Genomic DNA, 72089 nt, shown 5'->3' on the forward strand with positions numbered 1-72089 from the left:
TTATCACAATGGAAGTCATGTTATTTCAATTTAAAGCTTTATGAAGCCATAATTTAATATCTTAAATGATGTTGTTATGTTGTTTGTTTACTCTGATTATCTTTCTCTTCCAGGAGCTATTTGGGGTCTTTGGCTTTTTCTCCCTCCTCTGGCCTCTGAGTCCCCTAAAATCAGCAGCTATTGTTACTTGTTTTGTCTTAGTTTTATTTACTCTTGTGTTTGAAATCAACCTTTGGAGTACTTTAAGAAGCATTAAGCCTATGTGTGATGTAAAGCACGTGTCTGTCACTGTGTCAATGGCATACCAGATGACAAGCTGTTAATTCCATGTCCCATGAAAAAAAACACCTGGTTCGATGTCCTCTCAGATGCAAGGTCTATCACACTCTATGATTTAGGATTACAGAGGACCTGTTTTGCATGCATGTTTAGTTTGGATACTAATCCTCTGAGGCCAGAAAGATAAACAAGTCCTCCTGACACCACACAAGAAGGATGGCGCCACCTTTCCTCTGTGGAGTGCAATAATATCAAGAGACTTGGCCCTTGTCGTGAACTACAGATAGCTGAATCTTCCCCTAAAGTTTCTGTTCTATAAATCTCTTAACTAGTACAGAAGTGAGCAAATGCATCATCTCTTCTCCTCATTGGAACCCCATAAGAGTTTTGGACATATACATACATTCAGTGTTCTGCCTGTGCTAGTCCATTCAGGAGAGGTATTTGATAACAGGAAATGAGGGGAAAAGACAGAATAACAGTGCATTTGGGAGGACTGAAATGGTGATTAAACAGCTGGAATTAATTGCTATAGATAGATCTCATTCCTTTTCCTTGGTTTTCTCTAAAAACTCTAATACCATGTAGAAAGAAGGCATAGATTCATGATAAGAGAAAGGAAACCAAGAAAATGGAATTTTGGAAAGATCAAAGACAAAAAAAGCTACTAGTAATTTTGTGGACCCTTAGAAAATGAACCAAAGTCAGAGTTGAGGAAACAAAAGAAGCAAGCTGATTCTCAAGATCACACCAAAGTTCCATGAATTGGCGATATCTAGTACTTCCTATGTGGAGGTATAAGTGACCTGAACACTGAAAATGTATCTAAAAATCTATGTAAGATACAGGTAGACTCCCCTCATTCTGTATTTTCTCCCCCACGTCAACCCCTTCTCTTATCCATGCTCATAAAACACTGCCTGAGGCAGTGTATTACAGGATTCATCTCCAGAGCAATTAACTGGCCAAGAGGGGGAAAAACCCCTACAAATATTGACAATGAGTTTTCCAGTGAACTGCCCTAGTCCACGAAGGCGACAATTTAACAAACCCATCTCTCATTCACTGGGGTCCCACAAATTTGATTTGGGGTCATATTCTCAAATGGGTACAGGCAACCAAGAGTCACCAGATATTTGAAGAAAACTGGCAACATGAAAGACTGAAGAAAAAATGAAACACAGGCAAGAGGAGTTTGGGAGAAGCAAAGATCACATAATGAGAAAACTTCAAACATTCTGTAAATACATGTGGAAAACATTTTTTACAGTTTCATATAAAGTTAAACATACCCGAATCCAAGCTAGAATTCTTACTTCTAGGCTGATATTTACCTAATAAAATTTCTAGAAAATGTCTACACAAAGACTGCACATTAAAGCAGCTTTATTTATACGAGCCCCAAACTGGAAGTGACTAAAATATCTACCTACAGGTGAACAGATAAATATTGTGGCATATCCATGCAATGGACTACTACTCAGCAATGAAAAGGAATTAACTACTGATCCACATAGCATGGATGAATCTCAAAAACATTATGCTTATGAAAGAAGACAGTAACGTAGCTTATATGTTGTTTGAATCCATTTATATAAAATTCTAGACCAGGCAGAATAGCCCAGGAAGGCAGAAAGTAAGTCATTGATTATCTGCTGCTAAGATTGGTGATGATGATGGTGGGGATAACTTGGAAAGCACACAGGTGCCTTTTGGGTGGTGGTATATAGGTATATATTTGTTAAGTACAATGCACTATACGTTAAAAGTGATTTAAATTACTTCAATAAAGTAATTGAAATTATACTTCTATAAAGTCGACTTAAAAATAAATTTTTAAAAAAACTATCAGAGAGATACAATTTTCCATACACACATAAGACAGAATGTTATAAAAGAAGCTTTTAGAAAACAATAATTTGTTGAAATAAAATAATACTAAGAACCCATTTCTAGAAAGGAAAATTAAAAGGCCATTTAAGAAGATCATCCATGAATTATAACAAAAGGATAAAATGATTAAAAAAAAAGGGGGGGAGGGAATAAAAAAATGAAGTTTAATATTATAAAAATAAGAAAAATTCAGAAAAGGTATAAAAACGCTGGGGGTAGATGGAGAAGATAATAAAAAAAGAGATGGTTTCCCGTAACTGAAGGACATGCGTTTACCGCCGCGTGTTTATCTTCCGTACCTCACTTGCTGAAGCTTTTCTTATTTTAGAAGATAGCCCCTCACGGTCAGGCCCAGCGTCTCCGCCCGCGCTCGAGCCCGGCCGTGGCCCCTGACGCCTCACCTGCGGCCGCCCTGCTCCCCGCCGCCGCAGCGGGGCGCTCGGGGTCCCTCGCCTCGCTCCCAGCGCCCTGGTCCAGCTCCGCTTCTGGCACTTCATGGTTTTCTTTGCAGGGGGGAAAAAGTAAAAGTGTTTTAAGAAACCACTCGTCTTCTTTTTTCTTCCTAACTATCCAGATGGTCCCAGTGTTTCTGGCTTGATTCTGATGATAGATTTTTTTTATTATTTTTTTTAAATAGACAAACTTTTTGTGAACCTTCACAAAAGTGAAATTCAAGCTGTCTACCCAGATGTGTGTAAAAGAATAAAATTCTTATAAAATAATTTTAGTAACAGCTGTTGATTATTGGGAAATAATATTGGGAACACAAGTTGCCTCTCTAGTTTTTATAAGCTCCTGAAGTCAGTTGTCTATGAGATTGATTGGATGGTGATGCCCTAATACCTCTCCTTAGATACTTACAGTGCCTTTATCCAGCATCATAGAGAAGATGAGTCTATTTGGGAAATTTGTCTCTAAAACATAATCTATCAACCTGATACTTAAAATTCTATAATCAGATTTGTTTATACAGAGTGCTTTTTCTTCATCATTTGAATGTAAAATACTTTGGGCTAAATTAGTAAATTAAAAATTCCACATATTTATAGAATATATAATTTTATATTAAGATCAAAAGGACTTAAAGTATGCAAAAGTATTAAAATATGTAAATAACAAATTATAAATAACAAAAATAGTCTCAGGAATGCACAAGAAACCATGTATCCCATAGCAATAAAGACAAATATGATCTTGATGTTTTCCAAAATCATCTTCCTACTGCTTCATTGTTATCTCTAACTTTCTAGGGACTGGATTGCTGAATAAAACAGACTGCAATTATGTGAACTGGAATTATATTATGTTGAGATAAGGAACCTTCAGTCTTATTCCTTCCTGGAAAGAAAGGTTTACAACATCCCTGAGTAGAGAAGTGGTCCTATGAGTCTCATAGCATATGTCTATTTTATATCTTTTAGCAGTTAAATACAAATCTTGGAGAGTTATTCTCATGTTATTACTGTTTTTCCTTCCCCAAATAGCCTATAATCTCTAAAAAATATAAGAAATGCTATTGTGGTGACCCCAGGATTTCCAGAGGCTTAGGACACAGTCTTTTTTTTACACACAGTAATAATCTTACAAACTAAATACGACAGACAAAACTAGGCTCTGGCATAGCGACTTCACTATGAACCAGCACTCCATAACTGATCTTAACAGCCTTGAGTTGAAGACAGGAGAACCCACCAGTAAGGTGGATAATCTCCTCTGGTCTGTCTGATCCTGCAGGGAGGATCTTACCTGTTCTCTTGAGACTGCAGCACTCCTGGAGTTGCATTGACTTAGAAGGATTTGGAAATTTGAGAGTCGCGTAAGTCACTTCCTCAGGCATCACTGGACAAATAAAGCACAATCCGGTCACTCCGTGTGCTGTGCTGCCCACTGAAGTTCACAGGAGCTGTTGTCTCTGGGTGATCTCTGCACGCAGGGACTAAGCTGAGTGAACTACCTCTCTAGAAACCAAGCAAAAAAATAGTGTCAAAAACAGAACCGTTACTTCTGCACGCATCTTATCTCCCCTTTTCTAACTTCCTCCAGTAAAACACCAAGTTGAAGAAATGGTTTTAGGAGAAAAATGTGGGTTTTAAACATAAACAATCACTTCCTTTTTAAATCTGTGGGAAAACCGAAGGGATCTCCAGACTTGAGAGTACCCTGCGGAAATACAAACACAAGCATATTTACTTCTCATATGTAAAGTTGTTAATTACATTGTGCCTGTGAGAGCAGTGTCATAATTGCATGTACTACTTAACCTACTACTAACTCCCAGAAAGCCACAGGTGAGTTAATGCTCACCAAAATTTTTTTCTTCCCTTTTTACTTCCTTTTTTTCTTGAATTGAAGAGAGCCCTGAGAAATTAAAAGCAGGATATTAATGAACAATACAAAATCAAGAAAAAAATAGTACTAAGAGAGAGCGGAGAAAAAAAACGGGAGGCTACTAAGAATTCCGGTAATTAGATACCCACCCCCTCCCTCCAGCCCCCAACAACACACACAAAGCAGCCATTGGAAAAAAGGGGATACACTTGAAAGTGACAATTCTTTCTTTGGAGTGTACCCAGCAGGTTAGGATCTGAACTCTACTTACTTGAATTCTGGGAGGAAGGTAGGGTCTGTATTTATATCAACAGAAGAGTGCAGAGTTGAAACAGGGAGAACTGCCTTGCTCATGGTCAAGATTAGTCAGTGAAGAGCATACTCACCATGTCTTGAATATCTAGCATAGTCACAACCGTATGACACATGTTCCATCAGTATCTGTAAATGGATAAATTATTAATGCATTCATAAATAATCACAGTAATGCTCAGTGGAAAGCAACCGTTAAATATTATTATTAATAAAAACACCTGTATTGACTTTCAAGAAAGACTGGGCACTGTGCAATAGGCTGACAGAGCCACCTCCCACAGAATTAAAAACAAAGGACTATGAGGAGTGAATTTAGGAAGATTATGTTATGATAACTGACACAAGGAAAAAGACATTACCTTGTACTATAGAGTTGGAAACATTTTAAAAACAGAATAGGTAAGAGATAGTAAGGAATATTCATAATTCATTGCAACCAAGTACAAATGCAATGAGCTTTTTGTTATGACAGAGGAAGAAACTGTATTCTGACTGGGGGCTAGGGGTGGAGGCAGAGACAGGGGCAGGAAATATGTGGATAACATGAGCTTTAGTGCTTTCTCTAATATTAAGTAACAGGAAAGTCTCTACGCCTCACTTTACTTGTTTATTAAAAATGAAATGGATTGACCTAAAGCTTTTAACCTATTTTTCTAAAGTTATATGATGCTCAAATTCTTCTTCCAAGGATGAATCTATCCAGTGCTTCTTTGAGGTCTTAAAGCATTTGCTTTGAGCCAGTAATTTGACTGTTTGGGTTTGGCACAGAGATAGACAAAAGTCTATGCACTTGCATAGTCACCTCATCACTATAAGACTGAGAAATGAAAAAAGAGATAAATATTAAACAAAAGGAAAAACTGAAATTCTAGACTATTCAGATAATGAAATCAGAAGACAAGTTGATGTTTCGTTCCTCTCTTCTTAACAGAAAATATTATGTTTATGATGGATAATGTCTGGATTGAAATGGGGTAAAATAAAAGCACTACAAGGATAGAAGAAACATTTCATGGTGTTGGGAAAGACAATACCTATATATTCTGATCTACCATGTTCTGATCTGCAAACCTTGAAGAAATGGAAAAGACCAAAGACTTTCACCATGAAGTTCAGAATTTTCACTGATTTCAATTTGCCCTGGAGCAATGGGCGTTTCCACCATCCTCATAAAGGTGCTTTATTAGCAGGTAATTACCCAAGGAAAAGTCGTTCAATAGTCTAATCTTCTTTCTGAAACCTCGAGTCATCCCACCCTTGCCCAATTAATTTTGTCTCCCTTGATATAAGTGCAATGCATTTCATTGCATAGGTGGATTCTACCTGTTTAACTTTGAAAAGAAAAATAAACATGTTTGCTTCTGGGTTCAGAAACCTTCACTTATTTACGCATTTATTTATTTACTCAACAATTAATTGAGGGCATATTTGTGACGCACTGTATTATTCTAAAGCAAACGATTGAAACATATCTCCTTAATGTAGTTTACATTTTACACTTAATACATTTATTTGTAAATGTGTACTTATATATTCATATTTTATATATTTTTTCAGAAAGAAGTAATATAATGTGAAGTGATAAGTGCTATGGATAAAAATGATGCCAGGTAAAAGAGGATGACAGAGCAAGGAGAGGGGCTTCTTCTAAATAGATTACTCATGAAACGCCTCTGTGGAGCTGTTTGGAGGTCAGAGAACAACAACAAAAATATTATCCTACGAAAATATGCTAACCCAATAACTTATTACTTATCTCTTTTAGTTACTGAAATCTAAAGAATCAGAATAAGTTTTTAAAGTAATTTATTTGCTCTTTAGTTTCAGAGGTTTCAGTCACTTGTAAATTCCCCCTTTTCTTATCAATTTCATCATATTTCCCTCTTTTGAGTCTCTGACCCAAACCTGACTCTTGCCACATTTGACCAAGGTGGGAAAGATGCCAAATTCTGTGTCCCCATCTTGTGTGAAGGATTAACTGATGTTCTTAGGCCCTATAGTCACTGGCCCAGTCCCAGTAACTTGACTCTTTGGTGTATTTCACTCCCAATGATTTCCGCCCCCCCCGAAATCCTAATCATGTCTTCATCACTAGCCATACTCACACTGACTAATTTATAAACATGGCACTAGCTAAAAATAATACCAATCCAGCAAAATAAGGAAGAAATGCAAAAAACTGACAGATGTGAGACCTGGCTAATAGTGGACAATGCCCAGGAGAGCAGTGACAAATGTCCCAGGATGAATATTGTAACAGTTCTTGCAAAACACTGGTCCAGGATGAAGTAAGAGGACTGAGAACTCTAAGAAGAACTCAGAGAAAACAACACATAAATTTGAAATGACTGAAAAATTAATGAGGCATAATAAGATAATTGCATTTGAAATTTATGCTGAGGATATTGCCCTGTAAGTGGCATATTGGAGATGCAGAGAAACATTTGTAATCACTACATTGGAATTGATCATTATGCAATAATAATATAGTAAATAAATAAATGCATTTTAAAATTTACTCTTAAAATCAACCAATGGTAAAATCATGAAATAATTATGGAGCATACACATACTTCAGTACAGTAAACCCTTGGCTTTACGGACCTCGATTTAACAGACTTTGGATTTAATGGACAGGATTTCCAGTTCATATGTCTTATGTGAAAATTAATACCCCGTTAATTTTAAAATGACTTTAACCAAAATTTGCTTAAAATTAAATTAACAGGCTATTTTTTTGGTTTTTTGTTATTCACTGTTATTTTTAACAAATTTTAGCAAATGGGCCATATATTGGAAAAAACACTGTAGTAATTTTGCCGACATAAAAACATGTAACATATCTACAGCTATAGTCTACATATTTAAATCCAAGAGTCACTGCTCATAAATAATGTTTGGCGAGTGATTAGCATGTGATCACACTGCATCGAATGTGGTAATTTTTCTGTTGTCACGTGACGTGAGTTTCTGCAGCAGTTTTAACACCTGCCAGCTAATGTTCCCCGATGCACTAAGCCACACCCCAGCCCTGTGCATTTGTTTCTTCCTGGTGGCTGGTGAATACATGCATTTATTAGATCTAGTCTGTATAAATTTAAAATTACTGTAACACCTATAGAAAAATTTTCTGTTAAATTAAACTTTTCGTACATAGTTAGTTTAAATTATAACCTTCAGGCCCACTCAAGCTGTTTCTAGTGGCTTTTCCATATGAATGTCCTGTCTAGGCTCATGCTTCAGATATTCCTAAAATCTCTAAAACAAGCAGCACCTGGCCACAGTGAGCATTGTACCTCTCACTGAGCCCAGCACTAACAGCAGCCAGCGCTGATTCACAGCTTGGCCTCTGCTGGGCACCTCCAAACCCAGCACAAGAAGCATCCATCTGCAGATCACTTTGTAGCTTATGCCGGGTGGCCCTGAGCAGAACACAGGTGGTGGCTGACCTTAGTCTGCACACTCAGGAGGCCCCAGAGCCAGCACACGCGGTGGACAGCTTCAGACCATGTTGAAGCACCACCACCCAATCACCTGCACAAATTACATACTCAAGGGGTAGACTCAGTGGGCACTAGAGCCCTGCTAAAGTAAGTACTGCTCAGTGTGGTGGGCCCCTACACAGCTGATCCTCCATGGTGGTTGGAGGTCAGTGGTCAGTGGTCACAGACAGTCCTTGAAGCTGACCAGCCTGGGTAAATCCCTCCCACTGATGTGCCAACAGCAATCAAAACTCAATTACAACAGAAAGATGTACAGCCCACATGGGGGGCACACCTTGAGTACCCAGCTTGAGTGATCAGAGAGGCTGTCCCATGGAAACCTAAGGATACCTACTACATTAGGCCACACTACCAAGCCTGGGAGATGTAGCAGCTCTATCTGATACATAGAAACAAACACAGGAAGGCTGCCAAAATGAGGAGACAAACATGTTTCAAACAAAAAAAGAACAAAACTCCAGAAAAAGAACTAAACAAAATGGAGAGAAGCAATCTACTAGGTGCTGAGTTCAAGGCACTGGTTATAAAGATGCTCAATGAACTTAGTGAGAACCTCAACAGAATAAAAAAGAACCAATCAGTGATGAAGGATACACTAACTGAAATAAAGAATAATTTATAGGGAATCAGAAGTAGATCAGATAAAGCCAAGAATCAAATCAGTAATTTGGCATATAAGGAAGCAAAAAACACCTACTCAGAACAGCAAAAAGAAAAAAAAAATTCAAAAAAATAAAGGTAGTGTAAGCAACCTCTGGAACAATTTTAAGGGTACCAACGTTTGCATCATGGGGGTTCTAGAAGGAGAAGAGAGAGAGCAAGAAATTTAAAACCTATTTGAAAGCATAATGACAGAAAACTTTCCTAACCTGGTGAAGGAAATAGGCATACAAGTCCAGGAAGCACAGAGAGTCCCAAACAAGATGAACCCAAAGAGGCCCACAGCAAGACACATCATGATGAAAATGCCAAAGGTTAAAGACAAAGAGAGAATCTTAAAAGCAGCAAGAGAAAAGCAGTTAGTTACCTACATGGGAGCTCCCATAAGGATGTCAGCTGATTTCTCAACAGAAACTTTGCAGAGCAGAAGGGATTGGCAGGAAATATTCAAAGTGATGAAAAGCAGGGGCCTACAACCAAGATTACTCTACCCTGCAAATCTATCATTTAGAATTGAAGGACAGATAAAGAGCTTCCCAGACAAGAAAAAGCTAAAAGAGTTCATCACCACCAAAGCAGCATTATATGAAATGTCAAAGGGTCTTCTATAAGAAGAAGATAAAAAACATGAACAACAAAATGGAAAAAAAAAAATCTATCAACAATTGAATCTAAAAATCAAAATAAATGAACAAACAGAACAGAAACAGACTCATAGATACAGAGAATATTTTGACAGTTGCCAGAGGGAGGGGTTTGAGGGATGAATGAAAAAGGTGAAGGGGTCAAGAAGTACAAATTAGTTGTCACAGAATAGTCATGGGGATGTAAAGCACAGCATAGAGAATATAGTCAATATTCTAATAATTCTGTGTCAGATGGGTACAGGATATATCAGGCTGATCATTTAGCAAGTTATATAATGTCTAATCATTGGGGTGCACATCTGTAACTAATATAATATTGTATGTCAACTGTAATTAAAAAAAAAAGTGACAAAAATAAAAAATAAAGATATACTCAAATGGGAAAACTGTGTCAAACATATTTGTTCCAGTTCCTATTGTGTAACAGCAGCCCTACTTTCTCCTTTTGATCAGTCATTTGCTCATTCCAAAAGTCATTCATCCCAAGAGATGTGCCCCTTGGGTGAAAGGACTAGTTTCTTAGGGACTAGTTTCTCTAAACCCATAGAACTCAGGGTTAGCCTGACAGAAGGCACTCATTTCCCTAACTGGTCTTTGGAAATGATGGTAAGCAGGGTCACTCCTGCTTCTGCCCTATGTTTCCAAATCCATGTACTCTACCTACCAAGGACACAGCACCATATAAAGGTTATTTAAAGCATATGCTGTATTTAAAGCATATGCTGTATCTTGGAAGATGGCAACATGTTGTCATAAGTATTAACTTTGAGCTGGCTCTCCATCTGTGCTTTCAAACAGCCCTCAGTCCCTTTCATTGCTCGATCTACCTCCAGCTTTATGTTGCTTTAGTTTGTGATATGACAAGTGCATTTCATGGTCAATTGCCCACTTTCTCTATCTCTATGTTAGAATGTGTGTCCCTGGTCAAACATGAGGTTTTGTAGGGTTTCATTCTAGTTGATCAAATATTCTCTAAATTCATGGATATTAGTCCTGGCTGACACCCTGTAGACAGGACAAGCAATTCCTTCTCTCTCCCTCTCTTTCTCTCTCTCTCTCTTTTTTCCAAAATGGAAATCAATCTGTGTTACCAGAATAAGCCCCAACTGGCCATGATTTATTACTCTCTATATAGTCCTAGATTTGATTTTCCATAAGGTTGATATTTACCTTGTTTATGTCTGGAAAAACAAGAAAAGGTTACTTTCATTTTCACAGTTCTCACCCAGAACACTGTATCGATGCTTAGTATTATCTGGCCTGTATCTAAATGATATGGTTTGGCTTAGGTATGACTTTAGGTTTCTTTTACTTAGAAAATGAGGAGAAAGAGGAAATTTGAAAATGTGAATTGTTAGGAGAGAGGCAGAAATTTAGTTTCACAGAAGCTTTATTCCATTTGTGTGATCCAAAATATGTATGTTCCCTAGAGTTGCTAAGGCAAAATAATTACAGTAACTGCATTCATCCATCTGGTTCTTCATTCATTAGTGAGCTCTCAATCTTCACTGGATCAGCTAACTTCTCACACATAATATATTTTTTCTGAGTGCAGAGTGAAAGGTAAAGAACTGTATATCTTATGTATCCACAATACATTCTACCACTTAAGGCACTTGTGTTTTTTGTAAACCTGAAAGAGACAACAAAGATTTACACTAGGTTAGTCAAACAGTTGAAACATATTCACACACACAAAAATTACTTTTCAGTATGTCATTGCTCCTAGGTTCTGCATTGTCTAAAATAAATTTTAATTATTATTCAGAATATTGAGAGTATCCAGATTACTCATTTTTATTGACATATATATAATGTCAAACATGGCCTCATTTTCTTTCTCACATCTGGAATATTTGCTGCTCTTTCAGACATAGCACCTCCCTTCCCTAATACCTAATATGACTTAGAATAATGCAATTCCATTAGATTCTCTAGTCTGACTGGCTCAAGTAGTAAATCTTTGGCACTGTCCTCCTCAAATGTTTTTCATAATCACCAAAACCAAGAATTAGCGTAATGTATGATGCCTTAAACTTGACATCATCTCCAAGTAACATATCCCTCTAGCAGCTTTTCAGAGATATTTACTCTGAAGTTCTGATTTATTACCAGCCCCTAATATAAGATTACTGGTCAGGGATTATGCATTAAGATAAACTTGTAAATTGAAAATATTATCCTTTGGAAAAAATGTAGTATTAATAATTGAGCTGATAAATAATAATCATTAATCAATAAATAAGTTCATCAATTAAATTTTCAAAAGTAAAAATTCCTATTTGAGGTGACATAATACAGATGTCATTGACCACACCCCTTTCCAGAAACAAGCTCAAAAATAACAATGAGAGTAAAAAACAAAAGGGAATCATATATACATACCTATGTAATTATCTATTATATACAAATGTAATGCATTATATATACATATGTTATTATATAATTTTTAATTCAGTATTATTTCTTTATAGTTAGAAATATATATATTATGTTCCCAGCCCATTATAGATTACCTTCCCATCAGCAAAAATTGCAAATAAACACATGGACATTCTACTTTTTCAAAACAAGGTCCCATCTATCCTCTCCCGATACACACCCTACCTTTTCCCCTAGTCCTTCACTCCAAGTGGGATATTTGGACTACATACCCTTTCCTCCTCTGTTGGTACTTACCTTCTCCCCTGTTCTGTCCCATGGCTGCAACTACCAAAGATAGAGCTGCCTTTTCCTTTTGAGCCACATTCCTACACCTACTATTTCTACCTGAAGGAAAAAAACCACCAAAACAAAACAACACAACACAAAAAGCAATCAAAACTTCTATTTGCTGTCTGGCACAAGGTAGTGAGTGTGCAGGAATCTCAGTTTAGATTCAGAGCAGCAACACCCCAGCACAGTCACCCTGAGTTCACTCCAGCTTGATGTGTCCTCAACAAACATACGTGTATAAATTCCTGGGCTTGCAACAGTAGCTAACAGGTTAAGACTCTGGTTTCTTTCTTTAGTCTAATCTTGTCTGCTTCCAAGATGGAACGGTTTATAAACTACAAGTAAAATTTTGACATTACTTTCATGTAAGTTTTTCCCCCCATTACAAGCACAACAAATACAACATATGGATCCATTTATAATCACATTTTTAATACATTACACAACAAAATATTTTATATATAGCATGTATGCAATATACCAAGCCCAAGTTCATTTTATTCTCTTTACTAGAAATGCTCTTCTAGTCTGTCTCTAGAATTTCCATTCAAAAATGGCCATTTCAAATGTCAGTTATAACACAAATTTCAAAGCTAAAATTTATATTCTGTTATCCTGACTGAAGCATTTTCATGTCCTATTCTTTTTATCTGTAGATTTTAAAAGTTAGTCTAATCATACCATTAATGGTTAAGTAACTACGGACAGAATCAATTATTCATTCATTTATGAATCCCAGCATTTAGCATCATTTTAAGTACATGTTAGAGCCCACTGAATTTTGTTGGCTTCTAGAATCTCTTAGATAAAAGCACTATTCATAGAAATTCTCCCTTATTTGGCTACTATAAGTTTGTTAGTGACTTGCCAAGATAATGGGAAGACATTTGTGACACTTCTTGCATTATTAGATACATTAAAGAAGACTTATGGAAAAGAATGCTTTACGGATGCAATTTCAATTGAAGCCAGTTTTAATTGTAACCTACAATGCTCCTGAGGAAAACTCCTTAATCAAATCATCTAGAAACATTCAATAAGCCTAAAGACTTACCAGTCAGAGGAGAAAATTGTTTCATCCAACTCCTTGTAATACATGTCATCTTTTCCGGGAGATAATCCTAGCCAATAGTCATATAACCTCTGGGACCTTATAAATTTCTACAGGAAATAGAGATGGTTTGTTAAAATAACGGTCTCCTATTTCCGAATATTACCGCACAACATAATTTCTTATAAATAACTGCCTTAAAGTAACACTTTTAACATTATACTACTAGTTTTCAATGTCATTAAAGAAAATTGAGGCAGTATTTTCCATGATAAGGTTTCTTCCAGCATTTATACATGAGTTACTGTCTCACATGAAGAAGGACCTGCCAATCCATTCATAACCTTAATTTCGGGTCAATGAAGTTCACAAACTTCAGGATTCAAGTACTGAGCAGTAAATATTCAGCCTAGGGGCAAAGAGGTGGCTAATCACTATAAACATATGTTAATAGAAACAGAAAAAGTAAAATGTAGCAAAGAGAAAAATGTAGCAAAGTCAGATGAGAGTGATTATAGAATAGAACTTAAAACCAGTCCAGAGTTTTGTAGCCAGCGTAGCATTTTTTTCCAGACATTTTTTGAATAAATAACCATGAATGGATTGTTTGAGGAAGATCACATGAGGAAGAGTTATGGATTGATTTCCCCCTGTTTTATGGAGGAGAAAGGTGTTTGACTAGGGAAGCTGAGACTCTTGGGAAAATGAATTTTTGGCTTCAAAAATAAATATGTGATTACCATTTGAGAGGCCAGAAATGTTGAGTAATAAATTAAATATGGAGATACTATTTAGATATTAAGAAAAAATAAATATATAAACAAATCTGGAAAACTCACTTTTTCTTGGACCCAGGAACTCTGTGTAATACATCTGCTTGGCACTTGCCTTTGCCACCCCATCTTAATTCTGCTTTCTTATATACATTTTGTCCAAACTATCTTCTTATACTAGTGTATGCTGGCTTTTTCTCTTAGTTAAAAAAAAAAATACAAAATATTGCAAATGAAGAATCTCTTCCTTTGTACACTTTCTGGAATTGGTAAACCTCAGGAATAATTTCCAGATCTTCTGTTTTTAGATAAATGTTCATAAATTGTGTCCTGAAAGTTGATCCTAGTTTGGAAAAGCTTATGGACCCGAATCTGAGTGCCCCATATCTACGGCATCTGCCCAGACTCTCAGATTCTATTGATGCTAAGGTCCTAAGCTAAAGTTTTATGTGCTTTACCTTGGCTATCTGAGATAAATGCGCCAAGTCTCAGTCACCTCATACTCCAGAATCATGTCTGGATGAACACAGATCTTCCCTAACATGTCTCACTCCTACTTCTTCTATCTTGGATCTTGGAGAAAGTGACTTCCCTCCCCACAAGCAGAGATCCATAAGACCTTACCAATATGCTTTTGTTCTTAATTTTCACCAGGCTGGCATTGTAAGTAGAACATGTCGTGACACTCTCTTGCCAATTCTCATACTTCCGAAGTACCACATAACAGCTGTTCTCATGCCACATCCATTCCTTTGGACAAGGTTTACATTTGTGTTCTGGAAGAGGGAGGTCATTTCATTTGGTGTGTTTGATAATCTTCATCATTCCCATTGTCCTCTATGTTAAATTACCCAAATTTACTTGTCCTGTTTCTTTGTACATCAAGGGTGAAGAAAATGAATCTTGTGTTCCAGGGCCCCATATACCACTACAATGTGTCTAAAACACACATTTCATTTCAAATCACATTGAACAGCACATTTCAAATCAAACGTGTATATTCCAGTATATTTTTCTACCACGGGGGCCCTAAATAATGACTGATTATTTCCTTCTCTCTTTGTCATTTTTTGTATTACTACATGGTAATAAAGGCTAATCACAAGAAGCATTGGGTGGTGAGAATCAACCCCACAAACCTATATCAATCCTGCTTTCAACTACACTATTTCTAGCTCTGACTTGTTGAATATTTGGGAGACTTTGCAAGGGCACAAATAACATAATTTTGTTATAATAGCTATAGAAAATGTTAGAGATATTAAAGGGCAAATTCCTCCAAATTCCAAGGGTAAGGCCTAACTTTATTTTCTCTTGACTCACTAAAAATTCACTAAAATTTAGGAATGAGGTCACCTATAAAAAGATATCCTTTCTTCCTAGCTTGTATTGACTTGGTACCCAGAAAAACCTACTATATGTCAGATTAGAGAAACTGTATATTGTTTAATATTCATTAAGTTACTATCATCCTCTGTAATTTTGGGGCCTATATTATTACTACTTTTTCTGTTTTTCTTTTAACTGCAAGAAATATCAAGTACTCTGTCAATCACATTTAATTCCTTCCTCCAAGTAATGTCTTCCTAAGGAAAGACTGATTCTCAAGTGATTCCTATGTTTATCTAATAAATAACTCAGACAGGAATCTAAGATTACCTGTTTTTTTCCTATATAGTTCAAAACATAATTTGGTGGCCATTTCTTTCAGTGTGACAGAGAGGTTCCCGATCTTCTTGAAACTATCCGCATTATTTGTTAGTTGTAGAGAAACGTTCCTCTGAAGTTCATCATTGAAATTTTGTAGCTCTTTCAATTTTTCCATTTGTATTTTTGAAGTTAGGTAATCTCCAGATTAAAAAAAAAAGATTAAAAAATTTAATCTCAAGATATATCCATCACTTCCTTTTTGCTGAAATAGTATTAAGAATATTAAAGTTCTAGGGAAGCATTCATTTCACAAGAGTGAGGGAGAGTAAGTTTCTTCCTGTAATGACTTAGTTATAAGTCCCCTTTTTGTTTATATCTCACTTATAATCATTCCAAAGCCTCAGTAAATTTCCTTGTGAAACTCATGCAATTCTAGATGTCTTTCCATTCAATCAAAACATGGGTGGGTCGGTTGGAGCATCGTCCTACACACCAAAGGTTTCGGGTTCAATTCCCACTCAGGGCACATACCTAATTTGTGGGTTCAATCCCTGGTCAGGGTGAGTGCTGGAGGCGACCGATCGATGTTTCTCTTTCACATCAAAGTTTCTCTGTCTCTCCCTCTGTCTCTCTATCTCTCTCACTTCCTCTCTCTCTAAAATCAATAAACATACCCTCAGGTGAGGACTAAAAAACCAACAAACAGAAAACCATGGGTAATACATACATATTGTTCCTAAGACTCCCATTCCAATCAGCAGCAGAAGACACAGAAGAGTCACAGCCAAGGTTCTTGGATGCCATACATTGGAGGGACTAGGAGGTGCTGTGGAAAGCAAAATTAGCAAAGAGGCTTGGAAATGGTATATATCTTAATTTGATCGATCGATCGATCGATTCATTCATTCATTCATTCATTCATTCATTCATTCATTCATTCATTCATTCATTTTGCTTTTTTTTTTTTTCCTAACATGTCTCTGGTAAAGGAATGAAACTCAAGGACATTTTTATATACCTTTTTAAAAGAATATGTCAGGCCCTAGCCAGTTTGGCTCAGTGGTTGGAATGTCGACCCGCCGAAGGGTCCTGGGTTCAATTTCCACCAAGAGCATGTACCTCGGTTGCAGGCTCGGTCCCCAGCCCTGGTTGGGGTGGGTGCAGGAGGCAACCAATTGATGTGTCTCTCTCACATCGATGTTTCTCTCTCTCTCCCCTTTCCACTCTCTCTGAAAAGCACTGGAAAAAATATCCTCCGGTGAGGATTAAAGAAAACCAAAAAAACAAAAACGAGAACATGTCAAGAAACAGTAAAAAACATTTTGTTAGCTGTTTTGCATGCAAACCAGTTTTCGAGGAGAGGTTGTTAATTGGTAGGCTGATTCAAGAGACAGAGGCAAAATGGAATTTGAAAGAGAGAAGGGAGTAAACCAATCAATCTGGATACAATATATTTTTTTCTGTAAAAATTGGAGAAGCTGGCAGTTAACGGAGAGGTCTATCTGGGTATTCCTTCCTTGAGTGGACAATTGTGGGATATCAAAGAAAATTTCAGGTATCCATGCTCTCCCCAGAAAATCATGGCTGTGGAATGTAAATGAGAGGTTGTCTCTTTGTAATGTCTCTGGGTGTCCTCACATCAGCCAGATCTTAGGCCAAATCTACATCATTTCATCCTTAAAGTGTTTTAATGTTTTATAAAGCAACAGACTTTCATTGAATGCTTTCTTTTTACTGAAGAGTAAAGTCCAACGCAGACAATTTCCCCATTTAAGAAAACATGATTTATGAATTTTACATTATAAATTAATTATTGTACATCAATAAAATCAGAAAGGAAAGAGATGTTAGAACTAATACCACAGAAATACAAAGAGTCGTAAGTGACGACTGCGAACAATTACATGTAAACAAGTTGGACAAACTAGAAAAATGGATAAATTCCTAGAAACATACAACCTACCAAGACTTAATCATAACAAAACAGAAAATTTGAACAGATTTATTACTAGTAAGGAGATTGAGTTAGTAATAAAAAAAAAAAAATCTCCCAACAAACAAAAGTCCAGGACCAGACAACTTTCCTGGAGAATTTTACCAAATATAAAATGAAAAGTCAACACCAATCCTTCTCAGACTCTTCCAAAAAAAATCAGACAAGAGGAACAATTCCAAACTCACTTTGTCTGCTGATACCAAAAGCAGACAAAGATACTACAAGAAAAGAAAATTACAAGCCAATACTCCTGATGACCATAGATGCAAAAAATCCTGAACAAAATATTAGCAAACTGAATTCAACAATAATTTAAAAAAACATACACCACAATCAAGTGAGATTTATTCCAAGGAGGCAAAGATGGTTCGTTCAACTTCTACACATCAGACAATGTGATACGGCACATTAACCAAAAAAGGGTGAAAATCACATGATCATCTCAATAGATGCAGAACAAGCGTAGTACAAAATTCAACATTGATTTTTGATAAAAACTCAACATAGTGGGTATGGAGGGAATGTACCTACATAATAAAGACCATATATATATATATATATATATATATATATATATATATATACACACACATATATATATACATACATATATATATATATACACACATATATATATATATGATAAGCCCATAGCGAACATCACACTTAATGGTGAAAAGCTAAAGACTTTTCTTTTAAAATCAGGAACAAGACAAAGCTGTGCACTCTCGCCACTCTTATTCGACATAGTACTGGAAGCCTGAGCCGCCCAAATTGGAAAGGAAGAAGCACAACCGTCACTGTCTGCAGATGTGATATTATATAGAGAAAGCCTTCACCATTAAAAAAGCTGTTAGAACTGACAAACAAATTCAGGAAAGCTCCAGGATACAAATTCAATACACGAAAATCTGTTGCATTTCTATACACTAATAATGAACTATCAGGAAGAAATATTAAGATAACAATCCCATTTACAACGGCATAAAAAAGAACTAAGTACCTAGGACCAAATTCAACCAAGGAGGTGAAAACCTGTGTGTTGAGGACTACAAGATATTACAGAAAGAGTCGAAGAGAACACAAATAAGTGGAAAGATGTTTTGCGTTCATGGATTGAAATAACGAATATTGTCAAAACGTCCAGGCTACTCAAGCAAGATGCAGAATCAGCACAATCCTTATCAAAATGCTAACGACAGTTTTCACAAAAGTTGAACAAACAATGCTAAAATTTGGATAGAACCATAGGAGACCTCAAATAGCCAAAGCAATCTTAAGAAAGAAGAACAAAGCTAGAGACATCACACTGGTTTCAAAGCACAATGGAAGTTTTTCAAGGAAAAAACACAGTGCATCAAAGGGATATAGACAAGATAGTGAGGGCAGATATTACATAATATAATGTTCACATTACATAATACAGACTTTAAGCTGGATAGTAAAAAAATTACACAAAATTCAGACATGAGTAAAGCATGGTTTCAAGATTTCTAGAGAGTCAAAAAATTTCTGAAGTTGAAATTTAGGATAAGATGAATTAGTAGGACAGGAGAGGAGTTGGAATGTGATAGGACATAAAAAAGACAATTGTAGGTATATTAAGTGAATGTTCTCATCCTGTTGCACTGCAAAGAAAGAGAAACACACGGAAATAAGACAGAAAATATTGCAAAACCCTTAGTTGCTCCTTCTTTAAAAGAAGTCTGTATGAAAGGAAAATCTCACAGAATTGAGCTGTTTTCTTTCTCAAGATTCACCATGATGATGATAAATACATCCAAGATCTAACAAAAAATTGTATTTGTGGTAAAGTTAGCATTTCAAAGAACATGCCAACTTGGGGGGAAAGTGAGAAGTTAAAACTAATACGTGAGAAATCTTCTATCACTCCCCGCTCATAATGTCACTGTTTCTATAAACTTCCTGAGTTCTCCATAACTACTGTTTATGCTGTTTTTAAGTCAAATACATTGAGTTCAAGCATGGGTACGCTTGGGCAGATTTCACCCAGAAGGCCAGGAGGCAGGAGGTAGGAGCTATATATAATAAGAGGAATATAGGATTATAAGTAGGATGGAGATTAAAGTATATTTTACTGAAGTATAAGCTGGAGGTCCGCACAGGTAGTCCGTTTCTATTACGATTTCAATTAGATTGGAAGAACACAAAGCTTCCAGGTAAAGTGTGGTTTTGAATGTTTTATGCCCCAATATATCCTTGTCTCTTTTCTTCCTTTAGTCCTTGACGTATCCTTTTATTTAACTGAAACTCTTCTGTGTTTTCATAACTTGGAAGAAGATCTTCAAGAGAAGTTGGAGAAGTAGTAGGGTAACATATGCCTGACTTGGTAGAAAATCAAATTAAATCCTTTAAAGGTATCTCTATCTGTGTGTCTGTTTCTGTCTCTCTCTTTTACACACACACAAGCATTTTCTCATAAAAAGGAACATAAAAAATATGACTTTTCTGGACAACATATGTTCCTTGTTCCGTGGCTTCCTTTCATGGGGGAAAAACAACATTTCACAATCCAGCCACAGGAAAATACTATCTTATCTTAATTATCTTCAGTGTGATATTAAAAAATAGGAAATTTGTAAAAGATTGAGTATCCAAGACACTGATCAATGCCTTTAAAAACCCTTTGTAATAATTTTATATGAACACTTTTGGTACCTTTTTTAAAAATGGGAGATTTAATTAAAATTTCTATTTGAAAAATCATTGTCAATTCACTACTATCTAAGGCGCAGGGCTGCTACACTTACACTTCTACCACCGTCAATATTTCTACCATCTTACAAAACATGCATAGCTTAGAATCTTACCTTTTACACCAACTTGGTCAAACTCCTGAATATTTTCTATCCTGGTGGAGTCCTGGAATTTTAGATCTGCATAAGTAACTTCTTCAGACATTGATGGCTTTGAAAAGAAAGCTTGACGAACTTAAAAAAAGAAAAGAAAAAGATGAAGGTAAGCTAACCGTTGAATATTAAGCAGAAGCTATGATTTTGAATTCTGTTTGTAACCCAAAGGTTAAGCTTTTATTTTTAAATCTACTATGGCAACCACCCACAAGTTGACAAATGAGCTGCAATCCTACTGTGGCCTGAAACGAGAATAGAGAATTTGTATGAAAGGAAATATCTTAACACCCTTCTTCCGCTTCTCTCTTCCTTTTTTTCCATTTCTCTATGTCTACCAACTACAGAGCAGTTTGTAAAATTGTGTCTGGATATTATCAGTGCTGTGCAAGGGGGTATGAATCACCAGTGCAACACGATGCAGATATAAAAGAATTTATTGGAGACAAACTTTCAAGCAGAGAAATGATAAAAAAAAGACACAGTTCTCCAACACTCGCTCCTCTACAGAAATGGCCTGGCAAAGATGTTCTGCACATGTCACGGCAAAGGTTCTGATGGAGGGGGCTTGCCATAGTCAGGAGACTGCACGTGCACAAAGGGCACTCCCAGGGAAAGGGACAGTGTGAGCTCTACATGGCCACCTCGTTACATGTTACCTAAGATGAGATAGAATACCTAGTTTCTCCGGTAACAAGAAATATGCTAAGGGATCTGGGGCCCGGGGACCTCATTAGGGAGCCTGCACACTGATAGCCAACGCTGGTATGGTAAAGGCCCTAGAAGCAACTTTGCAGGCCAGGAAAGCGGAGATCAGCCTTGCTGTCTCCCTGCAGAGTGGCCCGGTCAGCCTGAGCCAGCTCTCAGCTAAGCCACCAAAAGAAGGAAGGAACTGAGTTACCAGGGTTATTCTGATGTTAGATGCAGCATTTCCAAGAGGCAGAGGTTCGTTCATTTCTTGATCAGGCGTGCAAGGTGGGGATTGTGGAATGATTGTTTCTGAGTAAGTTCTTTCTAATTTCATTAGTAAATCTTACTTTAAAATGTGTATTGGTACTGCCTGCCACACATACATACCATACAATGGATAGGCGTTTTGTTTGTTTGTGCTTGTTTGTTTACTAAAGAGAATATGGGAAGATTTTTTAAAGTATTTAATAAAAAAATTAACTGCTTTATTATATGTTGGAATAGACAGTAAAAATAAAATAAAATATTAGGTCCCTTTCACAAGAGCTATTAAAGAATTAAAAAAAAATCACAGATATGAAATAATTAGAAATATGTGCAACAAAAAATGAACAAAACTTTAAAACTCTTGAACAAAAAATAAAAAATAGGGAAACATGCTTTTGGGTTAAAAGTATCAATATGAAAGAAAAAAAGTCACTTCTCCTAAATGCATCTAAATATTCAGTGTCAACGTAATTAAAATACTGATAGATCCCCTCCCAAACCCCACCCTCTGTCCCGGTACTTGAAGAAAAGCTATCAAAATGTATCTAAAAAATATAACAGTGAACATCTTATCAGCCACATTTAAAGAATATGCAAAATATATAATGGTGATCTATCTCATCCTAAGCACTTTGCTAAGGCTGGTTTCATCTTTACAGCTCTGTCAACTACCATTAATATTACCCTTATTTTACAGATGGGGAACTGAGCAAGAGGTTATGTCCTTTACCCAACATCACACAGGTGAAAAGTGATAGTGTTGAGACCTGACCCAGCTGTCCTGGCTGCCTAGCGCAATACCCCCATTGGCAAGATGCCTCACATAAAAAAATAAATAAAAAGGCTCTCATTGGGGGAATAGACTAGTCCTTCTATCCTCCTTGGTGGATCAGATATTTGTATATAAAGAATGAAAACATTAGCATTTTAGAAGAAAATACACATTGGTGGATTTTTTTATTATTACCTTTGAGTGGGAAGGACCCTTAGAAACAAGACAAGAAGAGCCATTCAAAAGACTGACACAATTGACAATATAAAAGCTAAATTTGTTTATATGACAAGCTATAATACAGTAAAAATATCCATGGCAAATTGAACAAAATTATATATGTTATGTATTTCTACAGTACTGTCTCCAAGATTATACCACATTTGAGTCTTAAAAAACATTCAAGTGATTCCTCTGCTCTACCAAGCAGAGATGGTGGTGGGGCATGTCCAGTGAATTATTCATTGCCCCACTTCCTTTGCCTTGAAATGAATTTCTTTGTCAGAAGGCATGCTGTAAGGAATACCATGGAGATGAATGAGTGGCCCTGTAAATCGAAGACTAAGGGTGCTGTCAGATGCGTTGTAAGTAAGGAAGACAAATTGGTGTCTGGATCAGTGTCCCAATTATTGTTTAAAGCTTCATTTTCCCCTGTTTTGCAAATATCACACACACACACACACACACACACACACACACACACACACACAGTCTCCCTAGCTAGAGTCTCATCATCATTGCAGTCCAATCGGAATTCTTCTCTCTAATTTAACAAAATGGGCCTAACCAAATCCAAGAAAGACTATGTTTTCACTATATCCATTTGAATATTTCTTGTATATTATCTAAACTTACAGGTAAGTAGCTTTTCTGGGACATTTAGTTGGGGAGAGCAACACAGATACAGAAGCAATAGCATCTGCTTAGCTGTTCTCGCTCAGAAGTATTTGATGCCAGTGGCTACTCCTTCCTTCTTAAACAGTGTTACCTCTTGGATTCCATCTTGCCATCACTTAATGAAATTATTTTTAATTTCATTTTTTATCTCAGTTCAGAACTCTTATTTGACTCTTGAATTATTTCCATGTTGTTGAAATTCTTTATACTTTTCTGTCTTTATTTGAACACAAAAATCATTTTTATTTTAAATTTTCTGTCTGAAATTATCAGTGTCTGAAACATTTGGCTTGTCAATTGGTGCTTTGCCATTTAATCTTTTTCTTTTTCTTTTCTTTTTAAAAAAATTGATTTCAGAGAGAGGAAGGGAGAGAGATAGAAACATCAACGATGAAAGAGAATCCGGTTGGCTGCCTCCTGCATGCCCCTGACTGGGGATTGAGCCTGCACCTCGGGCATGTGCCCTGACTAGGAATCCAACTGTGACCTCCTGGTTCACAGGTCAATGCTCAACCTCTGAGCCACACTGGCTGGACTCTTTTTCTTTTTCTTTTTTAGGCTGCCTCATAATTTTTTATTAAATGCCAGGCATTGTATATAAAAATAGTGGAGATTATGAATGATACCTTTCTACAGAGAGGTTTTTTTTTTTTGTTTTTTTTTTGCTTGCAGGTAAAATATACACAGTAAGTCACAATCAATTGGAGTGCCTCAGGTTTTGTCTTCATAGTTATTTTAGAATTTTTTTCCAACTTTTATAATGATCTCTTTGTAGGAAGTTTCATGCAATATAAGCCACAGATCAATGGCCAGAACTGGAGATCTCTTTACTGCTCATTGTATAAAACCTACTGAGCATATATAAGACCTAATGGTCAAACAATACATTCACATCAGTTTTTCTGGGACAGCATTTACTAGGAGACAATATCACAGATGCAGAAGTAATAGTAGCTGCTTAGCTGTCCTCTCACTTTTCACACTCTGGGGCAATGCCCAGCAATCTGGCAGGTCAGGATGTCAGACGCCAGGGAGGAATTCTGATGCTGCAGTGGGTGTTTTAGATGCATGGCTGGGGGACCAGCAGCTTCTGCAGGCAGGATTAAAGGTTGCATTCTAAGTGTTGTGGTGATGACATTATAACACAGGGAAAATCTTGCATCTCCCCTATTCTGCTGCCTCCTATTTTCACCACAGAGACCACCAGCCCCACTTCTTATGTCTGTAACTGTAGGATGTATCAGAGCTGTCAGCTGAGACCTCCCTGAAGCACACACTCCACATTGACCGTTGTAAGCACTCAAAGGTATCCCGTTACTCTGGAAACCTACAGGAGCTAACTCTGATTCAGATGGGTGGTGGGTGAGTTAGCTCTTCCTTCTCATTTTAGTCTTGACTGTCAGGTGTGCCTGACATTTATCTCTCTCCGGCTGAGCCAACATTTCAGCAGGTAAGGGCTGCATGGCTGGATCTCTGGAGCGCACAGCCACTGGAGGGGAAGACTCGGGTTCATGTAGAAAACTGGAAAGGATGCCATTCCTGCTATCACAACAACTAAGTAAAGCTGGATAACTTGCAAACTAATAACTTTTCTTAAACTCATCAGAAATCTGAGGTCACGGGGCAGTTAACTAAACTGAAAACTAAGGAAAGGCACCTTCAAGGAGAGACAGGGCATGAAAACTTGCTGACCTGGGGTTATAAATAACAACTCATAGAAGCTGTTATAAAAATTCAGCTTAGGTTTTGAAGAAGTTACGAAAGGCAGAGTGTGGTTTTACATGAAAGTATAGAACTTAGTAAATCACACCTGCTTGAAGGCACTTGACAGACTTCACGGGATGTGAAAGTTTGAGAGCAAGTTAGGAGACTCAAGAAAGTTTCCCTTATGTTTCAGGCCTGGGGGAGATGAACAGTAGCCATTGTACAAAAGACACAAAGCCTGGCCTGGAAATTTCTTCCCTAAGGAGAGAAAGCCTGAAGCCACTGGGGGCAAAGCAGCAAACTCTCCTCTGAGCCACAGCTGGAAGTGAAATAGAAACTTTATACTCCTGGGGGAAAGACAGAAAACCACCATGATAATATTTGTACTAGCTTCTGCTAAATTCAGTGCTAGTTACCCTCAGTGGCTTGATATTGCACCCTGACTCCATTTTCATTCCTTGAGTGTGTGTTTTTTACCTTCCAAATAAACTGCTTTTACAGGATGCCTCTGGTCCTGCATCCAAGTGTCTCATGTGGTCCTTTGCTATTTCCCCTTCCTGCCTGTACTTTCCACCCTTGCAGAGGCAGCAATCTGTTTTCTTTGTTGTATAATCCTTTCCTGTCCCCAGTTTCTGTGCTGTATCACTGCCTAAGGCTTCACAGAAAGGTATAAGCAGGAAATTGAGAAAAACCCCACACCAAGCCATGGAGCACTTAACAACTTAAAAGATAAGAAAAACTCTTGTGAGCTAAGCTGAGCTGTCAGGTAAGATAAAAAATATCCAGTAAAAGTTAAATTTCAGATAAAAAGTGGTTTATTTTTAGTGTATTTCTCATGCCATGTTTTTATTTATTATATTTACAACATTTTTGGTTGATCTGAAATTCTAATTTAACTGGGAATTCTGTATTTTAATTTTCTAAATCTGTCCACCATATATACATGTGAGTGAATTGGCTAGAAAAATGAAGACAAATTTGTATAGGCAGAAAAAATTCTTTAAATGAGAAGAAACATTTGTTCTGATCATTTACCCAAAAGTATACTTTCCCTCCCTCTTCATGCATATATCAATCAATATATCCATTACCCAATTCCATGCTTTTTGCATAGAACTTATCAAGTGTTAGGGCCCAGTTAATGTTTTCTGAGTCACTGAAAGGCATCAGTAAAGTCACTGTGTGTTTTTTATGGACCGGCTGCCTGCTCTGTCAGGCTCTGACCTTTACAACTCACAGAAAACTTGCTGAATGAAGCAGGAGTGTAGCTACTGAGATTTCTGCAAAGTCAGTTAGCGAGTAAATGAAACCGCATAGCACAAACTTCTAAACTCAGGCTGCCACAAGTGGAATGAAATAGCACAAAATGAGGCAGAGGTACTTATACAACAGAATGGAGGTCACTGGAGATCTGGTGGGGAGCAGTACCCACAAGTTCAGTGCAGCAGTCACTGGAGGTGAGGTGAATCAAGAGAATGTTGCCAGGCAACCAACTGAACCCCAGGCCATCTTCAGATCATTGCCCAGGAGACACTGCAGGCTCTGATGGCTCTTATCTTCCATATTCTTGCTTACTGCACTTCAAGGCAGTTGGATTCCAAATTTCACAAAATCTAGCTATCAATAATATAATTTTTTTCATTTTCTATTTTGTGTCCAATACATTCAAAACTCCTTCTATAGTAACTCATCTCAAAATCCAATAGTGGAAAAATGTGTGGGGGGAGAAAGAGTAGGTATGTGCAGTCATTTAAAGGTTTAAAAGAAGCAGCAGTACATTCTGAGAAATCAGAGGAGACACTTCCTTATGAAACAGTTAGTGAAATGAATAGAAGGAAACCTCAACACAATCATGAGATTCCAGAAAACATTGTATATATTTTAAAATAATTTGTGTGATTGGGATATTTCTTAAGGTTTTGCCTCCCTTCCTGCTCACCTGGTAGCTGACATCACCAAGATTACGGTCAAGGAAGAACCATTAACCATAACCCTCAGCCATGTTGAAAGGGCAGGACACACAGGCCTCAGAGCCTAGAGAAACAAGTGAATCTGATGTTTTGAAAGAATTGCAGCTCTTTATGTGCACACAGAAAATGAACTTGACTCTTTCATCGCATTAAACTCACTCTGAGACATATTTTCGCACATCTAGATAGCTTGGGGTACCATCACTCTTGTGGTCCCTATCAGTAACAAGAACACGACGTCTCAGAAATTTTATGTCTAGTGTGATATCAAAACTGCAAGCTCTTCCATCCAAACTGAAGCTTCTATTTAAAACCTCTTCCCTCCTCTGACTTGAACAATTTCAGACCTGAAAGCAGTCAGAGGACGGGTTGTTCTGCTTTTCTCCTTAGCTTCATCCAGCCATCTATTTAATAGCTACTGTTTCTGACCCCACATGGCTGCAAGCTGTGGGAAGAGAAGCACCGCTGTGTGCTGCTGCTGGCTTCCTTACTGAATGATTTTGTGGGTTTTTCAGAGATCGCCTCAGTAACTGCTACCTCCTTCCTGTCAGAGCTACTTCTCTTGATCTGATTCTTTCTCAGCTTTTGGAGTTCTAGCAAAACTCACTGTTAGGGTTTCATTGACTTGAGTCCCCTAGGCTATGTTTTTTGTTTTTAATTGTGGTAAAATATACATGACATGAAATTTCCCATCTTAAGCATTTCTAAGTGTACAATTCAGTGGTGTTAAGTACTTTCACATTGCTGTGCATCCAATCTGCAGAATTCTTTTCATGTCAAACTGAAACTCAGTACTCATTAAGTAACGACTTCCCCACTACCCTCAGTCCCTGCCAACCACCACGCTACTTTCTGTCTCTATGAACTTGACTCATCTAGGTACCTCCTACAAATGAAATCATACAGTATTTGCTCTTTTTTTCACTTAATATAATGTCCTCAGGTTCATCATGTTGTGTGTCAGAATTTTCTTCCTTTTTAAGTCTGAATAATGTTCCATTGTATGTATATGCCATATTTTATTATCCATTTTTCAATTGATGGAAACTTGGTTTGCTTTCATCGTTTAACTATTGTGAACAGAAATGTTATGAACAAAGGTTTACAAATATTTCTTCAAAACCCTGCCTTTAATTCATTGAGGATATATCCTTAGAAGTAGATTTGCTAGATCATATAATACATTCAGTGTTTAATTATTTGAGGAAACACCATACTGTTTTCCACAGCAGCCGTACCATTTACATTCCCATCAACAGTGTACAAGGTTTCTAATTGACCCACATCCTCATAACACTGCTTTTCTATATTTTGAAAGTAGCCACCCTAATGGCTATCAGAACGGTGTCTTACCTCAATGTGGTTTTGATTTGTATTTTCCTAATGATTACCGATGTTGAGAATATTTTCATGTAGTTTTGGTCACTTATATGTCATCTTTGGAGAAACTTCTGTTCAAGTCCTTTGGCCATTTAAAAAAAAAAATTAGGTTTATTTATTTATTTTGAGATGTAGGAGTTTTTTTATATATTCTTAATTTTAATCCCTTATCAGATATATGGTTTGCAAATATTCTCTCTCATTCTGTAGGTTGCCTTTTTATTCTGTTGATTATGTTGTTTAATGCACAGGATTTTAAAAAGTTTTTGACATAGTTCATCTTAACTATTTTTTCTTTCATTGCCTGTGGTTTTGATATCATATCCAAGAAATCATTGCCTAATCCAGCTTCCTAAAGCTTTCCCCCAAGTGTCTTATAGTTTTAGTTCTTCCATTTAGGTCTTTGATCTATTTTTAATTAATTTTTGTGTACGGTGTAAGGTAAGAGTTCAACTTTATGTTTTGGCATATAGACATGCAGTTTCCCCAACACCATTAGTTGAAAAGAGCCTCGTTTCCTTGGTGACTGGTCTTGGCCCACTTGTTGAAAACACTTGAGCATATAGATGAAGATTGATTTCTGGGCTCTCTATCTTATTTTATTGCCCTATATGTCTGTCTTGATGCCAGTACCATACTGTTTTGATTACAGTAGCTTTGTAATAACTTTTGAAATCAAGAACTGTAAACCATCCAACTTTGCTATTCTTATTCAAAATTATTTTTTTAATTTATCTTTATTGTTGAAAGTATTACAGATGTCCCCCTTTTTTCCCCATTGACCCCTTATACCCTGTACCCACTCCCTGCCCCAAGCCTTCATCACACTATTGTCTATGTCCATGGGTTATGCATATTTCTGCCCAAAACACTGGTGGCATTTTGATAAGGACTGAATTAAATCTGTATTGGATACATTTTACAATCACTCCAACCCCTCTTCTCAGGGTGGAATGCACAATTGGTTTCACTGTGTGATTGGTGGAAATAAGTTAAGTCCTCTTTTCTCTGCCAGCTTCAGGTTACTCCTTAAAGTAGCCTTTAGACTTCCTCATGTAGGGTCAGATAATGGTCTTTACTCCATTCAAACTCCAGGGAACCCATTTGTGTCCATTGGGTGGTCCGTTCAGGGCTCTTCTCACTTGTTTGGAGATGAGTGGAAAACAGTTTCCCTCCCTCACCGTGGACCACTGAGGTGATGCACAGCATAATGGCAACTCTTTCCAAATACATTTTCCTTTTGTACATTTTCACTTAAATATCTTTGTACTCATAACATAAGGAGAATCCTGGTTTTATGTAAGTCAATTTGATTTTACACTCTCTTAGAAACTCCTGCATAGGTGATAGAGCATCTGGCTACAAAGGAGCTTAGTACTCCTGACTTATTCTTAACCTTTGATACCTCAGCTGAAAGTGAGCAGCATGGGATTCTCTTTATGACTTTGTTATAGTGTGTGTGAGGGGTATTGGTGCTACCTCTTCTTTTGTGTTTTTCAATCAGTAAATAATGCCCCCCACACACACCTTTTTAAAATCTTCACCCGAAGGTATGTTTTTATTGATTTTAGAAAGAGGAAGAGAGAGAGAGACATTAATGTGAGATAGAAACATCAATGTGCACCTGTCATCAGTTAACACATAGACAGTTAAATATAGTCTGTTACCTCTTTGTCTCGCAGTGATAAATTCATGTAACATTTTACAAAAACAGATAATAAAAAGGAGTTGGTCAACAATGATTAAAATGCGGCAAAGAAACAAAAAGTGCAAATCAAATAGAAAGCAAATGGACTTAATTGGAAATAGCTGATCATGGGTACATTGACACTTTCACTTTTGGAGAGATGCTACATACCAGCCGGAGGAATTTAGTGAAGGCCAACATCAACAAAAAGCAGGGAAAGTGGCTGCCATGAAGAGGACGGAGGTGTCCCAAGGAAGTCACAGCCACAAAAAATATTTACATCAAAGGAATCCTTGAAGATAATTCATGACATTTCAAATGTAAAAGAGCCACTGTTGGAAGCCCACTCAAACTTAGAAGTACAAATTCTGAGAGAGCGTAGAAAAGGTGCCTGCTCAGTATTGTAATTATGCAAGAAGTCTGCCTGTTCAAAGTGCTATTCTTGATAAGTGTTTTTGTTTTGTTTTTTACAAATAAAACGAAGCACTTGAAATTCTCAATGTCTTAAATTACAGTGTTCTAAAAACATATTAATCGAACTGGTTTTCTACCCCCTATATGTTTTTGAAGGAGAGGAAGATAGTTTTCGCCATTTCGACAAAAAATTTTACAGGTCAAGGACCAGTCATCGATTTCCCCTTGGATGAAAATAACATGACACGGGTGTAGCTCGCACGGTCATTTACAGTCGCCCCGTGTTCCAGCTCCAGGGGAGGACTGGCTCCCCGTCCACGAACCAGCCTCACCGGGCGCTGCAGAATCGTGCAAGGGCAACGCGCGCCTCCCCGGAGGCCCGAGCGCCCGCAGGAAGGCAAGCTTGGAACTCAGAAGCAAGAACGCGAACATTGATTTTTTACCAGGTGGGGGATGGGCAGAGCCGCCCCGTGCTGCTGGAGGGTTTGCACGGGGTGCAAGGCCGCCTCCCCGGGTGGGAACATTGTGTCGGTTTGAGCCTGGAGCTCACACGGGCGACCCCAAGGCCTGCAGCGTGGGAGCAGGGCCCCCGCCCGCCCCAGCCGCCCGGCGGCGCCCCAGCCCTGGGCACGGGGAGGGCTGCTGGCCCCGCGCCTACTGCCCGGCCCCTTAACAACGGCAGAGGAAGCGGCAGTTGGGGGGCGCCGCCCGCGGGGCATCTGGCCCGAGTCCCGCCGTGGCCGAGCGGGGACGCCGGGGGGCGCTCGGCTTCCCGGGCTGCGCCAAACGCAGTCAGTCCGCAGTCACGACTCACCCTCAGGGTCGCCCCAGCAGCTGTGACCGCGGGTCAGCTCCGGGGGCGCAAAGAGATGGAGAGAAAAGGGACCGAGAACTGGGACGGGAAGGAGGCCGCCGAGCAGGAGGCCAAGAGGCCGGGTAAGCGGGGAGCAGCTCGGCCTGGGGGCGGGCGCTGCGCCCGGGTCAGCCTCCTAGCCTCCTTCCTTCCTTTCTTTTTTAAATATGTCGTTTGTTGATTGTTAGAGAGAGAGGAAGGGAGTGGGGTAGGCGGAAACACGGATGAGAGCGAAACCTGCGGGGCTGCCCCCTGCACGGCCCCGCTGGGGGATCAGAGCCGCAGCCCCCCTGCGCCCCGGCTGGGAGTCAAACCCGCGACCTCTAGGCTCGCGGGTCCACGCTCCACCACTGAGCCACAGCGGCCGGGCTGGCGTCCTTTCTTGACTGCAGTTTGCACCCTCCACATTTTAATATATAGACATATATATAAATACATATGATATATATTTTTTCATATAGTTCATCCATAATATGGCCCTTAAATACAACCCCCGTACTCCCACCACTACCGCGTTTAGAAAAGACAGTCTTCTATTAAAAAGTCCTGGGAGGATATTTGGCTTTCTGTTCTGGAAGCAGCGCAGGAGGCTAACATAGTTCTCAGAAAGGGCACCAAAATTGGAGCCAAGGCACTTGGAGGCTGCTGCTGAGAATGCAGACCTTGGCATCCTTTCTCATCTTCCTAATAGATTAATTACTGGGCTGTGAACAGAACATAGAGAAGACAGAGAAAAAGAAAAACGTGGGCTTTTTGTTTGCTTTTCCGTAGAAGGTAAACAATGACGTGTCTTTTCCCTAGGTATAATAACAAAGAAAATGCTAATCATATCAAGTATGATATGTGTAAGCATCGCCTTTCTTCTTTGGGCAATGTTAGGATTTCCTAGAAAATGTAAGTGAACAATTTCTGCTAAAAAATACTAATGATAATTTCCTTCCCCTACACTGTTAACAATTGGAACAGAAAATATTCTCCTGCCCGGAGCGTCTAATTTCTCTTCAAATTTAGTCTCTTGCTCCGCCTTCTAGAAAAATCATTTTTTCAATGTATATAGATTGAACTTCGTACTAGGTGGTGATGACACCCAAAGGAAAAAATGGGATTTCTGGCCTCAAAGGAACTCATCTATACCTAAGAAACAAGCTTATAAGCAAACAGTAGTAACACAATCAAATAATTGCAAATAGAAATATGACCAGTTTGAAGACGAGGTTGTAAGTTTGCTTTTGGTAGCCAAGTAAGGCTTTATGAAGGGAGAAGCATTTGTGCTGAATCTTAAGTTCAAGTAGGCACTTATCAGAACACTTCAGAGAAGAAAGAAAGAACATGAGTGTCAGAGAATCACACCAGGTGTAATTATGATAGAGTTAAAAAGAAGTGAGGTGGGGACTAGAAATTGTATTATATTTCCCAAGTGCATTAACTCTCTCACTCCCACAGATACTTATTTTATACTTTCTCCTTTCTCTCCAAACTTTTAATTTCTCTTTTCCCATCTTCATTCTCAAATCTAGATCTTTGCTTCCACTTTTACTTTAAAAATTATAACAATTAGTAGAAAACTTTCAAATACTTTCATCATCACACCTACTTACTTACCCCTATCTCTTATCTGTTTAGACTGTTGGTGAAGTATTCATGTTCTACACTAAATCCTATAGCCTTTCACCTGATCAGTAATACTACTTTCATAATTCTCTCTCCTGCATCATCAGGTTTTTATTGTTGTTGTTGTTGGGTTTTTTTTGTGTGTGTTTTTTTATGTTCAACAGAAACATCCCATCAGCAATACAATACAGTGGTATATATCCTACCTTAAAAAAAAAAAAATCATTAGACATAAGCTACCAATATATTTATTTTCTACTCTATAAAAACTGCCTTGAAAAAATTTTTTTCTAGTTTTTTTCTAATTTCTATCTCCCCATTTTTGTTATATCTATTCTGATCAGGGTCCCACTTCCTTTTTTCTGTCCAGTTTGTTTTTCAAGTTCATTAGTAACTTCCATATTGCTAAATCCTGTGGTCCATTCTCGGTCTTCATGTTACCTGATTTGTTTGCAGAAATCAGTGCTCTCTCTTCCTGGAAATAATTTCTTCCTTTGGCTTCCAAGGCACCGCTCTCTCGCGGCTTGCTTCCTATCTAGCGTGTAACTCTTTCCAGATTTTCTTTGCTTGTTCCTTCTTTTCTTCCTGACCTCTTAACTTTGGCGTACCCCAGGGGTCAATCCCTGAAAAGGTTCCCTCTTTATCTACCCTTGCAGCCTTGGCCATCTGAGCCAGACTTTTTAACCTTATATGTCACATAAGCAATGATGACCTCCAAATACACATCTCCAGTCTGGGTCTCTTCCCTGAATTCCACATTTTTAAATCTACCTACTGGACTGTCAAAAATCTCAAATTTAATGCTGTCCAAGATGAAATCTTAATCTACGTATTTCCCATAATCTCTTCTATCTGTGGTCTGCCTTATCTCAGGAAATAGCAGCTTTATCTTCCCAATTTTGAAAGCCAAATCCTTATAGTCAAGCTTTGACTCCCTCCCCCCCCCAAACCCAAATATAATCAGCAAATCTGCCTGGTCTTTCAAAATATAACCAGAATCTGAGTACTTTCACTACCTCTACTGCTACCACCCTATTCCTAGTCAACACCCACTCTCTCTAAAAAAAAAAATCAATGGAAAAAATATCCTCTTTCCACTAAATGTTTTTCCCTTTTCCACCCTTAACCTTCTAGAGCAACATTTTCCAGTGAAAGTATAATGCTAGCCAGAAATGTCATTTATATTTTAGAAACCATATTTTAAAAAGTAAAAAGAAACTATTGAAAATTGTTTGCATTGTTTCAAATTAGTATCATTTCACCATGTAACAATATAAAATTATTAATTAGATTTTTATATTCGTTTCTGGTACTAAGTTTTTGACATTTAGTGTATATTTTCTACTTACAGGATATCTGGGTTTAAATTAATCATATTTTGAGTGCTCTACAGCTACATGTGGCTAGTGGCTACCATACTGGACAGTACAGGTTTAGAGTGTATTTTTTAGCAAAAATTTTAAAGAAATCAGATCTGTTCAAAATGCTGCAATTTTTTTTTTTACTTGGAATAATTCCAAAAGCCTGTCAATGGCCTTTGTGATCTCATCTCTAACTACTTGCCCCTTCTCCAGTCATATAAGCATCCTCACTAGTTTGTGAACAAGCCAGACACATTCGCCTTGGTCTTTATATTATCTCTTCTCTTTGCTTGGGAAGATCTTCTCCTTACATGCTTATGCCTCATTAGTTCACCTACTTCAAGCCTTTAGTACATATCAGCTTCTCATTGAGCCCTATCCTGACTACTGCATTAAAATCGCAGCTCTTTCCACCAGCAATCCCAATCCTCTATACTCTGATATATTTTATGACCAACTAATAATTTACTAGATACCTAAGTCCCATAGAGCAAAGATTTTTGTGTCTTATGTGCACTGTTGTATTAAAAGTGTCTGTCACATAATCAAAGCTCAACTTGTAGTTGATGAGGGATGAATGAGGAATGAGTAAGAAAGATTGGCTTTCTGGGGACTCGAGTTCTGGACCAAATACTTGATTTTTGTGCCAGCTGTTTATTTGAACTTGATGTTTTTAATCATTTTGAATTTGAGAGTTTTAAATAATTTTGGTGGCCTGGTTGTTTTACTCAGCTTTTATACCAGTCCCACACTGCTGATTTATTGTCCGACTTGAAGATCTTCCCACTCATGGGCTTGACTATGAACCAGTAAATTATTTCACCTGTGGGTAGGAGGTGTCCTTTTGGAAAACCTTGTTTTTCTCAGGGTTATATATTAACAGGTAACTTATTTTATCTAATTGCAATAAGTTGGAGAATAAAAAATGGAGAGTAAAAAGCTAGTAAAATTTCAACATTTCCTCCAGCCACTGTTTTGTGTTTAAGGACAAAGAAACATCAGCTTCTGGGGAAATGCAGTTCTTGAAAGACAACTAATGTCAGTTAAGTCAGCAAAAGGGAGCCGGCCCTCTGAGGTAGTGGATAGAGAGACTTGGTTTATTTACAGTGGGGCATGTTCCAAATGCCATAGTAAGTTACGGGAGGAAAATAAGTAGATGAATAGAGACAACAGCAGTAGCATGAAGAAACTGGGAGGGAAAACGGCTAGAGAAGTTTGAGTTTCTGGACGTTTATTTATTTGTTTATTATGGCTATCTTAAATTATGCATAGATCAGAATTCTTCAGTCATGATTTCTTTTATGCTTTGTCCTTGATCTTTAATTTTCCTGAGTTGATGTTTAAAGTTAAACCATTTGAATTAAATATGAAAAAATTCCGTTTTTTCAATTTGAAACATATGATATACTTTTACCCTGAGGGTTAAACTGTTTCTTTCTCTTACACTTCATTCATATTTTTTTTTCTATCACTGTGTTAATTTTAGTTAAAAATGCAAGGATCTTTAAAGGAAAGACATGCGCTTGGGATGCAACTATATGTCCACAAGGCTGGAACAAAATCCAAAATAAATGCTTCTTCCGATCTGAACAAGAACAGACTTGGAGAGACAGCCAGGCAAACTGTATGGCCTATCATGGAACTCTGGTCATATTCAACTCCCAGAATGAAGTGGTTAGATTTTTCCTTTACAATATAAATCTCATTTAATTTATTGAGCTACTGTATGACAGGTATACCTCAAAGTTATAATACATCATTCAACAAAACAAAGATCTTTGCCTTTATGGAGGTTACATCCCGAGGGAAGAGACAAGGAATAAAAAAATTATTAAAAATGTGTAAATTATGTAGTATATTACAAGTCAGTAAATTTTATGCAAAAATATATTTTTTTAAATTAAGTGGTATTGTGAGTGTTCCAAGTGGGTAAGCTGCAAGTAAGGTAGTCTTTCCTCATTAAGATGATAACAGTTGAGTAAAATGGTAAAGTATCTGAAGGAGTTAGTCAAGGGAATCAGGGGGATACACTTCCATGGAAGGGGGAACAGGTGGAGCACAGACATTAAGGTAGGTATATGCCTGGAATATTCAAGAAACAGAAAAGGGGCAGCCAGTCAGAGTGCCTAGAATGAGGGAGGGAGTGAAGGATATGGATATTTAAGGTTCTGTAGACTATACAAGACTTTTTTTCCTCCATGTAAAATAGGGAGATGCTGCAGAATTATGAACAAAAGTAAGACATGATCTGACTTAAGTTTTAGAAGAATCATTTTCTTTGCTCTGATGGAGTAGTGAGTGGCAAATATAAAAGCACAGTGTCATCTTAGAAAGCTGTTGCAATAACCCTAATGGGAGAATAATGGGCTCAGAGAAGGACCTTAGCATTGGAGATAGTGAGAATGAGAAAGTGAGGAGAGATTAATTACAGCAGTCTGTATCTTGTAAAAGGACTTTTTGACCTTCTATCTGGGGAACTCTTCATATTGGATTGGACTGAAAAAGCAAAATGCAAGCGAACGCTGGATGTGGGCAAATGGAGATGCATTAAGCAATAGGTAAGCCTTAAAAACATTTTTTTATTAAATGTGTTAAGCATGGTAAGGATTCTGACTTTATAATCAGCTACCTCTATAGTTTCCTCCACACCATGTCCTATATGACTTAAAATAGGAATTCAGAAATTCTTTCTAGATATTTTATTTATAACTATTTATGTGTATTATAATTAATCAAATACAAAATACCTATTTCACTATGGTGATGGTTGCAAAGAGTGGACAAGGGAATATACGTTTCAGCCTTAACATAGGCCAATTTTTTTTAATGTGTGAATGAAATATCAGTTACATTCTCCCTCCATATAATCTTTAAATAGCTAAATAAATTGATTGATTAATTTTTATCTGAAAGTATATAGAGAAGAATATAATCAACAAAATGATTTACAATGTTTACTACATTATAAAACAGCATCAAGTTCCAGGACTGTCTTTGTTATTAAGGCAGTCAAGTTCCCTAGTGTTCACTTCTTCCCACCTGCACAGTCCTGAGGTGAAGTTCGAAGACTGATAAGAGAGGAGAAGCAGCTCATCTTACTCCCTCTATTCCTTCCACATTGCACATTTGAAACATGGTCACTAAAGTTTACACCATGTATTTTAGGTTGCGCCTAGTTATTTTCATGAAGTTCAGTAAACAATCTCTCTGTTTTGTTCCAGGTTCACTATCGAAGGAAGGGGAAATTGTGCCTTCATTTTTAAGAAGGGCATAAGTAGTGCCAATTGTGAGGATGAGAAAAAATATATATGCAGCAGAAAAGGCATTTGTCCTTAGATAGAGTTTCCCCACACAAGACTTAAAGTAATTAAAGAAACTCTACCTTTTTATATATTATAAATTCACATAGATACATTTTCCTTCCCATCAAACTTATGTTTAAGTTTTCTGATAAAATTTTAAATAATTTTAATCTTTATTTAAATACATATCTAGCAAGCCAAGAAACCAACCTGAGATTTTAATTTTTCTAGAATGAGAACAGGGAGTTCTGTCTGCTTTGTTCATGAATATCTCTCACACACCAAGAACAATATCCAGCACATACTAGCCACACTATAAATGTAAAAGAACCAGGAGATGAGTGTATGCATATATGTTTTTACAACTTATACGGGACCACATACATTGGTACATCTAAGTCAGTGAGTGTAATGGAGGTCTTGGTCATAACTGATAAATCAGCATGCCTCAGTGAAACAGAGAGAAGGGAGGGAAAGATACCTCTACTTATCCAAAATTCAATTAAATCTGCCTAAAGGAGATAAAAGATGAAACATGAGGTGAGCTTTGATGTTCCACTCAGCCTTGAGTGGGTATGTAACCCATTTAGGATTTGGAAAGGAGGCCCATGGGAGAAATATTCAGAAATTAATTAGGAAATTTTACTTTGCATCACCATCAGAGACCCTGCTATTATTATCCAGTGATTCCAATGACTGCATGGGTAATATGCCTCATTCTAAGGGGCAGAATTGGGAAACCCATGTTTATGTGCATTTATATCATATCCTTCAAAATCAATTTTATTAGTAATAAAGCTGACTTTTCCCTGACTTGTTTTTCTTGACTCTGAACCCTGACGGGAAAAGAATATATTTTGTTAGGCCTTGCAAAATCTCAACATGACAAGAGTTCTTTCAAAAAATAAAAATAGCCCGGCCGGGCGTGGCTCAGCGGTTGAGCGTCGACCTAGGATCCAGGCGATCGGGGTTCGATTCCCGGTCAGGGCACATGCCCGGGTTGTGGGCTCAATCAGTGACTCTCTCATCATTGATGTCTCTCTCTCTCTCTCTCTCTCTCTCCCTCTTCTTTCCTCTCTCTGAAATCAATAAAGATATATTTAAAAAAAAAAAAGATTACCAAAAAAAAAATCTCTTTACAATTCTTTCTCTCAGATTTGTGAAGAAGGAATGTTACTATGAATAAAGAGGTACATTTTATAGTGAGTAGGTGAGTTTGTTAAGAGGATAAAACAATCCTAGTTGTGTGTGCATTTAATAAGAGAAATTTAAAATGCATGAAAAGAATTTAAAAGGAGAAGTAGGAAAACAATTATATTTTGGTACTTTAACTCCCTTTTCTTAGAAATTGACAGAATAATAGTAATTTATAAAACAAGAATATTGAACAACACTATCAACCAACTTTAATATTTACAGAACACTTCACTAACAATAGTAGAGTTCTTTTAATTTTTTTTCCCAAGTTTATACCAAAATATTAAGATGAACAATATCTGGGTGATAAAAGAACAAATGAATATAAAAAATTTTTTTAAAGTACTTCTCTGATCACAACAGAATGAACTAGAAATCAACCACATGGTATCTGGAAAATCTCTGTATATTGAAAATGTGAAAACAGACTTCAAATTAATACATAGGGGGAAAGAAAGAAATCATAAGGAATGTTACAGAGTATTTTGAATTGAATAAAAATGAAGAGTGTATTATGAGTTGAAGTGAAAATAAAGCACAGGGTGCAACAGGAAGCAAACTACATAAGAAAAAAAGCCACAAAGTAATATAGGCTTCTACACTAAGGAGAAAAGTAAGAGAAAGCTTCACCTAATGCAAAAAAAAAAAAAAAGTAAAATCAAAGAAAAAGAAAAGAGAAAATCAAAAGGAAATAGTATATAAACACCACCAGGTGCTTTGGAAAGATTAATAAAATGGATAAACTCTAGACAGGTCGATCTGCAAACTAGGAATAGAACATAACTTTCCCCAGCTGATAAACAGCATCTACCAAATACTATACCTAACATATTTTATAGTAGAAGACATTTTCCTCATAAGATTGGGAACATTACAAAAATAAGCAATCTCCCTCCTCTGTTCAACGTGTACAGTAGATGCTGGCCAGTGCAATAAGGCAAGAAGGAGAAACAAAGAAATAGTAATTAGAAGAGAAATAAAAAGGACCTTTATCTACAGATGGTATAAACACCTATAGACAAAATCTTAAGCAATCTACAAAATAGATAATAAAACTGCTGAGTGAATAGTTTGTCTAAGTTTCATGATGCATGGTCAATATATAAAAATTAATTGCATTTCTATTTTTAACAACAGATGAGTGGAAATTAAAATTAAATACATAGTACCATATCCACTGATATAAAAACATGAAATACTTAGGGAAATAACACTAAAAAAACTATAAAACACTGCCGAGTAAAAATTAAAGGAGGTCTAAATGAAGGAAAGACAATGCTCATAGATGAAGACTAATTTTCATTTAAATGTCCATTTTCCCCATATTTGTCTATAGATTCGACACAAACTGAATAAAAATCCTGGTAGGTTTGTTTTGGAAACAGACAATCAGATTTAAAAATTTGTAAGAATAGAAAAAAGACTTAGAATAGTAAAACATTTTATTGATAGAGGATGATAGAGTTTTAGGATTTATAATATCTGACTTCAAGATTTAACACACAGCTACAGTAATCAAGATCATGTGGCATTGGCATAAGTAGAAAAAAATATCAATAAAACCAAATAGAATCAAGAAATAGACTCAGACATAGGTCCTTGGATTTTCAACAAAAGTGACCAAGTAATTAAAAAATAAAGGTGGGGATGGATGGGGGGTGGTGGCGAGGAGATTAACCAAAGAATTTATATGCATATATGCATAACTCATGGACACAGACGACAGTGTGGTGAAGGCCTTGGGTGCAGGGCAAAAGAGGTCAATGGGGAAAAAGGGGGGCACCTGTAATACTTTCAACAATAAAGATTAAAAAAATAATAAAGCATAGTCTTTCGGCGAAGTGTTCTGAAGCCATTAGATATTCATACATTAAAAACTTAACCCCAATATTTACCTTATACCACATGCAAAACTTTTCTCAAAGTGATTCAAAAACTTAAGAGCTAAAACTACAAAATGTCTAGAAAATAAAAGAACAGAGGGAAATCTTTGAGACCTTAAGTTAGGCAAAGATTTCTTTCATAGAAAAGGCACACAATTCATAAAACATGGAAGAAAAATCCGATAAATGTATTAAAATAAAATCCTTTTATCATTTTAAACAAACTATGAGAAGAATGACAAGTTAAGCCACCGGCTGGGAGACAATATTTGCAAAACATATGTAGGATGAGGTATTTGTACCTAAAATATATAAAGAACTCTTACAACTCAATAAGAGACCAATAACCCAATTAAAAATTGGCAGAGTATTAACCACGTCATCAAAGAAGATATCTAAATACAAATAAGGACATCAAGGGTGCTCAACACAATTGGTTAATAGAGGAATGTAAACTTAACACTATGTGAGAGATCAGCACACCTCCATTAGAATAGCTAAAATTAATAGTCTCACAAAAGTGTCAAGTTGTGGAGCATCGGAAACTTTCATACATTGCTGGGGAGAACTGAAAGTCATACACCCATTTTGGAAACCAGTTTGGCAGTTTTTCTTTTTTTTTAAATAAAACTACACGTACACTTACTTACCTTATGATGCCACAATCCCACTTCTGGGAATTTATCCAAGAGAAACCAGACAATGCTCATGAAAAGACATGTTATGAAATGTGCAAAGCAGACCCATAAGAGTCAAACACAGGAAATAAAAGTCTGTCATCTGATGGTTGGTAGATAATATGTGATATAAACACAAAATGAGAATACTACTCAAAGAAGAAAAAGTGCGCTGCTCATACACACAACTTGGAAGAATGCAAAAGCATTATTAAAAGTGAAATAAGCTAGGAGAGGAGTCAAGATGGCGGCGCAGGTCACAGCTGCACCCGGGGCCTCCTGCAGCCACATCAAAATCACAACTGAAATACAGAACCACCATCGCTCAGAGCCTCCTGACACAGAAGCCCCACAACCAGGGAGCTGAAGGAGCATCAAGACGGTAGGAGGGGCGGAGATGCGGGCAGATCGGGGCTGAATCCCGGAGACAAGGCCGCGGGCCCACCCCTGGTGCCGCAGGTAAAACCCGGGAGGGAATCTCGGCGGTGGGGTTTCCCAGAAGAGGGAGAGGTCCCAGCCCCACAGCAGCCCGCCAGCCCAGGGCTCCAGGGCTGGAAAGAGACGTCCCCACAACTCCGGGCTGTGAACCCAGCGGGGACTGTCCCTGAGGGTCGCGGAGGCTGCGGGAGCCCCAGCAGCTCCTCCTAAGGGCCCGGCACGGACTCACTCGGACGCTCCCTCTGAGCCCAGCGCCGGGCAGCAGCCTGAAAGGACCCGGGACACTCGGGAGGAACTAACCTGCCTGAGATCCGGGCGAGAGCTGGAGGGGCGGCTTCCTCCCGGGCAGAAGGGCTGGCGGAGGCCATGGCTCCTTTGGCGAGTCCTCCTCGCACACAGCCGGCAGGCAGGCGCCATATTTGAATCGCCAGCACCTGACTCGCACATTTGGCCCCGCCCCGGGATTCCCGGAGGCCCCGCCCCTCCCCACCTGCAGGCTCATCCAGGCATTTCCAGGGGCTTTTTTTTTAATTAATTATTTTAAATTTTATTTTTGTTTAAAATATTACAGATGTCCCTTTTTCTCCCCAATGACCCGTTCCACCCCGTCCCTTCCCCCTCCCCAGTCCCTCTCCCCACCATTGTCTGTGTCCTTGGGTTGTGCATAGATGCATATAAATTCTTTGGTAACTCTCTCCCCCTCCACCCACCCACCCTCCTCCATCCCTCTGACATTCGTCAGTCTCATCTATGCTTCCATGTCATTGAATCTACTCTGTTCATCAGTTTATTAAGTTCTTTAGATTCCACGTATAAGCGAGATCATGTGATGTTTGTCTTTCGATGCCTGGCTTATTCCATGCAAGGGGCTTTTCTATGCACGTGGCCTCTGGAGCCTCATGCTTAGGACTTTCCTAAAATCTCTCAAACAAGCAACAGTGTGCCCCATAGAGCTTGATAAGTGGCCCCAGGCCTGGCACTAGCGGCAGCCTGCATTGGCTCATAGCTTGGCCTCTCCTAGACAATGCCAAGCCCAGCACAAGTAGCAGCCAGCTATGGTTTGCTGTGTAGCTCATGCTGGGTGGCCCTGGGCAAGGCACTGGCACAGGCTGACTTTGCACCTCCCAGGAGGCCCCAGAGACAGTGCACCTGGTGGTCAGACTTGACCACACTGGATTACAACCCTAACACATCCACGAGTGACACTCAAGGGGCACACTTGGTGAACACCAAAGCTCCACTGAAGTAAATCCTGCTCCACAGGGGTGTCTACAGCATAGCAGCGCTTTGGCTGTAGTTGCAGCTGGTCCTCACAGCCAATTGGCCTGGAGGTCAATCTTCCCAGTGATGCCAACAGCAACCAAGGCTCAACTACAACAGGACAGTGCACACAGCCCACGCAGGGGAGAACCTAGAAGGCCCAGCTCAGGTCACTGGGGAGGCTGAGCCACTGGACCCTACAGGACACCTACTACACAAAGCCACTCTACAAATTCCAGGAGACATAGCAGCTCTACCTAATACATAGAAACAAACACTTGGAAGCAGCCAAAATGTGGAGGCAAAGAAACATGTCACAAAGGAAAAAACAGAAGAAATCTCTAGAAAAGGAACTAACTGAAATAGATCCAAGCAAGATAACAGATACACAGTTCAGAATTTTGTTTATAAGGATGCTCAAGCATATTATTATGAAAACAACTGAGAAAATCGATGACATAATAAAATACCAATTTGAAATGAAGGCTACACGAACTGAAATGAAGAATAATTTACAGGGAATCAACAGTAGAGTAGAGGACTTTGAGAATCAAATCAGCAATTTGGAACATGAGGAAACAAAAAACACCCAACCAGAATAGAAAAAAGAATCCAGAAATGTGAAAATAGTATAAGGAGCCTCTGGGACAACTTCAAGGGGCCCAACATTCATATTATTGGGGTGCCAGAAGGGGAAGAAAGAGACCAAGGAATTGAAAACCTATTTGAAAAAATAATGACAGAAAACCCCCTACCTGGGGAAAGAAATAGACTTACAAGTCCAGGAAGCACAGAGGGTCCCAAACAAGAGGAACCCAAAGAGTCCCACACAAAGACACATTATAATTAAAATGCCAAAGGTTAAAGACAAAGAGAGAACCTTAAAAGCAGCAAGAGAAAAGCAGTTAGTTACCTACAAGGGAGCACCCACATGACTGTCAGCTGATTTCTCAACAGAAACCTTGCAGGCCAGAAGGGAGTGGCAAGAATATTCAAAGTGATGAAAAACGTGGAACTACAACCAAGATTGCTTTACCCAGCAAAGCTATCATTTAGAACTGAAGGTCAAATAAAGATCTTCACAGATAAGAAAAAGCTAAAGGAGTTCATCACCACCAGACCAGCACTACAGGAAATGTTGAAGGGCCTTCTTTAAGAAGAAGCTAATGAACTAAAGAATCTGATGAACTAAATAGATCCAGAGACATTGACACATGCAACAGATGATCAGATTTCAGGGGAAAGAGGGAAGGGGGGTGGCGGGTGGGAAGAGATTAACCAAAGAAGTTATATGCATATATACATATGGACACAGTCAATAACGGGGTGAAAACCTGGGGAGGAGGTGGGAACGAAGTGGAGGGGGTCAATTGGGGAGAAAAATGGGACACCTGTAATACTTTCAACAATAAAGATAAATTTAAAAAAAAGAAGAAAAAGAAACAAAAACAAACAACAACAAAAAACTCAAAACTAACCAAGGTACTCTGCTAATTGGCTTCCAATTGCTGTTTAAATGGAAGTGTAAATACTCACATGGCATGTTTTCATGATAGTTCATATTTTCCACCCATATTTCATGCCCACCATATACTTTTTAGGCCTCTAGTAACACTAACTCTCTTTGCCCTTTTTTAAAAGCAGAACATACTAAGCTCAAAAGGTGTTTTTTTTAACTGACTTTTTTAACCTGTTAGTGCCTTATCTGGGGCCTCTTGGAAGGTTTATTCCTTCTATTTAATTCTATTCACTTTAGATATGTTCATTGATCACATATTTAATAAAGGATTAGCTGAATTCAGTGACAACATCAGATCCCCCTACTTTATATTCTCATAAGTATCATGCAACTTTTATTTATAGTACCTATCAAAATTGATTCCACTAATATTTATTGAGCACCTATTAAGTGTCAGGCATTGCTTTAAATAATAAGGATACAACAGGTATTCAAACAGGGCAGAAACCTTGCCCACATGGAACTTAAATTCTAGATGAGGAGACAAAAAAATAAAATAAAATACAATATTTTGAAAGATAAAAACAAAAGCAAATTATTTTTTAAAAAGAGAAAGTTTTACTTTTGTATTTGTCTGGCTCATTATTTTATTAATGTTCATGAATCAGGCTAGAACGGCGACTGTCAACCTTTTCCATCTCATGGCACTCGTAAACTAATTACTAAAATGCTGCAGCTCACCAAAAAATATTTTTTCTGCCAATCTGACAAAAAATAGGTATAATGTTGATTCATTCACGCCCGAAGGCTAGTGTTGTGTTGGATGTTGTCATTTTTTATGTAACAATCTGCGGGAAAAGAAGTCAGCGGCCCTGGAGCTGAAGGCTGGGAGGTGGCACCTTCAGAGAGAAGTGAGACAAAGTCTCAAGGGAGAGAAGAGAGCCAGGCCTCCCAAGGGTGTTACGGCCCGACAGAACCACGGGAGAAAAGCTGTGGGTTCCTTTTAATTCTGTCAGGCATATACTCAGAGTTTATTACAGTCATTTCAGTCTCAGGAGGAACAGCTGACAACATGCAAAACAGGGAGGGGGGAGAAAAAAAGAGAGGCCATTGCTGCTGACTGCATAGTCAGGTCGTGCATGTTTTATAAATCCTTGTGGCACACCAGTTGAAAATCACTGGGCTAGAACAGAAAACCAGTTCAAATGTTGGCAAAAATGATAAGGTTTGGAACAATTTGATCATCAAAATAGGAGATTATGACCCATTGAATAAAATGTGAAAGAGTCCACAAAGGTACAAATACGAAAATGAATAATTTGAAATTTTAATGATGGATGGAAAATTTACAATATTTAGAAGTACCTCCTGTCAAAGCAAAAATGGCATGGAACCATCTTACACAGGGAAGGAAGACTTTATTCAAGGCTATTGCAATAGAGGAGATAAGCCAGAACTCAGTCTGAACTAAAATTCGCTGAAACAAAGGGCAGTAAGATTTTTAAGAGCTGGGGTGAGGGGTGGAGGGGAATCATACACCATCGTGTTTGCTGCATGGCTTTACCCAAAGGAAAATTGAACTTTCTCAGATCTTCATAATAGGAGGTCTTTTTACAACTTGGAGGTAGGTACCTACGGAAGTTAGGCTCCTACCATCCCACAGAAAGTGAGAAATAAGGGTGCTGTCTTTTTGATGATTACATTTCAAAGGGATGGCTCCCAGATCCTTGAGAAAGACATTTCTGGGTTGTTAAACCTCCAAAAGGCTTAAATTTTATTTATTTTTTAATCTCAAAGGGTCAGAGAAAGAATTTTCAATTACAAGTTTCTAAAATAAATGCCAAAAAAAAAAAAAAAAGTGGAGGTCAGGGGTTCATGGTCAGGTAGAATGAAATTTGTTTCAAGTTCAGTCAAGCTGAGGAGAATTTAATTACAAACGGAAAAGAGGAACTATGCAGTGAAGTGTGGTAGAGTACATACCACAATAATCATGCAAATAAAGTGAATGTGGTCAATAATGGAACAAGTAAGCATGCCTTCTGAAAGGACGCGATGAGAAGAACAGTGTCACTGCATCACTTCTCTGCTATTCCCGCCAAGGAGGCATACCTTGAATATAACTATGGGAAATAATCAGATTCAGATAGAAAACATTTTATAGAATAATCAGTCTGCAGCCTTCAAAATGTCAAGATCATGAACGTCAAGGAAGGCTAAGGAACTACTGTAGATGGGAGGAGATTAAATAGACATCTGAAATGGATGTTTTATTCTAAAGAACATAATTTTGACAATTGGTAAACCCTGAAGGTAGCCTGGGAATTAGTTGGTAGTACTGTGGCAATGTTAAGGTTGATTCTGGTCACTGCATTGTGATTAAGTAGAATATTTCTTGTAGGAAATATACACAACGTTATTCAATGACACTTGAAATTTCATAATGAAATACATCAATTTGGGAACTAATTCTCAAGAGGTTCAAGAAAAAGGTTTAAGTTCTTTTTTTTCTGTACCCATAATCTTCTTTAAAGTTTGTAGTACTTTATCAAAGCTAAAGTAAACAAACAACATATTTAACACTTTTACCCACAAAATAAAAGTGCTATTACTTAAGAAAATATTTAGAATACTTATTGAACCATAGTTTATAGCAGCAAAATCCCAGAAACACAGTTAATGCTCATCAGTAAAGGAGTAAAGAATCTATAAATCCAGACTATAATGCAACTCAGAACTATAAGAAATTTGCATACAGTATTATTATTAATAAAAAAGCAAAATACAAAAAAAATAGATATAATATTTGTTGTACATGATAAAATGAATACAAATCCTGATCATAAATGGATGGGTTTACATTAGATTAGATTATCACATTAAAAAATTGAAAAGGTATATTGTAGATTGTGAACAGGGGTTATTTTGAGGCTAGGATCAATGTAGGTGATGAAGGGAAAATGGAGAAAATATTTTGGTGTTTAATTGCAGCTTTAAATTCTTACTCTTGAAGATTAATATTAGAACTTAATAGGCAAAAAAAACCTTTGACCATTGATTATTCTACAACCAATTTCTTTAAAAAATTCTAACATTGACAAATCCACTTGAAAACATTGCTGCAGGTTCCAGAGTAAACTTTGTTTCCCTTGTTGGCAGCACAGCTGTTTTCTGTAGCTGGTCCCTTTATGAAGAATCTGCAGACAAAAGGATAAATACATTGTTAATCACTGTTGCTAAAGAAATCCATTTGTATTCGCAGCTAATGCCCTCCCTTAATTAAAAGGTAATCCAGAATGTCAAGGCATTTTCAAACACCTTGACTCACTAAACATTACAGTATCTCTGTAACTTAATATTCCTGCCTGTGATTGGCAGAAAGTTCTCCAAAGTTTGTTTGCAAATGACAAGCCAAGAATAAATGTGTGCCCGCATTCCTATTCTAGCATTCTTTGCATTGTTCCATGTGGTCCTTTAGATTAAAAACAATAATAATAAGTCACATGGACAGCTCACCTAACATTTCTTGGCTTCTCATATCAAATTGTACAATGGTGTTAATAATTTTGTCTCATGATACTATTATGAGGTTAAATGAATTGATGTTTGTAAAGAGCTCAGTACAGAAACTGACACATGTAAGCTCTAAATAAACTATTCATTTATTGTATTATTTATCCATAAAGAAACATGATAAATACAATAATAAAGTTAACTATAAAATACTGTAATGTTAGGGGTTTTTATTGTTAGGAATTTATTTAAACTGAGGAAAAAGTTTAAGAAAGAATCATGGGCAAGATGTACAGGGTCATCAAAACTTCCAAATTAACAAAGGGCAAATAAGTACTGGATTTTCATATTGGAAAAGACACTGTGTCCAAGTTTATGTTTGAATTTTGCCTGCGACCTATTTTGAACGAAAATCCCCAGGCCTGGTCTAAAGTTAAAACTAAATCTTATAGGTAGTGTTGAGTGGATTTAGCCTGTGAAAACACCTAGGTTAGCACCTTCATAAGTGATCTATCAAGTAATGTTCAGTATTACAACTCTACCCTCAGATGGGACCCACTCATAATTTTATTCTCCATTCCAATAATGTCTTCAGTTGATTTTCTTAGATTGATTCATTTAGTGCAGAGAGATAGAAAATAAGTAATATTTGATGACAGAGTAAGGGTGAATGGAAAATAACACAACAGTATCACTAATTGGTCATTTGATCACATAGGATATTAGTTTCTTATCACTGTTATAATGAATTACCACAAACTTCGTGGCTTAAAACAGCACAGATTTGTTATCTTGCAGTTCTAGATCTCAGAATTCCAAAACTCGTTTTACAGGAGTAAAATCAAGTATCTTCAGAGCTGACTTCTGTTGGCACAAGGGGAAATTTTGCAGCTTCTAGAGGCTACAGGCACTCCTTGGGCCACGGTTGTATCACTTGGCCTTCTGTGTTTATCTTTACACCCCTTTATTTGACTCTGCTCCTATTTTCTCTGTCTTGTAAAGACTTGTGTTTACGTTGTGCCCATCTGGATAATTCAGCATGATTTTCCTATCTCAAGACTGTTAATTTCATCACACCCTTGAAGTGTTTTTTGCCATACAAGGTAATACATCCATAGGATTTTAGGATTCAGCTATGGACATCCTCTCTACCAACATAGGGATAAGATTTGAATTTACTGGTTTTACTATTTGTAACTCTAATTAAATATTTTATTATAAAATTAATATAAGCACGCCAAACATGGTGATGAAATTTTTAAAATCCTCGATAATCTCAAGCAATTGCTGAGAAAATTTTGTATTATTTCATTGTCTTGTATTTCTCATTTGTCTTTTAATGTTATGATAATCATATAATACAAAAATTTTACACTGTTTTTCAATTACTAAAGATGGCTGAAGTAAACATTGAGAATTTTGAAAACACAAGAATACACTGGCTCAGTCCACCTTTTCATATAAGTTGTGAGTAGTTTTTAAACAATAAATGTGCAACCATTATTGTTTTTGAGTCTTTTTAGTTTGTAAACCAAACCAAAATATTTGTCGTTACTCCAGTGAACATTAAGTTATTTTTCATCCTTTAAAATTCTTTAGTACCAATAATTACTTCAGAGTTGATCCTGGTAGACATGTTTTATGAAGATGAGTTTTACAACAGACAGTAAATCAGACTGCCAGCTTTGAAGCTGGAGAGAACCATCCCCCCAGTTCCATGTCCTCTCCTGGGAGGTAAAGTTAAGCCCAATCCACACATAGTTAGATTGCTTTAGGTTTTCTGTATAAAAGCCTAAAAAGCGAATAATGGGCAACCAAAGGGACAGACTGTTTTAATAATTCAGACATACTAAATAAGATTTTAGAATTTGGTTGGACTACTGGCACTCTGCATGAAGATTCTTATGCAATTCAGATATTATTTATACACGTTATTTACTATATTATATACATACACATATTTTAGTTGCAAATTGAATGCAAGTATTTAGATCAGGTCTAGCCTGAGTCAAAAAGTGAGGCACTGGCTCTGAGCACAAAATTTAACAGGGCCCCCAAAAATCAGTAATCAAGATAAATGATAATTTAATGGAAGGGTGGGGAAAAATTTGAGGAAAGCCATTTTGAACTGTAAAGAGGCTACTGCCATAACCAGGAAACTAAACCACATACCATTTCAAGCTGGTCCTGAATTATTACTAGATGAGAGTTTCTTCCCAAACAATACCCATAACTGTCACTCCTCCTTTTTAACTCTTTAGAGAACCAATAACACTTTCTTTGATATTTAAGCCATTCTGATGGCATAATCCTATAGAGAAACAGGGAAAACAAAGAAAAGTTAAATTACATGTGCATCTGAAGTTTGAAATTAAAATAGCATGAACCAATTAAGATACATGTTGCATTAATACTATTTGAGAGATTAGATAAAATATTATCTATACTACTTGTTGGAATTTATCCATATAACGTTTTAGAATATCCTTGTTTTAGGAGTATAATCTCTTTTAATATCTTCCATATTAAATAGCATTGAGATTAATTTTTTCAACCTCTCTGTAATTGCAACTTTATCAAGTGCTTTGATTTTCTTAAATTAAAATTAAGTTGAAGTCTCAAGTTGAAAATATCTGAGACTTTTGGCATAATAACGAGGAAAAGTGAACTATATATAAAAATGTAAGTGCAGGCCAATATAAATATTCAAACTTGAGGCCATTATAATCTTTTTTTAAATTGAGATATAATTCATGTAAATAAAATTCACCATTTAATCATGTAAAATGCAAATGCCATGGGTTCTAGTATATCCACAGTGTTGTTCAAACATGACTACTATCTAATTCCAAAATATTTTCATTACCCAAAAATGAAACCCCATAAATATTAAGCAGGCACTACCCATTACCCCCCACTCCCAGCAGTGGCAGTCACTAATCTGTTTTCTGTCTTTATAGGTTTGACTATGATGAACATTTCATAGAGATGGGATAATATAATATATAGCTTTCTGTGTCTGGCTTTTTCACTTAGCACAAAGTTTTCAAGGTTCATTCAAGTGAAGCATGTATCAGTACTCATTCCTTTCTATGGCTGTATAATATTCCACCACACCACATGGAGGTAGCACATTCTGTTTATCCATTTACCCATTGATGGATATTTAGGCTGTGTTTGGCTATTACGAATACTCCTGCTATAAGCATTTATGTCTGAAGTTTTGTGTGGACATGTTTTCCATTTTGGGAGGGTATATATCTAAGATTTGAATTGCTAGGTGATATGATAATTCTATGTTTAACTTTAGAAAATTATGTAAGTTTCAGGTGTATAATTCTATGAGACATCATCTGTATATTGCATTGTGTGTTCACCACCCAAAGTTAAGTCTCTTTTCATCACCATTTATCTGCCTTTGCCCTCTTCTGTCTCCCCCCCGCACCACGTTGCCTCTGATAATCACCATTCAGTGGTCTGTGTCTATGAGTTTGTTTGTTTTTTGGTCAATCCCTTCACCTTTTCACCCATCCCTCAACCCCCCTCCACTCTGACAGCTGTCAGTCCGTTCTCTGTATCTATGAGTCTGTTTCTATTTTGTTTATTTGTTTATTTTGTTCATTGGATTCTACATTTAAGTAAAATCATAGGATATTTGTCTTCCTCTGACCAGCTTATTTCACTTGGCACAATACTCTCCAGGTCCAAATCTCCATTACTTTTTAATACTTTTGAGAGGTTTTAGTCAATGCAATCACACAAGATAACCCAAATGAAGGTAAAACCATTATTTAAAAAGTGGTACAATTATTTAAAGAAAGTATCAGGATGTGTTTGGCAAAACTAAAAGAATCCCACAGATAATGAAACAATAATAAAACTAACATACTGAAATCAATTGCCTTTATATATCCAATGTCATTTAAAATATAAATAAAGAAAAGATTACTTTCGATAGCTAACAAAACAAAACAAAAGAAGAAAATTAGAAATAAACTGAAAAAGTGCCCCAAATAAACAAAAAAAGTGCTGCAAACCAATATGAAGAGAACTAAACTAACACATAAATAACTGAAAAGCATAAATGTAGACTTGAACGAAGAGAAATTCAACCATTTTTGGACTAGAGGCTAAGTGTCAAAGAGATAAATTTTTCCTAAGTTAATTGATAAATTAAGAAGTGCTTTAGGGTACCGAAATACATCAGTTTGTTCTGATTTGGGTTGTTTTTGGTGAATCTCTGCAATATTTATTATAAAATTATTTGGAAGAACAAACAAGTGAGCTAACCAAGTAAACAATTAAAAAGATGGAAATGTGAATGGTATGATGCTGTGGAGGAAACTTTGAAAAAACCAGCAAAATTCTGTCGGCATTTACATCATCACCCAGCACCCTCTCTTCCAGAAACATGTCCCAATGACATATTAGAAACCTATAAAAAGACATATGGACAAGGCCTTATTACAGTAATATAATTTACTATTTATTTATTAGTTTATTTATTTGTGAATCCTCACCTGAGGATATTTTTCCCATTGCTTTTCAGAGAGAGTGGCAGGGGTTGGGGACGGAGCCTGCGACCAAAGGACGTGCCCTTGGCTGGAATTGAAACTGAGGCCCTTCAGTGTGCGGGCCGATGCTCTAACCACTGAGCAAACCCGCCAGGGCAATAGTAACACAGCTTAAAAGAGAATGCAATCTTCCTCAATGTCCAGCAGTAGGCGAGCTAGTTGAATAAACTAGTTGAATAGGATAAAAGGGACAGGATAAGAGCCGGATTTATAGGAGTTGGAAATCTCTGGAATTACCTTACTATATAGATTTGACTTTGAGAATATATAGATGTTTTATATAATTATAAAATAATTATAATTATATTGTGTCACATGTATTATATAATTGCAATTGCATAATATGTTTACTCAGACATAATTATAAAATAAGGTAAGCCAAAATTTCAAAACATGATCCCTAGAAATAAAATGAAATATGAAGTAAAGACTGTAACTGGGTATTAAGTTACTGGCTTAACTGTAGGCAGAGGAATTATTTCAAGTAATTTTAAAACGTAATTTCACTGTCTAAGTTCAATGGAGTATGTACTAAGGACAAAAAAACCCCGCCAAAACATTTTAATGTTTTAAGTAATTATATTATTAGTAATACTATTCATAGTGATTCTGCAACTTTATATATATGGCAAAATATGATTTATTATTATTATTAGTGCCAAGATGTGAGAAAAGGTATACAAATATATAATCACGAAGTTAAGTAAAGCCCTGTGTATAATAACAAAGCTTAAATTGTCAATTAGATTCAAAAGTAATATTTTACCCCAAGCCTTACTAAATTTTAGCAAACTTTACTAAATATTAGCAAAGGATACATTAGTATAAATATTAGCATTTATTATTTAATTAACTAAAAGTTGCACGTTTATTATTTGTAGCTCCCTGAGCTCTTTTTGTGCCCCAAAACACGTTTTGGCTTCAGAGCGACACCCATAAAATGAATGTGAAAAAAGTTTGCACAGAGAAGCCACCACATTTTGTGGTCTTTCAGGCTTCTATCTCTATTCTACAAAACAAAATTTTTCACCTAGTGGAAAACATATTTTAAAGTTTTTGTCAAGCTGAATCAAAAATTGGTGCTAAACATGTCATATTTTTATGAATAATGAGGTGGATGACTGACACCAAATATTCATTTTTTAGCTATTAATTTAAATTTAATCTATATATTTGCTGAGAGTATCCTAAGAAATTATGTGAGACAAAATGTTATTTTAAAAGCAAATAACTGTTAGTCCCACATTGACAAATGAGAGAGATAGACAGAGAGACAAGACAGAGAAAGAGATGGAAGACAGAGAGAAGCACCAAAATATGAAATAGTTCAAGAACAGAAAAGAACAGAATATAGAAATTCCTGCCCACATTAATATTCCACATGGGTTAATGTTAATATTAACTCACATTAAACCCATACCCATATTAGTCCATACCACTTGAAAAAACAACACCACTGAGTCCGTACCTTTAAATTTCAGCTGGGATGTTTGGCTAGATCTCCTTCTTTTCAACTGCACATTCAGTGTCATGTATCTGCCTTCATCTGGCATCTCTGCTGTGAGTAAATGTGCGTGGATATATGTGTGTACTCTGGTTTTTTCTAAGTATGGCCTGAAATAAGAAAATGATAACCCTGATGCTAATCAGAGGTTTGTCCTCAAACTACTAATTTGTCCTCAAGCTATGCACTCAGGGTATATACAAAGTGTCACGGTTTCATTTTTGGTGAAAACCTCAGAGGAAATGCTTTGTTTTATTTTTCTCATGACCTGTATACCATGATTTCTCAACTTTCTACCACATACTGAATTTAATATCATAATTGTTCTTTAAAAAATTTCCTGATAACTCAGTAAAGTCAGGGGAATCGAAACTATATCCTTTTTAGAATGGAGTTAAATGATATATATATCTGCCTTTTTTAGCCTAAATATGTAAATTATACTCCCTAATACATTAGTACTTAATTTAGCGTAATAGCTTGCAATCACCTAACAGTTAACTTATTTTCTGATCCTAAAACAACATTGCAAATTATACTAATAATATAATTATTTAATTTGGAGAAAAAAATACTGACAATTTTTGGCATCCTATAGACATCCTAAATATACTATTTAAAAAATCAGGGAGAATTTAGTAAAGAAACCATATTTTCCCAATGATCTTTTCTGATATTTGAAGAGAATGCCCAATATTCATGAAGCAGAGCAGAAATGAGGTGGTGCTTTTTTCTCTTAGCTTTAGTGATGTCTAATCCACAAGCCATGTTGTTCACTTATTGCACGTATGTGACTGGATGAATTTTAGCAAGTATATAGATGTGTGCAATCATCACTAAATCTAGTTTAGAACTTTTCTACCACTCTAAAAAGTTTCCTTAGGCCCAAACCAAAAAGAGTAACACAGATCTAGACACACTAACTTTCTACATTGAGGAAAAGTAGTTTAAAATTTAGGCAACTAGATCCCAAATCTGGCAATTGTAGCAAATCAAGAATGGAATCCCAAGGACTGTAGCCAGGAGGCTTCCCTCGTGTTGGATAAAGGCTGCAGAAGGCAGAACGCGGTGCAGGCATTGATTTGGGGAATGGAGATGCCTGCAGGGGAGCAGCCCGAGAGCCTCTCATTTCCTTCCCCCAGAGGTTTGTCCACCTCGGTCCCATAGCAGCAGCTGGCTCTTTCTCGAAGCCTCCCACAACCACTAGAGAGCAGCAGTTCACAAGCGAAACAAGGTTTGCCCCTGGGTCCCTGCCGGGTACAGACCAGCGGCCGAGAGGCGCCCTGAGTCAGGAGCCAGCCGGCTGGTTTCATGCCCGCGGCCTGAGTTTCACCACGTGGCCCGCTTCAGCTCACTGACGCCGTGGCTTCTATGAATTCACCGAATTCTTTTCATGAAGCATGCAAGAAAACAATCAATCTAGCTCTATTTTTCAATTTTATTATATGAAAAATACATATGATAAAAACAAATTTTATTGCTTTATAAGCATATTTCCTCTTAAGAATGCTAAGTAAAAATAACTTCCAAAACAGATACTCTGGGTGTGACTCTGTTTTGAAGACCCTATGTCAAATAGCCCTTAGTAGGCCGGAAGACTCTAATATTACTGTAAAATGAATTAATTTTCTTTTTTAAGGAATAAAAAATGGAATTAGTGAATTATGTGTCAGGTATTGTGTCAAAGTAGAGCACACTAAGATCTGTGTAAAGCTTTGTTAAAAAGTTACATTTCAAAATTACAACAAATAAAAACATGATAATTTCTTCTTTTCTGAGAAGTCATTGTCCTAAGTGATGCTGACTTCCTATTTCATATTCCACTGAGAAAGCAAACTGTAATGGTAGTGAGCCAAGATAATATCTGAATGTTTTGTATTGCTTTGAATTGAGATAAAAAGAACAGTGAAAAAAAGTAATTTATGTCTAGTTCTAAATTATTCAGTATCCTGGAATTTTAAATTTTCATCTCTTTGTTTAAAAAGAAATAAAAATTAGGGCTCTCTCAGTGAATGAAGACATAATTCTGGCAATGAACTAATTATACATATATGAAAATTAACAAAAGAAGTCTCATCAGTATGAAATTTCAGTTCAAGCTCAAGAAAATAACATTCTACACAAATGCTCCACTGTCAAATCAGATCACATAGGAAGTTACATATTATAGTTACAAATATGGCTAATCTAAAGAAAGCATCTAAGAGAGTTAATATGAGACAAAGAACATCTTTATGTAGATGTCACCGGAGAAGATTGATAGTGGTGGAGTCAGTGGGAGTGCTAGAGGTAGTAAAGGTGGTAATTTCAATATTAATAGTATTAGTAGTACTATTTCTCTGGAAGCCAAAAGAAGAAAGTTTATAAAGGAAAGGGAAATATTAGTTGTGTCAAATTCTTTTTAGAAGTCCAATGAGAAGAAAATTCAGTACTGAATATACAATATAGCAAAAGATCAATAATAACTTGGACAATATCAGAAAAAATGATTTTAAGACATCCAGAAAAATACAGCAGAAGAGCCAAAATTTCTTTCCCCCTAAAGAAAGAATATTGTGGTATCTTCAACTATCAGATATTAAATAACAACAACGATAATGTTGCCTTCCCAAACTAAACAGACAATCACCATCTAGGACTCAGCTCAATTTTAAATTTTTGAATAGTTCCGCTGGATGTGAAGACTAACGTGGATCAGGTGGATCTGCCCAAAATCCACATAAAAGCCAACATGTTCACTCTCACAGGTGGCAGCAGTCTGCATGCCACTGCTCCTTGAGTTTCCATCTTCTCCTATGGCAAAGATAGGAAGAGTGTTGAGGACATAAACTTAAATTATGATGAATATTTGGTGGTTAACTGAGCCAAGAAAAGAAATTAATGCAATACAAACTATATAAAAAACTTAGATTGGTTAGACTATCATGATACCACCAATATTATCTGCCCAGAAAAATAAAATAAAAACAGATTTTTCAGCAAACTCAAGCTGGGTATCTAATGGACCATTGGTAATAAAGTTCTTTGAGAGCTACAGAACCATGGCACTTTTCAAAGCAATTAGAAAAGGACTTGGTACCCCCAAGTTACAAGGCTTCTCTGTCTTCTGTCTTATTTTTTGGAATTGAAGTCTGCACATCGCTTTCACAGTGCCTGGTTCTTTCCTGGGCACTATTGCAGCTACCAATGCAAAGCCTAGAAGAAATCTGAATTCATCAGAGAAGTCCCCTCTGACCACCTTCTCTAATATTACTGCCTGGACCTACTCACTTTGTCACTCACTGGCATAGGAACACATTGATTTACTCATTGATTCAATAAAAAATTATTATCTGCCTGGCAATGTCTGGGCCCTGGGTACACAGCAATGAATGCAAGAAAACTGGTATTTTCATGCTGCTTACATTCAAATAGAGGGAGACATGCAAAAACAAAACAAACAAGCAAACTAACTAAATAACAATTCAGTTGGTAAGGAAGTAGCTTGAAAAAAAATAAAGCAAGGTTCAGGCATAAAAATTGGAGGTTGTTTTGCAATTTCTGCAAGGATGGAAGCAAAAAGATCACAAAACCCTATTACAGTGGAAGGCAAAAGCTGGTGTTAGGTTAGTTTTGAAGATTTTAAAGTTAAGATGACTATTTGACATTTAAGTAGAGAGTTTGGGTGAGGAGTTGATAGACAGGTATGGCATGTAGGAAAGAGGTCAGGGTAAAAAATATAGGTAATAAGAATATGGGTAGCGTTAATGCTATGGGGCTGGATGGGATCATCTAAGAAGCTGATAGAGTATGTAAAAGAAAACAAAAGAGGAAATAAGGATTCTGCAGAGGAGACAGAGGACTGTCTAGTGACTTAGAAGGAGAGAGAGTCTTATGCAAAGCAAACTGAGAGAGGGGAATGGAGAGGGATGGGAGGGAGGGATGGCGGGAGGGGACCATGTATCTAGAGTTGTGTATACTTTTATAATGACACATTTCAACATGGTTTCTTTCGTGTTATTCCCCAGCTAGATAAATCTATTAAGGTGCAGGTATCGTGTAGGCAGGAAAGTAGATTAAATTGCAGAGGGATAGCCATATTATATTAATCAAGTCACATGGCTGTGACAAGAGACACTAACATTATGATGCAAAGGTGATTCTGCTGTTACTAAAATAATTTTACAATTCCAGATCACTTGTTACACATATAGACACAAATATTTTAAGAAAAATAATTTTTTGCTTTACTGGATTTTTAAAGTACTTTGGGTTCTACATTTATACTCATTGTCATTCTAATTTTATCTTTTTAAAAATTAATTCCACTATTTCCCAGTTTAATCTTTACAGTATTTTGTATGAGGTTTTGAAAAAATACTAATCATCAGAGTTTCAAATTAAGTAATTATTTTTACCAATTACCCAATTAAGTATTTTTCTTAAACCTTAAATGAAATTGTAAACGTTCAGTATTCCTAAAAATACCCTCGAAGTTCGTAACTTCTTGTTTCTAAGTAAAGAAGTTAAATTGACTTCCTATAAATAACGTGGCTTTTGCGGTCAAATCAAGAAAAACATATAAAGGAAACAGATGCATAAAAGTTACATGCTTATTTGGTTGCAGATGAATCTTGAGACTTTAATGAAAAGGGAAAGGTAGTTTTCCTAAAATTTGATGACTTGAAAAATTGTTTCAGCATAGAAAGCAAGATTGCAAAGTATATTCTCTACAACTAGTTTATCATACAGTTAAGGCTTATTAATAAATCTCTCCTTTTTAACTATGTACCTATATAATTTGACAATTACCTTTTCACAGATGAAATGATTTATTTATAATGCTTATATCTAAACTTGGACTGTAGACATCCAGGGCAGGGGTCATGATGGGTCTTACTCTTCTGATATTCATTGAGAAGCATGGGACACAAGTGTTTTGTAGGTTGAGTCTGTATAAAGACATTTCTTATTTTATTAATCAGTGTAATACTGGACAGAGTTCATTATACTTCTGGATAGTAGATGCTCATTGCTTTTACCTTTTCATCATTTTCAATTCAGTACACTCACAAATTAATCCTATTATTTAGTCAATGAAAAACATGATACAGATATATAGCATCAGCCATGATAGTCATAATTATAACTTGTGTCTTCCCAGCATCTGTCTTCCTATTTCTTTGAAAAAATCATCTGCTCACATACTATGGTCTTGGGAGATTGTCAGCCAGACTCTACCATTCCCCTCGTTAAAATGATTACTTTAAATATGGACAGATAAAGCTGTTGATGAAATAAAATACAGACTTACGTTTTGTTACTGCAGCTAGCTAAAGGAAAAGAGGGCAGGGAGTCAGACGTTGTTGAAAATATTCAGCTGGGAATCAAAGGCCTGTTTGCTTCACAGGGAAGCTATAGCTTCACATACACTCCAGGGGATCAGAGCATTACCCAGCCAAAGATTAACACCTCTCCCTTCCCCTTCCTGGATTGTCAAATGGGGATGGGGGAGCAGGGAGAAATAAATACATGCATATTAAAGTCAAATGGCTTAGGGAGAGGTGCTTGGCCATAAAGGCCTGTCAGTCTAACCTGGAAAAGGGACCATTCATCAGGAGGTGGATCCCATTGGAAGCTCATGAAAGTTTGGGAAGTTGATTGGTTATTTTCAAAAAGCTCCTGGTTATAATCCCAGGAGACAAAGAGCCCCCTCCACCCCACCCCTCTCTCTCTGACCTGCACTTGCCCATTCTATCAATGTTCTCTCATCTGGGAGCATGTGACCATGTGGGTCTAGTAGCCACCTGGAGCCCATGAAAGACTGTGTGTGCTCCAAAAGGCTAATCTTTAACATGAAGCAGAAATTCTGGACACTGGCTTTTATTTTGGCCTTGCTGAAGACATGGTTGGACTTTTTCCATGGCAGGACAGAGGGAGATGGGACATGGAGACCCAGGGGCAGGAACAGACTTCCCAAAGAAATCTTGCCAGGAGATCACAATCTCCCATGCATGGGTCCTTGGCATTCTTTCCTCATGATCCCATGGAAGGGCCTGTTTTTCTCTCACAGCACTCTGACCTCTGTAAGTAGAACCATGTTTGACTTCCTTTTGTATGAGTCATTTGAGGGTTTCTACAAATGTGATCAGTTTTATGCAAAATATTAATTTTCATGTATTTACTGGAGAGTCAAACATTCATTATGATCGTGCTCCAACAAATCAAATGCAAAAAGGAGTTGGAGAAGCAGCTATTGTCGAGATATAGGCTGCAGAGAAACTCTACATTTGCTCATTCCTTTGTAGTATTGCTCCTCACAATTAAAGATTACATGTATCATCCAAAAAATAAATACATCAAGGATGAAAATTCACTTTTTGGCTAAGATATCTCCCCAGTATTTCTTTAGACCATGTTGCAGGTCAGGTTCTTCAGGAAACAGACTCTGAGATAGAAGTTTATGTACAGGATTTTGGTAAAGGAGGTATCTAGAAATCGATCTCTGTGGGTTAGAAAGAAAAGGAAGCTTCTGTCTGGGAAAATGCAAACTTTGAGCTGTGATTCAGCTCCAACAAAAGCTTTACTGACACCATAGAGAGCTTTGGAGGTAAATGGCCCTTTAAGTTTGTCCTGACAGGAGTCAAGAGGACTAGGTTTTTATTGTTTCATATAAAATAATAATTTGATGCAGTTGGCCCTGAGAGAATGTGACTTTAAGAAGGTGGTACTTTTTAGCTGAAAGCCATCCCATAGATACTCAGCTGTAAACCTTGAGATGCCAATTCTATCAGCTGAGGGAATGAATGCTTCAGTCCAGGGTGGTGATGTTATTGGAGGATTACATGAGTGGGATTCCTCTGTTACTCGTAGGAGTGGAGTTCTTGGGGTGCCACGAAATAAGCATTTTCAGAAGCCCCCACTTGAGAATGAGATGTGGTAAAAGACTTTATTTGCATGGAGTTAACATTCCTTGGGCTCCAAAGATCTATGTCCCTTAACCTAGTATTGGAAAAAGGGGCAGCTGTGGATTCAGCAAAGCCATAAACAGGGCCAGTGTCCAGCTTCTGTTCCATGTAGCAGCCAGGTCCAGTTCATCATCAGGCTAATTAAAGTCCATTAGTCCATTGTGTGGGCCCCACATGGCTGTGGGCCACATGGGCAGGTGCAAGGGAGCAAGCCCCCTACAACAGGAGTCAGGTGCAAAGAGCAAGCGAGAGAAACAAGAGGGCAAACTCCCTTTGTCTAGGAGTTTAAATATTCAGATTTTGTGCCCTTGCAGTGGCCACACCTATTCTGGCCACTGACTTGTTCCTAGGTGTGACTGACAGGTAAGCACCTTCCCAAGTCACTCAGGCCTTTCTGGGGATGGATCTATTGTCCAGTCCCTCCCCCCAGTGATCTGCAGGGAATTGACTTGGAGAATGTTAACTGCAGTTTCCTGGCAAAGCTGTATAAATGACATGCCTATATTATCTAGTCTTCTTTATTCCTTTCCTGTAAAGTAATAACTAGATTATTATAATAGCATCAGTGACATACTACTGCATTCACTGCAGATGGAAAATCACTTTCTAACTCAAAAGATAGAAAAGTCAAGTATACATCTATGTAAACAATACCCTGATCAGACTCCTTTGCTTAGGACTGGAACCACAGATCCAAATGTCTATTAAAAATACCTAGTTGAGTCCTCTCACAGGTTCCAGAAAGTGACTTCATCACTTTGACTTTCTCCTAAATCCAATCTTAGTTCTCTATCTTATTTAAGGAATACTGTCCACAGTTGTCTGAATCAAAACATGAGGTCCACCTCAGATTCACTTTCTGTCTCTGCATCTCCTCTTTGAATTCCCTCATCCAATTAATCATAAATTATATTTACTAATCATGTATTTAATTCAACAACTTTTCTTTAGCTGTACTTCCACCACACCAATCTTGAATACAATCAACTGTTTATGGTAATAGTTCACTCCAGCCCATCCAGTATTAGTCAGCCTGAGGACATTTCTAACAATCACTATCCAATCCAAGTTATCCACAATTTGCAATGCTTTCGAGACCTTTCATTGTACTTAGAATAATTCTAAACTATTTAGCAGCATTTATTTGGTGCTTTGTAAAATCTACTGGTTTACTCTCTAGTCTCACTTTGTTTCAGCTTATTGAATTGCCTTCAGTTTCTCAAATTGAACATCCCTACTCTCATCTCTGAGACTTGTACTACTTGTCAATATCTAACACCCTCTTCTGCTTTATTCACCTGGAAAATTTCAGTTCATCTTTACTTCTCACAGTAAATGCTACTTTTTACACAAGGTTCTTCTCATATGAAATCTCCCAGTATTTTTCTTTAGCTCCTTTTACTTTTCCCATTACAATAATAAACATACATCATTGTAATAACATGTTTACCTGACCAGACATCAGTAGGAATGGTGGCCTCATGCCCTACACATTTCTATTTCTTTATAAAATCAACAAGGACATTGACAAAAGGTGGAAACCAGCTTTCTTAGAGTGCTGAACAATAACCAAAGACTTGCAAAAACCTGCAAGAGTTTGCTCAACAAAATAGGGGAATCTCATTAAGAACAGTAACAGTTATGGGGGTTTGAATTCCTTTACTCGTATTCTCTTCTCAGCTTCACAGGAACCTTGAAATCCAACTGTCTTGAAGCTACAGGAGCTATGGAAAACAGCAGCAAAAAAGGAACTGGAGGGGGCAGAAAGAATTTGTAGGTCCTCAAAATTAAAATCTTAAAGTAGTCATTATTTGAATTATCTGGCATTTCCCTGGAAATTCCCACCTGTAGGGCCCGTCTTTATTTGAACTAAGACAGTCATACAGAGCTTGCTCAGTGCAAACAGCCCTTTCCCCAGGATCATTTTTCAAAAACAATCAAGCATCAATTACCATACATTTTAGCTCCCTGTAGTGGCAATAAAAGTTGGGACAAAGAAATAGCTGATAAAAAAAATCTTAAGAGGGAAACTTTGGGTATAAGAGGGCCTTTAAAGAGATCTAACCTATTGCTAGGAACATAAGAGGCTATGTGCACGGATAGGGCTGTGCTCATACCCAAGAAAGACTTGAGAAGGCCATCAATTCTCCCTTCTGACTGACCTTAAGACTCTGCACAAGCAGACATTAAGGCAAAGATTTTCAAATGGTTATTTTAATATTTTCCAAGAACTAAAGCTACCATGTTTAAAGAAATAAAATAATGTCTCACCAAGGAGAAAATGTCAACGAAGATGTAGAAATCACAAAAAAAGAACCAAATAGAAATTCTGGACCTAGGATTACAATAAGTGAAATAAAAAAATTATTAGAAGGGCTCAATAACAGCTTTGAGTTTGCTGAAGACAAAATCGATGAACTTGATTATAAATTAATTGAGATTATCAAGTCTGGGAACAAAAATAAGAAGAAAAATAAAGCCTCAGAGAGCTGTGAAACACTAACAATCACATCTGTGAATAACAGGAGGAGTCCCAGAGAAGAGAGAGTGACTAGAAGAAAAAAATATTTGAAAAAGTAGTGGCTCCAAATTCCCAAATTTGAGGAAAACATTAATCTATACATCCAACAAGGCCAATGAACTTCAAGTAGGACAAATTCAAAGAAATTTGCTACTAGATACATTATAATCAAACTTAAAGAGAACCTTGAATGTAGCCAGAAAGAACTGACTCTTAATATACAAGTAATCTTCAGTAAAATTTAGAGCTGATTTCTCATTAGAAAGTATATAAACTAGAAGGCAGTGAAATAGCACATTCAAAATCAAAAGTGCTGAAAAAACTGTCAACTAAGAATTCTATATCCATAAAAACTATCTTTCAAAAATAAAAGATAAAGTAAGACATTCCCAGATGAAGAAAAACTAAGACAATTTGTTGCTAGCAGATCTACCCTACCAGAATGCTAGAGTTCTGTAGGTCAAAATGAAATGACAGTATACAGTAACTTGAATTCACATGAAAAAATAAAGAGAATTGGTAAAGTTAACTGTATGGTTAAATATGAAAGACAGTATAAATTTATTTTTTGTTTGCATAAATGAATGAATGCAACTCAGTGATATAGAGCAACTTACCTAAGTTTATGATAACAGTCAATCTTTAAATTGCATCCATTTATGTTTCCAACCCAAGGCTCTAGCCCTTGTATTACATAGTAAATTATAGCCATTCCATTACGAGCCTTTACTATTGATGTGAACTAGCTCTAGTTTGGTTTCCTTTTTATCTGATCTTGCTACTACCCACTCACCTCTTTAAATTCTGTATCATAGAAAATCTCTATGTGTTTAGACAGTAGCACTTAAAAAATGTTTTTTTCAAGTTATTTATGTGGTTTTAAAACTTCCTGTTAGGAGACTAAGATAAATGTAAGCTTGGGACATAAAGTTCTAGAACTTGTATGTAAAGATCAGTAACAAAGATTTCTTTCTAGAAAATCTTTTTCAATAATTGTTGCAGGTTGTTACAATTTTCTACCCAGTAGGCAATTCCTGCCATCATCCTTCCTAACAGAAATTAGAGTATATTCAGGCATTCACGCTCTTCTATGTGGCCATGGTGTTTCAGGGGGCAGTAGATACTACCCTTTAACTCAGTTGATAAGTCCTAATTGGTCTTGATAATTATGCTGATTTCAATTTTTTTGCCAGCAATTGAGTTGTGAAACACCAGTAAGTTATGATAGCTATTATTTGTTTAGTACCAACTTTCAACCATACACTATTTTAAGTGTTTTACATTAACTCATTAAAAATTTACACCTACCTTATATGACAATTACAAATATTATTTTCATTTTAAAGTTAATAAAATTTCAGGACAATTAAAATTACTTGAACTTAATTATTCTAGCCTTGACGGCTCCTTATCAAGCGGAACTGGATAGATTATCTGGAATAGATTTTTTTTTTTTTTTAACATCTATGCTTAAACATGGAAATTACTAAGGGTTCTGGTTCATGTGTGAAGAACCCGAGAGGAAATACTCTAATAACCAGAAGGTGAGTTATCTCTAGGTAAGAAGAAGGGTAAGAAGCAGGGAGACTTGGAAAAGAAGGCTATTTCAAAAGATTGGGTAATAACAATGGCCTGAATGGTATGAAACCTAATCGAGCCAGGGGAAAAGAGAAATACTTACAAAATTCTGCAAAGTTCTCACTGAAAGATCACTTTCACTCCATCCCACAGTAGAAGTGAAAGATTTGATATTAAAGTATTATATATATTATATATAGTCCTGTTATTCACTGATTATCATTGTAGCTCCTGTCTGCATGTTATTTTCAAAACAGATACAGCAGTTTTGTGACCATTAGTGGAAATAATTCCTATAAACAAAAATAGCAAAACAGAAAGCTAGCTCTTGCGTCTTTAAACTAATGAAATCCCCACCTCTGCATCTATCACCCGGTAGTAGTGTTTAAGCCATCCTGAATCAAAATATCCGCAATGTACATCCAGATGATCATAACTGATACAGACTCCTTACCTCTGACTTTCTTGTTTTAGGAGATAGTGAGTCCTTGTTGTTTTAGTCAACCGACACCATTTTTTTTCGTATAGTTAAAGTCACCCTTGTTTTTATAGGAATATAAGGAAAGTTTCAAAGTTACTAAAGGTGAAGAATGAAAAGACATGGAAACATCCTGAAGAGGAATCTCGATGCCTAAGAAGTAAGAGGTTGAATGTTAAGAAACAATGAGTAAGCTTCTGCTTCTATTATGCTGGTGTTACCCAAGCCCGCACCCCAAACACACACCAGACCCACACTCTGAGTCTGTCTTTCTGAATCAGGTCACTCCATACGGTTCTAATCAGGAAGCGTGTAGCCGCCAAGCGAGTGAAAAGATGTTCGACATCATCAGCCATTCTGGAAATACAAATTAGAACTACACCTATCAGTATGGATAAAATAAAATTTAAAAAATAAATAGTGGCCCGGCCGGGCGCGACTCGGTGGTTGAGCATCGATGTGGGATCCAGGGGATCGCGGTTCGATTCCCGGTCAGGGCACAGGCCCGGGTTGCGGGCTCGACGCCCCGTCGGGGGCGTGCAGGAGGCGGCTGATCAATGACGACTCTCTGGCCATTGGTGTTTCTGTCTCTCTCTCCCTCTCCCTTCCTCTCTCTGAAATCCATAGAAATATATTTTTTAAAAACTAATTAATTCAAAATAAATAAATAGTGGAACACCGATATCAGCAAGGATGTGGGGACACTGACTCACCCACACATGCTCACGGAAATGTAAAATGGTACAGTCACTGACAAAGAGTGAGCCAATTTCTTAGCAAACCAAACATACAGCTACCAAGCAACCCATTCATTGCATCCCTAGACGTTTATTCCAGAGGCATAAAAACTTATTTTCATACAAGGAGGTATATACACATGTTCATAGCAACCAGTTTTATTCATAAAAGCCCCAAACTGGAAACAACCCAAATGCCTTTCAAAGTGTGAGTGGTTAAGCAATTTGCAGAAAGTCCTATTTCACAATAAAGAACAAACTACCGATGCTCACTTGGCTCAGTCTCCAAAGAATTATGCTGAAAGGAAAAAACCCAATCCCCAAAGGCTGCATAGTGTATGAAGCCATTTATATGACATTCTTGACATGGCACGGTCAGAGAAATGAACAGGGTGCTAGGGCAGACGGGGCCGAGGGAGATTCAGGAGGAAAATGGATTTGCCACCAAAAGGAAAAACAAAGAGATTCATGCGGTAACGGTTTGTTCTGTATCTTAAAGAATCAGTGCCAATATCCTGGCTGTGATATTGCACTACAGTTTTGTCAAATGTTGCCATTGGGACAAAAATGGTTAACATTTAAAAGAATCCTTTGCAACTGCATTGAAATCTACAATTATCTCAAAATATAAAAACAAAAAATGAAAATCTAATTAAAAATGTTCGACTCTTCTAGTTCAATCCTTATCTATTTATTTTTCACACTTATTTAGTTATTGACCCCTACGGCATTACTGCATCATGTCTCATTTGTGATTTCACAGAAAAACTTTCTCAATTCTTCGTCCTTAAGTAGGATATATTTCATATATACCCTTCTTCTATCATCTGTAGATTAAGAATGTTCATATGACAAAGAATGTTCATATGATTTTTAGTGTGTTATGGGCTTTGACTATGAATTTATGGTTAAATTTATCAAATACTGTATTTTACATATTTCTAGTTAATCTTTTTCCCTTTAATCTGTTAATGTAATAAATTGTATTGATTGCTTTTTTATTAAACTTATTGGGGTAACATTGGTTAATAAAATTACACAAGTATGCAATTCTATGACACATCTTCTGTGTAGTGCATGTGTGTTTGTCGTCCAGTCATATTTCCTTCCATCACCACACATTTGACCCCCTTTTCTCTTTATTACCAACGACCTGCCTTTATCCCTCTCTGGTAACCTCCATACTATTGTCTGGGTCTGTGAGTTTTTGTTTGTTTATCTGTCTTGTTCATTTGTTGTTTTCAGTTTTATATCCCACATATGAGTGAAATCTTATGGGTCTTAACTTTTTCCATCTGACTTATTTCGCTTAGCATGATAGTCTCAAGGCTCATCCACCTTGTGGCCAATGGCAGTATTTTATCTTTTCCTATGGCTGAGTAACAGTCCATTGTATATATGAACCACATCTTCTTTATCCAGTCACCAGTCAAAGGACACTTTGGTTGTTTCCATGTCTTGGCCACTGTCAATAATGCTGCAATGAATGTAGGGATACATATCATTTTACAAATAAATTTTTCTAATTTTGGGGGGATATATACCCCAAAGAGGGTTTGCTGGGTCATATGGTATCTCTGTTCTTAATTTTTTGAGGAAACCTTCATATTGTTTTCCATAGTGGCTGTACCAGTTCACATTCTTACCAGCAGTGAACAACCTCGCCAACATTTATTGTTACTTGTCTTGTGGTGTCTTCTTGTAGTTTTGATTTGTATCGCCCTAACAGCTAGTTAAGTTGAACATATTTTCATACAGCATTGGCCATTTGTATGTATTCTTGGGAAAAGTGTCTGTTCAGGTCCTTTGCCCATTTTTTAATTGGAACGATTGCTTTTTGAGTAAAATAACAACATTGTATTCCTGGAGTAAACCCAATATTGTTGTGGTGTATTATTTTTTTACATAGTGCTTAGTTCAGTTTTCTAAAGTTATTTTTAGAAATTGTCCATCTATTTTCATGAGTTAAGTTGACTGATCAGATTTTGATTGCAGTGTTTTTCCTGACCTGATTTTTTTATATTCTCTGGAAGAATTTATAATTTCTTATTTCTTCTTTAATGTTTGGTAGATTAGAACATAAAATGATGTGCCCATGTAGTTTTTGTTGGTGTTATTTTTCATGTATTCTTTCTTTCCCAAGAGGATGTTTTTAATTATGGATTCAATTTATTTAACAATTAGAGAACTAGTCCAGATTTTTTTAAATTTATTTTTGTTTCAGTTTTGGAAGAGGTGTTTGTCTCGGATGTGTTCATTTTACTTAAATTGTCAAGTATGCCAGCTTAAAATTATTCATAATCCACTGTTATGATTTGTCATGACTGCCTGGACCTCTCCTGCTTTCTGAAGATTCCTTTTATGCGTTCTTAACATTTTGCCTCAGAAAAGGCCAATCTGACCCACCAGAAATATTTTAACGTTTAAACTTCAAATTGGTTGGGCAGAAGAATGATAACAATCCCTGAATATATGCTACTTGGAGGTTTTTTTATGTAAGTAGATACTGATAGATCCACAGGAAGTGGGATAAACAGTTCTGTTCAAATTCATTGTATGTCTATTAAGATACAAATACAAATGTATACATTTTAACTCACTCACTGGTGTGGGCCCTGGCCTACCTAAAATTTCTATATGTTATATTTGCTGTTTCCACACCATTGTTTTGAGAGTATTTCCCCAAAATGTTTTCTACATGTAAGAAGCCTAGAATTAACTTATGTAAGCACTCTGTGGTGTGGTTAAATATTGTATCTCATCTTTGATATAGTTGTTTATATCCTTTACTTCCAAAATTTGTCAGATTTTTTAGATTCCAAGCCTTCGTATATGTGAATTCTTTATTTTACCTTTACCATTTCAAGTCCGGAAGAAGAAATACACTAGTTCATATTTTCCAAACCAACTCATTTCTGTTTTTTAGGAGATTTCCCACCAAAAAGGAAAATTAGAAAGTTCAAAGAATCAATTCAGAGAGGAGAGAAGGTTGGAAAGTGTTTAAACAGAGCTGGAAATTCCCCCACTTACTCACCATAACCTCGATTAGCCCTTTGTGGTAACCAAGGTAAATCGCTGTGTGATTTAAACATCTGTGATTTAAAAAAATTTTTACAAATTTGCATCATTTGTATCAATTTAATGGAAGATAAAACATGATAAATTGAAGTTTTGATGTTCCAAGAAGATTAAAAGCCATTCAGAAACCTAATTCACTCAGTAAAATAGAAAGGAAATTGAAGAGAAAAAAAATGAACAGGTTGTTTCGGAAACCGGCCTAGTTCGGAAGTTTGCGGTGCGTGTGACCAGGTGTCACCGTGAGCACTCTGCTGAGCTGCTGCCTGATAAGGGCTGGATATCCTGCCTTCTCCGCATCGCTTGCGTCTAGCTCGCATTACTTCATTTCCTTCCTGGGCCCGTCCCGGATTCTTCATATAAGGTCAACAGAAGGGACAGCTACCCTGAGTGCTGGGCTCCTGAGTGCCTTCTTCCAACCTGGTCCAGGCGCTAATTTCTCTAAGCCTCAGTTTCTTCAACGGATCTGTAAAATGTCAATCTCTGCCCTGTGAATGTCTTTAATTTTTTATCTATTATTTATAAAATATGACATGAAAATATCTCAGAAAAAGTTGAAAGTGATATGTTATTGTCATGTGTGTCTTACAAGGAGATTGAAAAGGGGTTACTTGTGCTGCTTTTATTTCTTCAGGTTCTATTCTGTGCTTCTCTGCTTTGGAGAACTGAATCCCTCAGGCCGACCACACAGGAAGCTTGCTTCCATATTTAGGCGAATAAAAGACAATTGAAAACGCCCTGACCCCAAAGCTTCTCCCACATGAATCCTCACCCTGGCACTTTGCTTTGTCCTGTTTGCTGCAGTTTCACACGAACAGATACCTTCCTTTCATTTAACAAATACTGATTGGTGCTACGAGCACTGAAATGACTGTAGACAGGAAGACACTCTTTCGAGCGAAATGACGAAATGACATGCTTTTAGTCTTTACGTCAGGGCACAGGTGTCAACAAGGGCTGTGTTGGGCAACCCCTGTCAGTGCTCACTCCTTTACAGGAATTAAGGTTGGCTGCTTTCTCACACCTCAGGGAGGGTTCTTGCACTTAAAAATGACTGTAGGGGGGAAGGGAGAATCAATGAACCTGCTCGTTTTACAGTAAAGTTGATACGATTCCAGGGAACTCTAATAGCAGAGGGCCGCTGGAGATGCAGGAGGCCTCTGCTAAGGAGCGCGCGGTGCTTTGGCTTGGCACAGTGGCTGCCCACTCCCAACAAAATACGCTGGCTGCTCCCAAACACAGAGAATGATTTAGAACATTGTAATCAATGTTATAATGTTTAAAGATATTTATTTTCTTACAATAAGACAACTAAATATCATTTTCCTGTGCCCAGTGGCATAACATATATATGTAGCATATACATGTGTGGGTTTACATATGTAAACATATATAAATATGTGTATAGTATTTATCCACCTGAAGAAGAAAGCTTGAGCACATAAGCAAGTGTCTAAGAGTCATGAAAGCTGTTAGAGGTGACTGTAGGACATCACAGCTTCCTGTCTGTCTGTATCCTAGAGAGACAAGAGCCAAGTTGCATCATATCAGCAATTATGCTGTAACTTCTCGGTTTTATTTCTTGGTGCCTTACAGCAATGAGAAACTTTTGCTTTTCATGTATCAAACTGATACTCATTTATACATCATTAAATGCCTAATATATACCAAACACTGTGTGGTAGAAAACTAACTTTCTAATTTATAATGTGTGTGTGTGGGGGGGTTACTCACAAAAAACCTATAAATTGAATGCTAATATTTTTATTTTACAGATAAAGCCAAAAATCACTGGAACTGTGTAAGTTTCCAAAAGGTGCCCAGTGAATAAATGCTTTGGTCGATAATCACATACATCCTTTCGTGTACCCACCCAACAAGTACTTGTTGAAATCCTATGTTCTAGGCCCTATTACAGATGCTAGAGATTTGTGGTTGAATAAGTCAGACAATTTTCTGCTCTTAAAGACCTTACTTTCTAGTTAGGGAAATAAGTAATAATAATAATGATTTTAAAAACTCTATATATTACTTCCCATAAGTCACAGTTCATTACCTCACTCTCTTCTTTTAGTTTATAGAATATAACATCATCAGAAATGTTCTATAAACTAAAGGAAGAGAGTGAGGTAAATTGTGACTAATGGGAAGTAATTTATACAGGTGGTCAGACAAGGTCTGGTGAGGGAGTACAGGTGAGCTAAACATTAATAAGAAAGAGTTTGCTATGAAAAATCTGAGGGCAGAGAGAACAAAAGCAAGACTACACCCTATAAAGTAAAAATTAGTTTAGCTTTTCAAAGAACAGAATGAAGGTCAACATAGCTGGCGTACAGAGACTAGAGGAAAAATTGTGGGAAATGATTATCCATCTGTAAAACATAAACTGTTTTTGTTATGTTAACCTACCTAACTGTTCTGGAATATTCAAACTTCAAAGATCGCTGTTGTCCAGCTAAGAAAATTATATTTTTCACATCTACATGGGAATCACTAGAGGGGAAAAGATATATTAGTAAATGGTATAATTGGACCATGATTTTTAGAAAAGTACTCCTTTGTGTTTGGAAAAGACACATGACAAGGATGATCAGTTTCCTTAAGGATATTTTCTTTCTCTATACCCTAGGCTTGGAAGAGATCAAATAATACTGCAGTAATAT

The 72089-nt window shown here is 37.1% G+C and overlaps 3 protein-coding genes across 3 annotated transcripts; 1 reads left to right on the forward strand and 2 right to left on the reverse strand.

The window, feature by feature from the left end:
- Nucleotides 1–11000: 11000 nt before the first annotated feature.
- On the reverse strand, nt 11001–20923 carry CLEC12A (C-type lectin domain family 12 member A). The gene is made up of 6 exons (XM_081129268.1): nt 20642–20923; nt 16542–16640; nt 15824–16012; nt 14789–14940; nt 13395–13501; nt 11001–11258 (listed from the first exon to the last, which is right to left on the reverse strand). The coding sequence occupies exons 1-6, from the start codon at nt 20730–20732 to the stop codon at nt 11090–11092; spliced, it is 807 nt and encodes a 268-aa protein (XP_080985394.1). The 5' UTR covers nt 20733–20923; the 3' UTR covers nt 11001–11089.
- A 5480-nt stretch (nt 20924–26403) lies between these two features.
- LOC308552605 (uncharacterized protein) lies at nt 26404–38690 on the forward strand (the record flags this gene model as incomplete). Its single annotated transcript, XM_081127820.1, has 6 exons — nt 26404–26467; nt 30717–31397; nt 32116–32208; nt 35773–35960; nt 36738–36844; nt 37508–38690. 6 exons carry the CDS (start codon nt 26404–26406, stop codon nt 37620–37622), a joined length of 1248 nt encoding a protein of 415 aa, XP_080983946.1. The 3' UTR covers nt 37623–38690.
- An 8897-nt stretch (nt 38691–47587) lies between these two features.
- KLRF1 (killer cell lectin like receptor F1) lies at nt 47588–54139 on the reverse strand (the record flags this gene model as incomplete). The annotated part of the gene is given in 5 exon segments (XM_081127821.1): nt 47588–47696; nt 49690–49792; nt 49795–49804; nt 50185–50323; nt 53994–54139. Coding segments are annotated over 5 exon segments (507 nt in total).
- Between the last annotated feature and the right edge of the window lie 17950 nt (nt 54140–72089).

This window comes from Miniopterus schreibersii (genome assembly GCF_964146895.1).
Source record: "Miniopterus schreibersii genome assembly, chromosome: 2".
Lineage (NCBI taxonomy): Eukaryota > Metazoa > Chordata > Mammalia > Chiroptera > Miniopteridae > Miniopterus > Miniopterus schreibersii.

Coding starts and splice junctions, on each gene's coding strand:
- CLEC12A (XM_081129268.1), bottom strand. CDS start 20,732: ATGTCTGAAGAAGTTACTTATGCAGATCTAAAATTCCAGGACTCCACC. Junction 14,941..15,823: donor ACTATATAGGAAAAAAACAG/GTAATCTTAGAT, acceptor TCCCTCTTCCAG/AACACAAATGTAAACCTTGT. Junction 13,502..14,788: donor TTAAGAACAAAAGCATATTG/GTAAGGTCTTAT, acceptor TATTTCCTGTAG/AAATTTATAAGGTCCCAGAG.